This window comes from Toxorhynchites rutilus, chromosome 3, assembly GCF_029784135.1.
Source record: "Toxorhynchites rutilus septentrionalis strain SRP chromosome 3, ASM2978413v1, whole genome shotgun sequence".
NCBI lineage: Eukaryota > Metazoa > Arthropoda > Insecta > Diptera > Culicidae > Toxorhynchites > Toxorhynchites rutilus.
Window position 1 is genome coordinate 263,221,626 of NC_073746.1, and position 72,089 is coordinate 263,293,714.

The following is a 72,089-nucleotide window of genomic DNA, read 5'->3' on the forward strand; positions in this document are numbered from 1 at the left end:
CAAACAAATGTTTGCATCACTCAAAAACTAATTAAGCAAATGGAACCAAATTTGTAATGTGGAGGTTTCAGGGAGCAAGAAATGTTTTTATGGTGGTTCGAGTCCCCTCCCCCTCCCCAAGCTGCCATACAAATGAAACACGATTTTCTGCATAACTCGAGAATGGAACCAAATGTGGCATGTCGAGGTTTGAGGGGGCAATTCATGTTTTATGGTGATTCAACACTCCTCACCCTCTCGTAGGGGAAGACGTAGAAAGACGTAGAAAAGACAATAAAATCAAAGATTTCACGAAAAAAAATGCGGACAGTGAAAAAATGTGTGCCGCGCAATAGTTTTGAAGTTTTGGAAAAAATCACACATATCTAGAAAAGACATAGAAACACATTTTAAAACAAATCAGAGCAGTACTGAATCTTTTAAATTCAAATTAAAAAAAAAAATCGGTGCTTGAATTTATGATGAAATTTTGTTTCGGAAACATATCTCGATACAACGTAGTGAGATCGTCGCCAGATGATCACATCACTTACCGCAATGAATACTGATCTTTACCTATCATCTCTAATTTAAAATATCTAAATAATCTAAATAATATTTTTCATTCTAAAAGCAAAGTAATCATGCCATAGAGACGGCCTCCCTGGTCGCTCTACTAGCATTTTCCCTCCTCTCCTTACTGACTATTCCAATTTCGAATCAACGATTCTTGTACAATGACAACGGCGCCATCCAATGAATTCGTTGAGAAATGTCTGTGGTTCTGATCAATCATGAAAAGCAACTACGAACTGTTCATTCTACTCAAGCACAAACTCGAGAAGATCCTATATCCACTTTTTAGAGTCTTCAGAAGATGAAAATCTTCAGAATTTCAAAAAGAACCGTGAAAGAACTGTGTACACACATTTCAATAGAAAGTACTTGAATGTTACTCAAACTGTACTTGACTTAAGGGACTGAAAACTAAAAATTCATCATTGACTACTGAAGTTGCACAAAGCTTCATTGCGGAGAGTGTGATGAAAAAATTAAAATCATGAATTATGAATACGGAGTGCATATTAATCAATCCCGAATGAATTCACACAACAAAATCAAGCTCGAGAAACATCAGGTAGAAATTGGGACTTCAAAATATTCAGTAAAATGCATTATTTAGAGCGTTCCGCATTTCACAATAACAATATTTTTTTCTCCGGATAACGTCAATGAACTGCACGAGCAAATTGCTTTCCGAAACGTGGTGTCACTAATTGGCTCCATTGATTCGATGTGCGCTTGACAGTCACGTCCCAACACACACTCCACCACGTAATCCACACTGCGTGGGCGCTCCATGACGTACCTCGTAATCCCCGTGAACGTCTTTATTGCGCTGGAACAAATAAATTCTGCTGCAAAATGATACACCGGAATGAAAGCAACTATCATCAAACGAACAGCTTTAGCACATGGCAACATGGAACAACTTCTATATCGTTTGTTTGTCTGGTTCGTGCTATTGCGCCCACCCACGCTTACACCACGCTTCTTCATTGGCCCCGGCGAAATCAGCGTGTCACTCTCGCCAATATTTGTTCGGTCAATAGCTACAAAAGTGGACATCGAGTGGACATATATTCGGCAAAGAAAGTATTCATCGTCCATCAAGTTAATCCCGTGCGATATTCGCCCTCCCCCTCTGGTGTAGTAGTTCCTAGCTAAACCCTCGAACTAGCTAGAAGTGAACATGCTTCCGTAGCACGAATCAGATTCGGACGATAGACCAACACACTTCGAGGAGTTTTATTGTGGGTCTTTTGTCCTCCGACATATTATGGCCAGATAGAAGCAGCTTGTTTAACATATATTTAATTTAGTTATATTGGCTCTATGTGTGGAGGATCCGAACAGAGTCTGAGTCGTAAAAAGTTCAAGCAATCACGGACCCTTTTCCGAGACTATTCCGATCCAGACCGCAGATACAATCTGGGCCGAAGGTTTATAAAACTGGGCAACGAGTTCATGTTCAGTGTGAGCGGCTAATCGATAAACAGAGAAGAACTGAAAGAATCATACGAAATTTCCCAATCAACACAGTTTCCACAACACGCTCATCCCTGTTCTCTAGGTGTACAAAAGAGTTGAAAACATTTTGGAGCTGGTCAGTTATTTTTCGATTTTGCGGCGAGTATCCATAAAAGTTTTAAGAAATTACATGCTTACATCGTCGCCTGGGATGCCGTTTGAAGGCTCAGCATTTCTGCGAGGTATATTCAAATTGGTACACAAGCGGTGGTCATTAGCTTAAAAATGGCGAAAGTGGCAACAATAAGTGCGAGAACACCATGCTCCGGGACGCCCGAAGATGGTCGGTTAAAAACAACACAGCAAAACGGTCGAGCTAAGTGACCATAAAGATTGCACCATAAAAACTATCCATTCAAAATCGGACTGCGGGGAATCTGGACCGAGGTGACAAAAGGCTTGCTAGGCCGAAATAGGTTGTGTCCTTGGTCCGGATCTGGATCACCGGTTCCAAATGGTGCATGTTTTGTTCTTCTCTTTGCTTGTGAGCTAGTAAAAATTGATTTTATTACTCTTTTGGTTTTTTATTGTTCACCCAGGTTATTTTCCCCCTGCAGCCGATGGCTGTTGCTTTTTGTGGTTCTCTCGCAAACATAACCCCATAACATGAAATAGTTGGCTGAGGTTTGTGGAAAAAAGGCCACAGAATGGCAAAAGTTTTGCTAGCACACATTCTACCAATAAGTGTTAAATTAAACTGCCTAGAAAGTGCAGTAAAAATGTGTGATTTAGAGCTCCCAGTAAAATTCAACAAGGCTCACGTCGTAAATCAAAAAGCTGGCTGGCCTGGTTGGAATGTTACGGCCTCTGCGGCTCTATTGCAGCCGAGAAATTCACTATTAATAAAAGAAGAAATAGTACAACGGTCCGCTGCGCTGTTTGTGCGTGAACTATTTACATAATTTACTATTGCGCAGAGGACCGAAAACCCAGAATAAGCAAAGAAATTTTTGGTTGAATTTTCATCACCAACGGAATGGCATTAAATAAAACATTTGTTTAATTTGCTATACGTGAATGATGCTTTGAACAAACTGAATTGATGTATAGTAATGATATGGCTCTCCAGTTGAAAGGTTCGCAGAATTTATAAGAATTACAACTAGTTTTTAAAGAAGAAGAAAACCAGAGCTATTGTTTTTTGTTTGTTAGTAAATTATCAATTTATGGTTAGGAAATTTTATGGAATCTCTACGGCATTTTCATAAAATAATACTGTTTATGCTGTTTATCAAACCAATAAGAAGTTCCGAGAGTCTTAAGTAAGTGATTTACAGCTTCATGAGCATTGTTCATAATGAACATATGAAGAAGCAGTACGTTTATCATATTTCGGCAATTTGGATTTCATGTTGAAATTAATTGTTTTCAACAAAGAGACAAATGCGGTCAACATGCATGTTTAGGTGCTTTTTATACGCTTAAATGACCTACTCCAGCCTTACGTGACAACGTTTAGATTCGTTGCAAACCAAACTAATTTCTAAGAATAAACGATGTCATAGAAAAATTGAAAATTTTTCCCACAATGATCATCATTTGAAGAGCATTCTTTAGTTGGATTCGTTTCATACAAATTTAATGCCATTGCAACGAAACGACAGTTGACTTTTAACAGTTCACTTTCACTCAAAAATATAAAAAAATTGAAAGCTCATATGGAAATGCTTATGATTATTACATGTGTTAGTTAGTTGTTAACATAAGTTCCTCTGAATTAAATTTTCCAAAGAGTTGGAAAAATTCTTTTTACGCCAAAAAATCAATAGCCCATATAAAATATGAATTTTACTGCATAGCATTAAACTACACTCGGCAAAAAATTAAACGAACAGACTGCGAAGTCGAAATTTCTAGGGGATTTATGAAATGCTGCAACTCCGTGAAAAATCAACGCATGGAGATGGGATGAAAATCAATTTCTCTTTGATTTTTTAAAGTTTTTGTGGACTAACACCATTTTTTTGCTAACTAAGTTCATAGAAAATACAGTGTACCTTATCAACCAGCTTTCATTTGATTCCTAGATCGCTCTTGTAGAACCTTTCAATCTATACATATAAAAATGTCTGTCTGTCTGTCTGTCTGTCTGTCTGTCTGTTTGTCTGATTCTTATGGACTCGGAAACTTCTGAACCGATAGACATGAAAATTGGTATGTAGCGGTTTTTGGGGCCGGGGAAGGTTTTTGTGATAGTTTGAGACCCCTCCCTCCTCTCTAAGGGGGTGCAGCCATACAAATGAAACATATATTTCTGCGTTACTCGAGAATTAATCAAGCAAACGAAACCAAATTTGGCATGTTAAGGTTTTAGGGTGCAGTAAATGATTATATGGTGGTTAGATACTACACCCCCACTCTCTAAGGTGGGAGACTGCCATACAAATGAAACACAAATTTCTGCATAACTCGAGAACTAATCAAGTAAATGAAACGAAATTTGGCATGTGGAGGTTTTAGGGTACAATAAATGATTCTATGGTGGTTAGATAGTCCTCCCCCCTCTCTTAGGGGGGCTGCCATACAAATGAAACACAAATTTCTTTATTACTCGAGAATTAATCAAGCAAACGAACCAAATTAGATATATAGAAGTTTTATGGCGCAATAAATGTTTGCACGGTGGTTAGACACTTTACCCCCCTCTTTAAGAGGGTGCTGCCATACAAATGAAACACAATTTTTTGTATTACTCGAGAACTAATCAAGTAAATGAAACGAAATTTGGCATGTGGAGGTTTTAGGGTAAAATAAATGATTCTATGGTGGTTAGATATTCTTCCCCACTCTCTTAGGGGGGTTACCATACAAATGAAACACACATTTCTGCATTACTCGAGAATTAATCAAGCAAATGGAGCCAAATTTGGCATGTGAAGATTTTAGGGGGCACGAATCGTTTCTATGGTGAATGGACACTCCTCCCCCCTATCTAAGGGGAAAAAAGGGGAGGGGTCTATCTTTATTCTATCATGTTTCCTGTATCAAATATTAATTCCATGTAACGGAGAAACATGTTATTTGCAAGCGGTTGAAAAATCTTGAACAAGAATTGTGTCTGAAAATAAATCGTCAAATGATTTTACAATAAAAAAAAACGCGGGCGACCAAACTCATGGTAGAATGGCTATTTCAAAATTTTCGTAGCATTATAAAATAATATCCGCAGTTATAAACAAGCGACTTGAATAAAACTACAGCGTAGTTCTACGCCAACAATGCGGTCGTGTCTTGAACACAACCTCCTATAATTTTTTTTCGCAGTCCTATTAATATCGGTAGCAAATGAAATGATTTGGCTAATAGAATACAGTACATCATGAAAATATTTCGAAGAAAAATAGGTAAGGAATAAACGTTGGATTTCCACTATCCACAGCTAGTTGTTTCATCATGTACCCCACGATTTTATTTTAGTCTCATCATTGTCTTGATTAATGAAGGAACGGATGTGATAACTACTAACTGCTGCTGGTCTAATTATTTTCTAGCTTTCAGTACATTAAACCGTTTAACTTAAAAAGTTCTTTTACTTATTTGATTTTCTAGTTTTTAGTAAATTATCTGTATCATTAGTATACTTCTCTACATTAAAATCATTCAAAAATAATTTCATTTTGAATTTTTATTCCTTACCTAATGTTGGATACAAGTTATGGAAACTGTTATTACACTTCGATCAACCCCCCGATGTAACACAATTTTGCGGCATGGGCCCAAATTCATACATTTGATCAAACCCACCAATACAAGAAATTTGAAAATACTATACAAAGAAAGGAAAGGATAAGGGAAACAATATAGGGCTATTGAAAAAGTATTGAAACCTTTGAAAAATAGTTATTAGGAAAAAAGATCAGGGACAGTTGGATAGCAGTTCTGAAAAGAAACCCATCACCAAGAAAGAAGATTGAGAATTAAAAATATTACTATGTTATACCAAATTGTTGTAAATAAATTGTGAAATTGTAGACATTGTGAGATAGTAGTGAGAATAAATTAAATTGTGTAATTGGATTTTCAATTAACCGAGTGTTGCACAAAATTGATTTCCAAACCCGAGAGAAGCAACCAAGGAAAGAACCACCCGGAGGGCAAGGGTCCATATTCCAAGGAAACACCTAACTTTACTAGGAATATTTTGATGATATGCTGTATTCTATTAGTCAAATTATTTCATTTGATACCAATATTGAGGAGATTGCGAAAAATACATAGTCGATCATTTTATGGCGGCGACATTTCGAATTTATATTGTCCATAGTGTAGTGTATTCTCCAAGTCAAGCCTTTTAGCATTTTTTGGCGGATGCCAAATTGAATTTTTCAAGATCATGGAATACGTAGTTTTACAATGACAGTAGAATTAAATGTATGCTCCAAATTTCAGATCAATCAGTCAACAGGAACGGGGTCAATTTTCGATTAATGTGAGACAACACTCAAACATACATAAAAACAGGGCAATCTGAATGGAATCATTAAAAAAGAATTGTTTATTTGGGAACTGCGGTCATCTTGGATTTGGATTTTTCATGATCTACTGTGTTCTATCAGTCAAGCCCTTTCATTTAATACCCATATTGATGGGGTTGTGAAAAAAATATACAAGGTGCCATTTTGTGGTGGCGGCCACATTTTTCATAAATAACTGTGTTCTATTAGTCAAGCCCTTTCATTTGATACCCATATTGATTTGTTTCTGAGAAAATATGTAATCCGCCATTTTGGATTTGCATTTTTCATAAATAACTGTGTTCTACTAGTCAAGCCCTTTCAGTTGATACCCACATTGATGGGGTTCTGAGAAAATATAAAATTCGCCATTTTGTAGTGGCCGCCATCTTGGATTTGCATTTTCCATAAATAACTGTATTCTACTAGTCAAGCCCTTTCATTTGATAACCATATTGGCTATTCAATATGGAATTATTATACAAACTATTCAAAATTTACGAAAATCAAAAATCTGGATAATCGAGTCTAAAATTCCGGATAATCGAATTCCGGATAATCGAGTCTCCGGATAATTGAGTCCGACCTGTATTACAATTGCTCAAAAGTTATTGATATTCCTCCACAATATTCCGACATCTGTCCAGTTAAAATAGGGAAGTTATTTGTGTAGGAAATTTAGAATCCATTCAATTTCTAAAAATAACGATTTTATAAACCACTTGATGAAAAAAAAAATATAAATATTCCTTCCGAATACACCAAAAAATCGTAGATCAGGCTAAAGACAGCTAAAGATAGTTGAAATGAACATGGAATATCATGCTAATGATGGAATTCGGAAATTGGTCAACGCCTTCGAAATCGAGTTGGGACTTACACCAGTGTACGAATATGCGTTTGAGTCAATTTTCATTCATTAGCACATACATTCACCATTTCTAGAGAAATAAAAACGATTATTTTGAAAACAGATAGCAAACCTTTTAACTCTCATATGACACTATGACTTTATCTAGATATAATATTCCGATAGATTGTTTTCGACTTTCAAAAGAAGGGAAAAAAGATCTGCATGGTGGAGTACGATTACGAGTTTTAGTCACTGTATATTTATATTCAGTTGTCAGTTCGATCTAATTCGGTTTGAAAATCCTCTTCAAATTGAACAAGGAAAGGGTCACCCATATCTGGGTGAGGGGGGGACGATCGTATTAAAGGAGATTGGCTTTGATTTATCTAAAATGTTCTTGAGAAATAGAATCTCCTTCGAAGCTTCGTGTGGTTAATCCATAAAATGGAGAAATGAACCATTTTTAAATCATATCATTCGAGCATATCAAAACGACGTTTTTAACCACTCCAAATTTTCTATGAAACAATATTTGAGAATCTTTTGTTCTAGAAAATACGTTTTTATTTGGGTAAACCTTGAAAAATCTCGTATTTTTGGCTTCATGTTCATGAAATCACTGATCAATTGAGTGGCATGGTTTCCGGTTATAAATCACTGCATCCAACCTAACCTCAATGTTCTGTCCTTTTGCGCCTAACACAAATTTGAACATTTCTGTAGTGTTTTATTTTGACCATCTTCGTTGCTATACCGAATTATTACAAGCGTTTCATCCGTGTGAAAATTCAAATATCTGAGCGAATTAATTAAATAATTTCGTAGTCCAAAGCGGTCGTGTCCCGGATACAACTCGCTGCATTTTATTTTGAGTAACATTCGGTGGAATTAGAAAGGAAAGGATTGTATCGTTCCTTGCGTGTTGGTTTCGTCAAACGTAAGATTTCTGCGTACAGTATTACATATCCGCATATTCTGATTATTTTCAGTAGCGTAGATTGTATTAATGTTTGCAGCAGCAACTCGACTTTTATGATCAATCGTGCGAGTCATAATTATAAACTAACGGAATCATATGAGTCTGTAAGACGAGCAGAAGTCAAATATAGAAAGTAATTTGTGTGCTCACGGGATCGATTTGAGCTAAACCTCGATACCGGATTACAAAATCGCGTAGCGCGCAAAACAGCACTCGAGTTCCAATCGCTCGACTGACAGTGAGTGATGGACACATTCATGCTCCAAAGAAAAAAAAAAAATCTTGAATGCAAAATCACTGTAAGTTAAGTCTACATCTCACGATGTAAAGGCCCATGATTGCGGTGGCAATCGCGAAGCATAGTAGATTCAATTATAACATATGACGCAAGTAACATTCCGGCCAAGGACAACTGCTCGTGAAGTCAACCTTCGTCAGACGCAGACGACTTATATGTGATCGAAGCGATGATGTGAAGAGAATGTTACATAAATTCAGTATGTGATTGATTGTATTGTCTTAACATTTCCACAAAATTCTCACTTGTATAGATGTGCTGGAAAATCATCCAGCTATCGTCATGTAGGATCGCTTATTTGATAAGCCAAACAATGTATTTCTCTAACAAAGCAAAACGCTGCTGCATTGCGCATTGTCGAACGCCACGTGCTTATTAATTTATAATCCAACTCACCTCCAGCTGGATGTCCGCACTGTAATACTCTGTTTTATGAACCAAATAAACACACAATACAGAGTTTAGTGCAGCGTCAACACATCCAAGGCAGACTGTGTCAAGAGATAGATATCGCGCTTAGATTTATTTTAACGTTAATATTATTGTATTACAAAGCTATTAAGCGACATTTTGACTATCAAAGCGTGAAACGGCGGGGCAGCAACGCTCCTTCTGCTGTCCAGAATTGGCCTCGCTCGGATGGATACCCGTCAACCGCCCGCCGGCGGCAAGAACACGAAACGCTGGCTGCTGCAAAATTTATGGTACATCAAGCAAGCATTTGTCTTGTTTATATTTCTACTGATTAGTATTACCGTCCTCTTCGGCAGTTTATTTGCGCAATAAACGGCGGTCCATGAAAATGTTTGTCATTTGCATCTCTCCCTTCTTCCTCCGGAATCGGGCGATCCAATAGCGTATGCCATCGACGAAGTAAACGGTCTGCAATCGAGTAGCGGAACGTACGTTTCGAAGGCGTTGTTATTTCAATCAGAGGGGTTTGTTTTAGTGATCAGTCATATTGGAAGAATGTTTCTGTTAAAGCTACAAGTAAATTCCCAAAACGTAGCGACTGCTTACAATTTGCTAATGACATTCCTTTCGCTGCTGGCGGTGATCTCATAGGTAATAGCCAGCTAGAGTTCCCACATAATGCAGACACTAGAGCAAGAGCTGAATTAAAATTGCAACGCAAATGAAAACCCGAGCATGAATTATAAATGTGGAGAACGGAATTCGACCTGTTGCCCAAACACCACTACTCGGAGATGGAACGACTCAACCGGCCAAGGCAAACCGGCTTGCAAAACTTCCGCTGCAGTGCAGCCGAGTGACCCGAGTCGGTTTGATTAATCAATTATTTATGATGTAATATGAGAACCGCCGCGTGTGATGCATAATGAGGAAATTAAAAGCAGTTGAACCTCGGGCCCTGACAGATGATGAAGTGCTGGGGCCGAGTAATCGAATGGCCACCATGGCTTAGTATTCGGTTCTCCATCCCGGTGGTCTTCTTCCAGTGAACTGAGAGCATATTTTCAATGCGCCATGGATAATTAATTGCAACGATTCAGCCATCTCTAGAATGCTTAATATGATCGAAATGCTGATTATAAAGAGAGGATTGTTGTACAAAATCTGCCAGAAAATATTCTGGAATAAGTTTTGGAGTAAGCCCCTATAATGCTTCAATTTCTGGACTGGACAGCATGTTTAACAGATCAAAACCCCAATTAAAAACATATGTGTTCTCACGAAAAGTAGATGTTTCTATTGTTTGGAAGTGTTGTAGACCTTAACACTAGAACTACCGACATTTGCGATATACCTATTTCTACCAAACCGGTCATTTTGACCGGTGTGGTGTTTAGTTGTCAAAATATAAAAATTTGATTTTTTTACAGAGAATAAAATGTATTTCATTCTAATATTGCAAGTACGTGATAAATAGATCTATTTGCCTAATATATAGTATTTTAGTTTGTATTTTTATTTAAATACTAGCTGACCCGGCAAACTTCGTCCCGCCCAAAATTTATTTTTTGTTATCACATTCACGTTTTCTATATTACCATTTACTATAAAATTCCTAGTACTTCTACCAAAACTTGTCATTATAATATCAGATTATTTTCAGACACAATTCTCGTTCAAGATTTTTCAACAATGTTTGATACTGTAAATATGATAGAATAAAGACCGCCCTAAATCGGACAATTGCTTTTGTTTATATAGACAGAAGAAGATATAGGTGTGCGTTTTATCACATTAAAATCCATTTCCACTTTCGAACGAAAATCAATTTCGTTAGCGCAAACACCAAATGAACTAACAACGCTTGTCACTATGTAATTGCAGAACATATGCGAATTAAATTTTCCGAATTTTCCCATTTTCTTTCAGAGTTTTCCGAAAATTTTCAATTGTCATGTTTGGTTGTTTGGTTGAAATATGTGTATTACTTTTACTCCCCTCCCCCCATTTTTACTCCCCTCCCCCCATTTTTACTCCCCTCCCCTCACCCTCTTCAGAGAGAAGAGAAAGGAGTGTTGAACCACCTTAGAAATGTTTCTTGCCCCCTAAAACCTCCACATGCCAAATTTGGTTCCGTTTGCTTGATTACTTCTTGAGTTATGCAGAAAATGTATGCTTTATTTGTATGGCAACCCCCCTCCCCCTCAGAGAGAGGTGAGGAGTGTCTATTTACCATAGAAACGTTTCGTGTCCCCTAGAACCTTCACATGCCAAATTCGGCTTCATTTCCTTGATTAGTTTTAGAGTTATGCAGAAATCTGTGTTTCATTTGTATGGCAGCCCTCCTTAGAAATGGAGGAGAAGTGTCGATTCACCATAGAAACGTTTCGTGCCCCCTAAAACCTTCGCATGCCAAATATGGCTCAATTTGCTTGATTAGTTTTCGAGTTATGCAGAAATTTTTCTTTGTCATCTCCCTTAGAGATGGGGGGTGGACTGTCTAACCACCGTGCAAACATTTACTGCACCCTAAAACCTTCATATGCCAGATTTGATTTCATTTGCTTGATTAATATATTTGATTATTGATTAATATATATATATATATATATATATATATATATATATATATATATATATATATAGATACACTCGACAAAACCTTCCTGGCCGTCAATCCGGGCTTGGCGATGGTTTGGGCCGGCTCACCGCGCTTCGACCACGACTTTTTGACGTAGGACTACGTCTTTCATTTCTATACCGGGGTGTAAAATCAAAGTTTCGAAAACGAAAGCGTTACGCCGGAGACCGAGATTTTGAGCGTTAATAGCTCCTGAACAACTGAACGAAATGGTATGATAAACACTTCATTCAAAAGATAAAATGTCGTTCTATACTTGCTACTTTCTGATCCAAAAACTTGTTTCAATAGTCTTAAAATTGCTTTCAAAACAGGCTAATGAAATCACCAATTGGTATATAAGCGAGCGCCGCTCGGAAATCCACTCAGTTCAAATTGAACAGCGATTGGAGCATGTTGTCGCTGTTGTGGTGAAGCTCTTCGTTTATCATGAAAGAGCCTGTTTGTGTACCTTAGGCCAGAAGAGAATCCATCAGGAGGAGAGTGATGCCACAAACGGTTCCCAGGGAAGATCTCGAAGCAGCCGCTACACACACACACACATACACGCGCGGAATTATGTCCGTTTGGATGCCATTCAGCATCGAGAAAGATCCGGAAAATAATCTGCCAGTTCCTCTGGGGATTTAAAAATACATTCATGTGAAAGAGTTTATTTGAATGTTTTCTATCCATGTAACACTGTGACCAAATATGATTCAATCAAGTGCTATTAACAGATGGTTACCGAGTTAGCATTAACCACTGGTGGGCTTCCAGTATCGAGGAAAATGTGGAAATATCTAATCGTTACTGAAAATAATCTGCCAGTTTCTCTGGGAATTTAAAATTACATTCATGTGAAAAAGTTTATTTTAATGTTTTCTATCCATGTAACACTGTGACCAAATACATTTGGTTTTGTGATTTTTCAATCAATCGCAATTAACAGGATAGCTTCTGAAGATTATTCTTCCCTATCAGTAGGGTATTTCCGTATCCAATATTGGATGCATAAAACCTTGTGCCTCCAACGTAACGCTCTCGTTTTCGAAGTCCCCCAAATATTCATTCATTCAGAATGAATTCAGATTCAACTTCAAACAAATGATCTTTAAATAAACGATAGTCCTACGTCACCCTTGCGGTTATACCATAGATATAACCCACTACCTGTTTTTCGCGTTTCAGCAGTGCATCGCAGGCGTTGATTCGGTCTAAAAGATTTTTTTGCGTCAACTCGTGTGGCACCCTTACATCCAGCTTTTTTTGGAATCCAATCTTCTGCAAATGGTTCCAAACGGTTTTATGGTCTATACACAGTTCCTGGCCAATCGAGCGAGTCCTCACATGCCGGTCTACTTGGATGATTTCAACGATTTTATCGGTTTCCACGACGATTGGCCTACCAGTACGGGGTGTATCTTCGACGGCCACTACACCAGAACGAAATCGATCAAACCAACGCTGTGCTGTGCGAATCGTTACAGTATCGGGTCCATAAACTAAACGAATTTTTTCGGCCACTTTCGTTGCGGTTTTACCTCGCAGGTAATAAAAACGTAAAATATGGCGAATTTCTTGCTTGTTAGACTCCATCTTTGACGCGTTATAACTTGAGACTGAAAAGGACTATCACAACACTGTCAAAACGACACTTGTAGCACAGATTGTCGTCTTCAAATAGTCGTTTAGTATGGCCCGATGCGACAAGTACAACACAAGATATGTTTAAGTGTTGCCATATATTGACAATATACGACATTTCTTTTTCCACAACCCAATATATACGTGTAGTTTACTCCGCAAATATTCTCTTTTCGCTATACCCCATCGTTGTTTCTATTTTAGCAGCTGTATAAGTTGCCCGTTCTTGACAGCTCTGTTCGGAAAAGCACACAAATGGACAGAACAAATATATGGGGAAATGGGAATGCTTGCAACTTTTATCAATTTAAACTATTTACAGACTATGGGATTGTAATGTATAGAATATAAAAAAAATGTTAGAAAATTTCCGATTCGTTTGGTATACAAATCGTAAAAATCCGTTTGCAGCAAAAATAGTAATTAACGTTAACTTTATTCCATAAAAACGTGACCTGTTTTCTGATTTGGCACCCTTAATGTAAGACGTAGTCCTACGTCAAAAAGCTCCATCCATCCAGCTCCATCAGCCACTGTACTGGACATTTTCTTCAACGATATATCACATTTCTGCTGAACTTTACGCAGTACATTGAAGATATCGATGCCATTTATGGTTCCTTTCATAGGAAAAGGCAAGCCAATTTCACCGTTACTCCAAAATCCTTGGATATGCCGCTAAAATATAGCTAATTGTAGCTGCGAATATTTTACTCTCATGTATCGCCGCTGAATAATATACAAAACCAGCAGCCCATTTTTTAGTATTCAAACTTGACAATAGATTTTCTGCTATGTTCTCAACTCATCTCATGGTGGTTTTCCGGGATAAGCTCACTTGTGTAAAAATATAATATTTTCAGAGCATATTATTTGAGACACAGCTTCCTCCACAACTCCATATGTCCCTGACAAGCTCATCATCCAAAAAAGTCTTTGATCGAGCAGCAGAAATTTTACTGACTTTTTTTCTCCTTAAAACAGTAAATTGATCAGCACGGACGACTACGCCAACAAACATGTCTATTTACAGCATTTAATATATTGAAATAATGTAAAAAACAATGTAATAAGTTTTGACTCATAATGTCGTTGCAGATTGAGCTCTTTCATTACAGCAACAGCTTCGTTTGCAAATCAACCACATCGGTTTATAATTTATATACGTAGAAAAGTACATTTCGGACCATTTCTCCTGGAAAACACGTCACGTCAACACGTCAACCACTTTTTGTGAACAAATAGAAACGATTTTCAATAGACAAACAAAGTTCAAAAAACTAGTCCCTTAACCCTTATATAAAGCCGTGGAAACTAGGCAATGAATCGACTCAAACTTCAGAGAACATAACCCTTACACGAGGAAGAACACATATTTACCTTTAATAAAAAAATATTGAAACAGTTGAAAAAAAGTCACAAGAGGGTTGTACACGAGACACGACCGCATAATTGACGTAGGATTCGGTAAGGCTATCTGTTGCATGCTGATTTTAGATGTTTCAAGAATTACATCATCCTTACTTGCAGTATAAAAAAAAATATTTGCAATGCCGATTTCCCCCAGGCACCCTGATTTATAAATCTCTGTTAGGAAACACATTTCGGTGAGAACAAAAGCTCCCCTACTTACATGCATTTGCAATGTCGAGTTCCCCCTACTTTCATTAATTTACAATGCCGATTTGCCCCGGGCAGCTTGGTTTTGATGTCTCTGTTAGGGAACACATTTGGTGGGAACAAATGCTTCCCCTACTTTCATGTATTTGTAATGTCGATTTCCCCCGGGCAGCTAGATTTTAATGTTTCTGTTAGGGAACATATTTCGGGGGGAACAACTTTAATGTATTTTCAATTGTTTGATAGGCAGTTTCATATAATATATTATTTTATTCATTGTGATGAATTGTTAGGGATTGTTCAGATCGATTGATGCAAATATCTTGTAAATCCATCAGGAAATAACTTGCCAATAATTGTAAGTACATGACCGGCGCATGTGTCGTCAATTTCGTTCAATCAGAAGAGGGTATTTCCGTTAGGATAAGGATTGAGATTTTTCAATTGTTCAATAGTTTGTTTTATGACATATATTATTTTATTCAATGTGGAAAATTGTTATGTAGTGCCGAAATAGGTTGACGCAAAAATCTCATCAATCCATCGTGACATGACTGAGCAATGAGCGTTTGAAAATGGACAATTTTCACGATGTGCTCGATTTTCGATTTTCAATTTGTACCCCAATATGCTCCCGAAAGACGTAACCCTACGTCAAAATTGGTGGTTATATAGTTGCCACTGGCCGTTATCCCCAAAATAGAATTTTTCATCAAATACACCATTTATTTGATTGAGAAAACTGACAGATCTTACACAGTAAATCTTAATTAGAACGTTTACAGCGTAAAACATATGAACTTGTTGCATTTTTATCAATTTTAAAAGAACATTTTCTGCGCTCTACTGCCTGCGTTTCTTTACATTAAAATGACTCCCATATTAATATCGTACATTTCTAGCAGCCCTAAAAAAGTTGTAGTATGCCAGACGCCTATAAAAGTATCTGATTAAGCAAAATATTGAAATAATATCCCAAGTACAGCGAAAAAATTTTTTTTGTTGGTGGCCTTATAAAGGGTTAAACGAAGACAGTTGTTATACCCTATACTGTAGCTATACATACTTTTGACTGAACTCTGGAAACTCGAATAAAATTTAGTTCTATAGTGATGAAACTCTGTGTATTTCTTGGATAATTATGACAGCTTGAACATTGGTCACATTTCGCTAGTCTAGTAACAAAAGTTACTTGATTTTTTTCTTCTGAGAAGTGTACGCGAAAACAATTACTCCCTGATGTGCTGTTGAATGTTTACCTACGCTATATGTTCACCTACATTAAAAAAATACATCTACCGAATTCTGAACATCTTGCTTGGGGAAGAATTTTCCCATCGTTCACACTTCAGCTTTGAATATTAGCCTAACATACATGGTTTTGCTACAAGCTTCAGTATTCTCGTACATCTCAGCAACAAACCCATCTCACACAGTTCACAACTAATTTATTTCGTACATATGTACATTCTGTTGGGTTCACTGGAAAACCTCAGCAAGAGATCCCATCGATTTTCCCTCATAACTTAACATTCCCACAAGAATTTCATCACTCACTTCTTCCGAGGCATGCAAATGAAGTTTTGGCCACCATTGAAACCCTAGTCAAGAGTCGCGACGGCAAAATCTCACTCCATAATTGGAAATGCTGGCAAATTTTTTTACCGTGTATGTGTACTGACTAGTGCGCCGGGTGCGGAATAAACACCCATCAAAAGCTGTGTAAGGAAATATCGCACCCACACAACATGCGAAGAAATAATGAAACATGTTACCCGTAAAAGCTGCTGCCGGGTTTTAGCCTCGTGTTATCCCGAAATTGCTCACATCACTTCACACCAGTGGGACCAGAGAAATAGTGCTTGGTTTTGTCTAGCCCTCTCCTTCACCCCCATCCGAAGGCGGCAGCCTGACGACAGGAAGTTGTTTCCCATCAAAAAGCGTCTTCGCTTTTGTTGAACACGGCGTAGATTTGCATGTTACGCAACGTCTTCATCCGAAGGATGACGGATGGGCAACGGGTCGGGAGGTGGAAGTGGCGATTACTTTCCCAGCGGCAGCAGTTGAGGTTGATAATGGAAGCCTCAGGCCGTACCACTCATATTGCTTTTGTGGTTGACGACAACACACTGAAGCTGGGCGGGAATTCCCATCCTTTCCATCGATACGTACGTAGACCAACTTTCTTGTACAAAAACTAATAACTCCGGTGCAGTACTTAGCTTTCTTCGGAATGGGTAAGTAATCCACAGGACGGGAGTGAACGTTAGGCCGAAGATGGCAGCTGTAATGTATAACATGACATAGATTCAGAGGTTTTTACAGCGATTAGGAAAGTTCCTTTATTGTGAAAATACATTTCTCATATTCGAACAGCATCAAGATATTTTCTATTCATTTCATGTTGACTAACGTTCCTATAGAGCAATTTCACGTCAAACCGCGACACAACAATTTTACAAAAAATGGTAGCCACCCAAAATCACAATTTTCGTTATCAAATATCCAATTTTAATCACAACTGATTTTTTTCAAGGGCGTATCTAAAATAATTGACCTTTTCTGAAAAAAATAACATTTTATATACCGTTTTTCTCAAATTCCGAAAATTTAATCTTTGATGGCCATTAAAAAGTGTCTCATTATTCAGAATGGTCCCTATTCGCGAAATTAATATGATTTTTTTGATACAATAGAGCCTTCTTTTTCATTTGACTAATATAAATTTGATTTACAAATGCATATTCATGGTGAAAAACTAAAAATTTATTTCATCACATTTGTCTCAAATTCCGAACACAATTTTTGTCACTGACTCATATTCCGAACACTTTTGTTCCAAATTACGAACAGCGAAGATGTAATTGAAAATCACTTCATAACTTTTGAACTCCTGAACCGATTTAGATGATCGATATATCAAACGAAATCCAATTAGCAAGACTTTCATGAAAAAATATTATACCCACAAAAAATGGATTTTGTTTTCGTAATTATTGATTGTATTTGTTTTTTTTTTATAGTTTACATGGTAATATTTTTCATATTATCTCTTGAAAGCTGAGTTTTTTTCACATAAGATATTAAAAAATCAGAGATTTGTTTTTTTTTCGTTTATGAGATATGATTTTTTTTAAGATTTGAAGTTTTAAGATGTTTTGGTTGCAGTCGCTCATTGGACAGAAAATAGGAACATGGAAAATCCTACATTTTTTTGTTTAAAAGAAGACCAGAAGACCTAATTGGCTTTAAAATTGGCTGTCGATCATCTAAATCGGTCTAGTATTTAAAAAGTTACGAATTTTTGAAAAACTGTTCTTTCTGAAATAAAAGAGGTAAAATTTGATTTTCCAGACCACTCTAAAATGAAAATGGGCACATCTTTCATTCACAAACACGCTCTCGACCCTTCGAAGCAATGTGGCTCTCGGACTTGGTATCGATCAAAAACACTGCGTGTGACATCAGTAATAAGAAACATTATCGCTGGCTGGAGTTAAACTAGAAAAAAATTTATTGACTGATTTTTCTTTCATAAAGCGAATGAAAATTCGCAGTTAATTGCCCTCTGTCCTTGAAAAGGCCATTGTCAAGATTGTCAATGGAGTATTACACCTATTATCACTCCTCAGTAAGCGAACGCACATTTGAATACGGCGATCTCCTCTCTTAGCCTTAGACAGTTGACTGCTCGCTGGCAAATGACATATTGTACACATTTCGCAATATTTTCTTCATCATCAGGGTCCATTAGGGTGACAATGGATGTATGGGAAAAAATTTATCATCGAATTTCAAAAACCTATCATGTGCATTTTGTTTATTTGTCCAAAAAAATGACCTGTGCAAAATTTCAGCTCAATCGGACATGGTTTAGGGGTGCCTCAAAGCAGCCATTTTGTTTCGGCCAAAACACCAGGTCTCGACGTTTTATGCATTTTGAAGTCATTTGGCATCAAAAAAAAATTCAATTTTCTAAATTTCCTCTCCCCCCTTGGAAGATTTTCAAGGATAAAAAAATCTAAACTTTGAGAGCTTTGAGGCATCCCTAAATCATGTACGATTGAGCTGAAACTTAACACAGGTAATTTTTTGAGCCAATAAATAAAATGTACATGGCCATTTTCGCTGCCACCCTAGTGCCCATAGACAAGCTTTGCATTTTTATTTCAAGCGAGCGATTTACGCACAAATGATTCAAAACACACGATAAGTTCGAAATAAGTATACATTTTTGCGATTGGTCCACCTGTGTTTGTGTTGATAATGTCATGGAAAATTGAGAATTGAATGCGAAGTATTACTACAAACTACGCTTATGATAAACAAGAACGCCCAGATAGAATGAATAAAATTATAATAATCTTATAATGCGAATCGGCGAAGCTTCCGTGGTTGGCAGAAAACTTAGTTGTTGTTCACATATCCAGGTGACAGCACATACAAGATGACGAAATGAACTGCAGAAAGGAGTATCAATAAATTCACTGGTCTTCACCGATGATACTACACCATCATCACTGTAGGTGAAATTGAAGGAAGAAAAAAGGTGAAATGAAAGGTGAAATTGAAGAATTGAAACTATCCTCGCGGTCTTGACTCGTTTGGAATTATCTCCGGATTGATCGATCAGGTTTCAGAATGCAGAACGCTTTTCTCTCTTGTTTCAATTCTTCAATTCGTCGTAAATCGTTCAAAGTAAAAAGTTACATAATTTTCATTAGCTTGGTTAAATAGAGAACAAAGATAAATTATAACGTAGATAATTTCATTGTCTATTAACATGGCCCGCATGATAGGTAGCAGAACTTGTTTAAAGCATTTCAGGTCCTCATGGGATGCCACTGCTATTTCGTTTCGAATCATAAGAAGCACCATGTAGTGGCCCCACAACTGTTTTTGCTTGGGTGATGGTTTCTCACCTCAGCATAACACTGCTCACCGGGAAAGTCGTCGACGAAATTAGCGGGATACGGAACTGTAGACTGCCAGCCGCTCACTATGGGTTGAGCAAAACAGCGATATAATATCATGCGATGTTTATTCATACACCAAGCCATGAATAGAAAAAGTTATTATAAATTGTGAATAAACGATGAAAAATTAGAATACTAATTTATGGAAATAACAAACTGAAATATTTGTTTAAGCTTTCGAAGAAATGGACATGTCATAAATACATAGATGTTGTTGATAGGCATTAATAATTGATAGATTATGATAAATTAAACAATATTTTTTTATGAACGAATACCATTTTTTTATAAATACTTGTCGTTCCTAACTTTAAACCTCCAAATAAACGCAATATGAATATCAAAAAAGTATTCAGTCCGAGAAATCTTAAATCAATAGAAATTTTAGAAAAGTGATATAATAGTGATTGAGCAACATTATCATTATGAAATCGTGAATAATGAATTTGTATATAAAATGTCGTTATTACAATAGTAATAGAAAATTTTGGTGGTCATATTTCACAATTTCTTTCATTAGTGCCATCACACATTCCTTTTTTTCCTTTAAATAGACTAGGGTGGTTCATCTTTATACGCATCTGATGTAACCGATTAGGGTGTTAATCCAAACGGAATCAGAGTAAAAATTGATATAAATTATCCCTTCTTCTTTTATGTATTACAAAGGCTTTGAGCTTTATAGTTCTCTCGTCTTTAGTATTGAAAAATGCCAATAAAAAGAGTAAAACCAATTTTCTAGTCCTTAAAAAGGCCGTTCCAAATTTTTTAAGTTAACTGTCAAAATGGACTGCTCACTGACTGGAGCGATGTTACAAATTTTGTTACAAATGTTTTCGTCCTCCAAATGTTTTCTTTAGTGTCAATGCATACACTACACTGAATATGTATGCGAACGCTTTGGACTCGACCGATCAGCGCGATAGCAGAGCAACAACTGCATGCAATGCATGCGTTTTGGTCATTGTTGTAAACGGTCGACATTTCTCTCAACCATACCATACTGCTCTTGCGCGAGAGTCGAGGCTCAATATGTATTGCGAATTTGACCAAGAATGCATTGCTCGGTTCCAACAGTCACCTCAGAAATAAACGCACAGCCGCAAACACGACCATCAATTGAACGTTTATATATTCTCTCTTTCTGTCGAACGTACCCAGAAGAGCGGTGAAAATATGCTATTTCCATTCTACCATTCGTGCTCATACCATCCTTTTATTCTGGCTAATATGACTGTATTTTTAATGTCATTTGACATTAAAACTGCAGTGGTACGCATTCTTTTTCTCTCTTTATTCTGCATTCAAGCGTAGCTGCACACATACATATACATCCACCTTCTTACTCACACATCCATACATCCATGCTTAGATCAAAGCAACCGACAAACTCTCCCCTATCAAGTGCGAATGTGTTGAATGAACGTTTTAAGCGGTGAGCGTTCCCCGTGAACACTGTTATTTAATTACGGGACGATGAATAGCTAATGAATAAGACGGAAAAAAACCAAATGTCATATGACATTTTTAGTTCGACGGTACATTGACTGTTCATGTTATGATGATCATTAATGACACAGCACATACGTCTCCATAAATAATCATACGATGGTAACCATTAGCAAGACTGGTTTTGGGCTGGCAATAGCAAAGGCTGTGTCGGTGTTGCTGAAGTGAATGTATTCTTCCTCACACCGCTTCAGATGATTGTGTCGTAGGAATCGCAGTCGTTCGCACTCTACCTTTGCGTATATGTCGACTATGGATTGTTGGCACAGCTCACGATATCGTGGAATGACGTTGTCCTGACAGATGAAAATCCATCGAGCGCATAACACAGGGTTATTATGGCAACCCTGATTGGTATATGAAACAAGCCTCGTCGCTAACACCTCTGGAGATAGACGTAGTCTTACGCCGAGAATGAATTTGATAAATATGATTTTGCAGAGGAATAAAATGTTCCAAGCACAAAAAAATTTGTTGATTGCAAAACGGCGGTAAAACGAAAAAAAATCAATCATAAGTGAAATCCCAATATCGAAGTTAAATTGTTACAATCCAGGAAAAAATTAGATCGAAGGGTATTGGTCCATATGCTTTCAAAATTTTACAAATTTCCCAATACACGACCATCGCGCTCGTAGTTGATGTAGAATTACAAAATTACTCCATCCAACTCGCTTATCACTACGAATATTAATTTTAAACGATTCGAACGAATTAAACGAATAAAAAGACAGGTGAAAAGACATAGGACTACACCGAGAGCTGTCAAATAAATTGTTTTATTTTCATTTGTTTGAACTATTCAAATGATAATGTATCTTGTGTATGAAGAAATCTACCCGATAAATAAATTAGTTGGCTTGAAAATTTCCCCTGTAGAAAATTTTGGTGGTTCTGAAAAGAACTTCTGGGGTTGTCATTGGCGTTGGTGTTGTTGGACTTGGCTTTCGTTGGATTCTGATGATATTTTATTTAATTTCTATGAATTTATTAATATATTTTCACTTATTTTTGGTTTCTTCTTCTCCTTTTCTTTGTACTTAAACGTTCATTCGCCGGGATGTTGTCGTGATGATGATTATGATGTTGTCTTGAATTATAGATGTTTCAATTTTTTGCTGTTCATTCCAATCTAGCCTTGAAGAAGACCAACTTAGAAAACTTATCCTAAACTCTCGGTCTTGATAAATGCTATTTTGAGCACCCTCTCCGTCGCCGCCTACTGGCTGGCTTCCGACTCGTAATTGCTGCTAAAAATTGGAACCACAGATCGGAAAATGTGTACCTTCCGCTCGATGCAACATGTGCGGAATCCAATCTAAAATCAGATATGAAACAAGCAAAGAAGGCAGCAAACATATTCCATAGCATAATCTGTTATTCTATTCAACAAACACATAATACATTGCTCATAATGTTTCCATTAGCGGCGCAGGCAATCGGCACAGCAATAAAAGTTTTTAATTAACTCGCAGCTTTAACACATGATGAACGCTGATCACTGTCTAGAGTGAAACTAGAAATCGAAACCACAGAGTGAACAATTTATAACTCTTGCTTGATATAATGGGGATATTTCCCATTAATTTGGGGGCTGTCCACATACCACGTGGACAACATTAGGGGACAAATCGGCACGAGTTTTCAAGGCTACCTAACATTTCCCACGATTAAAGGAGAGTACAGAAAATATTTGTTAATAAAATCGTCAATCACGATGATACTACAAGGGTTCATTGTTTTGACTAGGTCCATCGTTGAGATTAGATTCATGAGTAAAATTTTTATATAAAGTCTTGTCCAGTTAGAATCCGTACGCGTTGCACATTTTACAGCGGCACAGTCAGTGGCCGCTGCAAGAAAGTTTTTACAGCGGTTTGTTTACAAATGTTTCCTCTTCTGGTGGTAAAAGTTTCAAATTTTTTCGTGCCGTAAGTCCGGAGTTATTCCACATGGAAGACAGAAGAAGAAAATTAATCTTGCACACCCACGTTGACAATCCAACGTGGTCGGGTGCGAAGATCGCGAAACAGTTGGATATCGCTAAAACTACCGTATGTGATGTGCTCAGACGATTCCGCGAGCGGAACAGCGTGGACCGGGCGGTTCAAAAGAAGCGTCGAAGTGGAACCTACGATCGTCAGCTGAATTGGAAGGTGTTGAGAACCGTCAGAGCAAACCCTGGACTGTCCGAACATGATATCGCTCAGAAATACGGTGCCGCTCGTAGTACCGTTCGACGAATCATTCACCGAGCTGGACTTCATTCCTACAAAGCAATCAAGCAACCAAATAGGACGATGAAGCAGAGTCTAGTGACGAAAACTCGCGCTCGTAAGTTGTATTATCAGGTACTAACGAAGTACCATGGATGCCTGCTCCAGGATGACGAAACTTATGTAAAAATGGACTTCGGCCAACTTCCGGGACAAAAATTTTATCTTTCCACGGCACGAGGCGATGTCCCCGCCAAATTCAAGTTCATGTTCATGGACAAATTTGCCAAGAAGATGATGATCTGGCAGGGTATATGCACCTGTGGTGCGAAGACGCCGGTTTTCATCACTACAAAGACCATGGATTCGAAATTGTACAAGGAAGAGTGCCTGAAGGAGCGTGTGTTGCCTTTCATAAAGGCACACAATGGTCCCGTTAAGTTTTGGCCTGACTTAGCGAGTTGCCACTATAGCCGGGAGGTTCTCCAGTGGTACCGCGACAACGGGGTGGATTTTATCGAGAAGGAGTTCAACCCACCAAACTGCCCCCAATTCCGCCCAATTGAAAAATATTGGGCGATTATGAAGCGGAAGCTAAAGAAGACCGGAAAAATGGCTCGGGACGCTGCAGGGATGACCAGATTCTGGAAAAAACTGGCCACAGAGGTCGACACTGCCGCTGTGCAACGTTTGATGGGAGGAATCACCAGAAAAGTGAGAAGTTTCATCAGAAATGAAGAAAAATAATTTTAAGGACATTTTTTTGTAAAAGTGCAAGAATATATCTTTCTTTTGGTTGATCACTCTTTTTTGTATGTCATTCTATCTCCGAGATATAAATGATTTCTTCCGTACGGATTCTAACTGGACAAGACTTTAGACTACAGCAGACAAAAAAAACTAAAAAGCTTCCCGAGCTCGGTAAAAAAGAATGAGAACAAACCATTTAATAGTAATAGCTAACATTTTTACCAATAGAAAATATGGAATAGTAAATTCAATTTTTCTCTCTAAAGAATGGAGGGATGTCCACGTGGACAAGATGGGGAGGGGTATCACGAATGTCCACGCTTGTCCACGGAGGGGGAGCGGGTGTTTAAAATCGTGCTCTTTCTGTCCACGTGGTATGTGAACAGCCCCTAGTGTATTTGCAACCAAAATCCCACCATTATTAGAAGATATATTAATGATCAAAATCTATACACTTTTTCCACCCGAAATATGGAATTGGGTCCCCATATTGAGAGGGTTGAAATAAGAAGTCAATATACTTATTTAGATTATTTATTTATTTATTTACGTCAATATACTTATTCAGATTCAATTGGTTGCATTTGACGGGATAATTCAGTTAATTTTATTAATTTTTTTTCTGACTTCAGGGCGGACAACGAGCACTGGAGGTGATCCGTATATTTAGAGCTGCATTTTTCTATCACTTGTAGTCGTGTACTCGTTCGATGCGAATTCCAAGAGAAAAATTGCTCCGGAGGGTCGACAATGGGCCTGATTCTCGAATACACTTTGAATACACTTCACGGTGGAAACGGAATGAAACGTATCCGCGATGACAACGGTATGGTGTCGACATCTGGATACGAGATTAGTTTCCCACTAAACTAATCATTATAATATCAAATTATCTTTTTTGTATGAGATTATTCTATCACATGAAAGAAACAAAGTTTTCCACTCACAATGAATACCAGTTTGATACGAAGTTTTTTAGTGTTTTCGGCATTTGATAACAAAAATGACTCGAAAATTCGAGATCATATGATGATTCTAACTGGTATAAGCAGTGAATCAAGGGTTATCTGAAATAAACGCTTCGGTATCGTTTGACATTTTGACTCTTTGTTGTGGTGCGCTTTGGATACGCATATGGGCATCTTACCTCGCTTTTTAAAGAATGGTGTAATATGAATGCGTTTAAAAGTTGGTTTGCCTATTCGTGATCATTATTGCTCATTTCATTATAAAGTAAACAAACGTGGCTACGTATGGATGTGAAGAAACGGTGAAATATGTAGTAAAAATACATGTTTCATCCTGTATTGCTTAACAGGGGCGTCTTGCCCGGGCTTCCCCTATGTATTATTGCATCACACACATACATTGTTGGTGTTTTTTTGTCGAAGGTAGATTTAAGAAGTTACTATGGTATTGTGTTTTGTTTGTTAGAAATGGTAGTGGTTGAATAAATATATAATCGCAAGTGTTTGCAATGTGTGTCAGCTGTTTTTGTTTTTTCTGACAAATCTTTTTATGTTGTGTTCCAGTTGAAACCAAAACCGGACAAAATAGGACTTGTTAAATAGTCTGAAGCTTTCTTCAACAGAATTTATACCATTATCTAGCTGACATACATACTATTGGCAGAAACACACGTTGAATGGCGTGTGTTTCTGCCAATAGTATGTATGTCAGCCCGATAATGGTATAAATTCTGTTGAAGAAAGCTTCAGACTATACTAATAAAACTCGACGAGGTTGGATTGGATTAGCAGTCCAACGCCTTAACCACTCGGCCACCTCGTCTACACGTACGCCTGTCTTGAAGCGACATTCAAATTACATAAGAGAAAACAGAGTATCGATAAGGGAGCCAACAGGAATGACATTTTAGCCAGACTGAATTCGATGTGATATTGATATCATATTTAGAATTATTCTTCCAGTCGGTGTTCATCGGTTAATTTTATTCAAACGTAAATGTTCTACGAAACAACAACACCCGCAAACATGCTAATGCTAACAGAAGCTGTGATATATGATCCGAAACGACAGTTTATCACTTTGTCCGAAAAAATACCATTAAAATCTTATCTAATAATCTCCACACTATCAGCACAGCTCACGCAGCCCATTGCCAAAGGTTCTGCATCGTCACAGTAAACACAGAAAAGTCAATCAACCAGAAACACCACACAGCAAAAGCCCTGCAGCGACCAGGAAAGGTAACCGACGCGGCAGACAGCCACGTTGTCCCGGCATAGCGGGACACCGAGCCGGCTGAGAAGGACGCATGTGTAGCGTCCCTCGCTAGCCACAGGTATGCTCAAGCTTTTATACGCAGACAAATCCCATAATTCATTTTCTATATTATGTCATTAGATGAAATAAATAGTAATAAATTATATGGGCATAATGCCCGCTTGTCTATCCGACCATAGGTTGCCTCCCCAACGCCATCCGGGAGGACGGTGGCAATTCGGTGGGAAAAAAGGGGAGCCTTCATATCGTTACCTCAAAATGAATCACTTCTCGAATCAGCTGCGCTCTCCTCCATATCTGTTTCTAATGATCTGTACATGTATGTTACCCTGAGCTTCCACCCGCTTCGCATGGTCTGAGTCGCACAGTCTATGGTTGTGTGTGGGTGTATATGTGTATGTATACGCAATGTAAATTGACTGTAAAATTGTTTACTAAATTCCTTTGTCTCTATGCGAATCTTGTTCGTCGGTACGGAACACGGTGACGTGACGGTAGAGAACTGGCCATCGATAGACATTCCAATCCGTCCGTTCATACGTGTGTATGTGCGTATGTGTGCCGCAACGCGCTATCGGGCTCTCTAATGGAACAGTTGAATGGAACGGTACATGTTCTGTCACCAGTCCCTGCAGTCCTGTGCTGCTGCGTGTGATGGCCGAGATTGCATTGCTCCCTGGCAGCATACGATTCGGAGAAAAATGGACATTCATTCGGACCGCTGTGTGATTTAAGGGGTTGCGTCGGTGAAATGATGTGGTTCGGGCATAGCCAAGGTGAACGTTAATCATACGTTTGATAGATTACATATCTATGGCCCCATCAGCGGAATGGAAGTGCCCCGCATCGAAAGATGCTCCAAACTGCCCCAGATCGTTCCAATTGAATTGCTATTTTGTTTTGCGTACTCGGCCTGTAGAAATCTTCACGGAACCCACTTGACTTTGATTAGACGAACAATAGACGATAACATTTGTTTGTTTCTCATAAATATTCGAAACAAGACACCGAACCCGAGCTTGGTGAATTTATAACAAATGAAATTTTATAGTTTTTAACCTCTCACTAGTGCTTCCATAATCATATGTTGCAACCATTCATTTACCCGTCCATCGTTTCAGCTGTCCCACTTTTATTTCGATTTATTTTATATCTCTCCTCCAACATCGTGAATTATGGCGCTCATCATCATCGGTTCCACATCGACATTCATTAGCTAGCTCCACTAAATGCGAAGAGATAGGCGTTTAATTGAAATTTCTATATTCGTTCGTTTGATTGCTTTACGTAAGTTATCGAATGACTCTTTCTCAATGGTGGCTTAATTTGCATAAATTCAACTAATGGACGCATATTGATATGATAGATCCATATTCTTAACAGAGCTGATATTCTGCCTTTTTCTTGGAACCCATCATTGGCACAACAACGGTGAGAGTAATGCTCTATAATCTGTAGAAAATGTAGAAAAGTCGTGTTTCCGAATCCGATAAATGTTCACCGTAAATTTGTGATAGTTAACACCTTGAGTGAGTGTCATAAATTTATACATTTTAATGGAGTGGCTTTCCGCGGATTTCCTCTTGGTGTTGGATGCCTACACGTCTGCACTACTGACCGCTGGGCCTGGGTTCATATTTCACATTATTAGTGTTAAACATGCAATTCGACTGAGCCTAACACGAAAGTCCACGAATCACGAATATTTCTTGTTATGACCTTGCACCTGCGAAGAACATGGCTGTATTTTATCTTTAATGAGTCGGTTAACTTGGCCATAAAAAGGCTAATAGGCTTAATTGTAAGACTATGGTGAAGGCTATGCTTGAGACTCTCTATTAAAGAGATGTTGCAGGCCACGGATTCAAAGGATATCTGAAGGGAGTCAAACGAGTTTAAATTGAAAGCGAAGGTAGTTACTATATCCCACTCTGTTTAATATTTGTTGTTTTAATAAAGAGAGTGTTTCAAAACGCAACTTGTTCTCGACATGTCCTTCTAAAAATATAGTCCAAACTAAAAATGGCCATGTGATTATGTGATAGATAATTTAGCCACCTGTGGCGTGTACTCACTTCTCGAATCGTTAAGGATCGAAGTTTTTCATCACACTACTAGGGTGAGTGTACCAATTATGGAGGACATATGTCACCAACTTGCAGTAATTCACGAATAAATACACTATTTTAGCTCAAAAGTACTTCTCACAGATATTTCGATGAGTAATTGACTAAATTGTATAAAAAAAAATGTTTGAAAATGCCACTTCCATGTATCCATTATGGTAATAGTGTTCCTGGAGTTTCGTAATAAGTGTACCCATTATGGTAATAGTCGGTGTCACGTGGAAAAAGTATTAAAAGGATTCATATAATACTTCAATAATAATTTTTAAATAAAACTATGCCTAACTAAATCTTATTCCTAGTATGCAATACTATGTCGTTGATTCTACACTCCACAAAAAAAATGGGAACGGAGCGTGAAGTCGAAGATTTGAATGATTTAATTATTATTATTATTTATTTATTTGTGACACTTTACCACTAAAATGCGTGGCATTCGTGTCATTTTATGATTTACATTTTTCATTTTCTCGCTGCATTAATTATAACTAATTAGATCTCATTGAACAAATTGCTATCTCTTAAAAAAATTAAAAGGGCTTTTTCTTTTTCAGTGTCATTAGCTAGTATTTCACTTAGGGATCCATTGATTCCGCATGCTTTTCTTATGGGTTCATATCCTCTGCAATCCATTATTATATGTTGCACAGTTGTTTGCACTCCACAGTATATGCAAACAGGTGGGGGGTTATGGTTCATTAGGTGTACATGGGTGAGCCGTGTATGCCCTATTCTTATTCGGGTTAGAACTCGTTGTTCGGACGCGCATTTGCGATTTTGTATTTATTAGGTGTGTGCTTAGCTCGTCGCAACTTGGTTCCACTTTGATGCCATTCTGTTTCCCATACTGACCAGATTCTGTTTCTAATCGCACGTACAACATCCTGGGATGGTACCGGGATGTCAAGTTGTGGTTCATTTCGGCCTTGTTTGGCCAGTTCATCAGCTTTGTCATTGCCAACAATGCCAGAATGGCCAGGTATCCAGCTGAAGGTAATATTCCGTTCCTCTATGTTCTTTTCAATGAACTGTATCCATGGGTGTTTTGATTGACCCCCACTTAACGCATCAAGACAGTTAGCGGAATCGGTAAAAATAATGACATTTTTATGTCCTCGTACATGTGATACGGCTGTTTTTAGAGCAAACGCTTCTGCTGAAAACACGCCACATATTTCAGGTAAACCGAAACTGTAACTATAGTTGCACATCACTACTCCAGCACCAGTTTGGTTATTCTCTTTGGAGCCATCGGTGTAGATTTGTTCATGGTCGGGATAAAAGCTAGAAACAAATTCCTTGAATTGAGGTAAAACAGTGATCCTGTTTGCGCCTGCTCTGATCTTTCTCCTAAGGTTGTTGTCAATTTTCGGGAGTGCTGCATACCATTCTCTATCTGAAACCCTTAGAGTCCTGCATACCTTCGGAAAACTCCATCCAGTTGCTTCTTGCAGAAGGTGATTTGCTCTTCTTGTTATTTGATAATCAGATGCTTCTTCGAATTTTTCCATTATACGAATAGTGAGTTGACACAGACGTTGGATAAGGGCCAAGCGAAATGGGAGGCAACCAGCTTCAGCCATTATGGAGATTATGGGGCTAGTTGGGAATGCACCAGACGCCTGCCGAACTACATCATTATACATGGGTCCTAAAATTCGCTCAATTGCTTCGATGTTGATGCTTGTGATTCCCAAGCCGTAGAAAAGCTTCGAAGTGATTAAGGCTGATCCTACTCTAAAAAGTGATGAACGATTACTCCTTTTTAGACGGTGTCCGAGTATCCGAAGAATGTTGATTCTTTTGCAACAGCTTTTTTTGGTATCGTTAAAATGTTTCAAAAAGTTGAGGTTTGAGTCAATTATTATCCCGAGAATTTTCATGCTTCTCACACGTGGTATTGGGGTCTTGTTGATTTTAATAGATCGACCTCGCATTCGGTGTCTAAGATGGCAGATGTGTAGCAGTTTAGATTTATTTGGAGCAGTGGTGAAACCTACGCTAGATGTCCATTCAACTGCAGCTACAAGAGCTTTTCTAAGTGTCCTGCGAACAGTTTGATGATCCGTTCCTTTTGCTGTAAGTATGACGTCGTCTGCGTACAGTAGGATTTCTACTTCATTTGGTATAGCGTTAAATATTGGTTGCATAGCCACAAGAAATAACGTTACGGACAGGATTGAGCCTTGTGAAACTCCATTATCTGCTTTCCTGAGGCTTGAGAGTGAACCATTGGCAGCCACTTGGAAGTATATGTCTCTAAGGAAACTGTACAAAATATTCATCATGCGTCCAGAAATTCTCCAGCGAGCTAGCGTGTTAAGTATTTCAGGTCTGTATGTTGTGTCGTAAGCTCTTGAAATGTCGAGAGATATTATTTCGACGTGCTCATTCTGCTCGAGGGTAATAAGGGACTCTAGCTTAGCAAGATGGGAGTCGACTCCTTTGCCAGCGCGAAAGGCGTGTTGGCGTGGATCCAGTTTACCTCTGGATTCCAGTTCCGTAATGAGTCGTCTATTTACCATTCTTTCAAACAATTTACCAAGACAGCTAAGTAGCGTTATCGGTCTGTAACCTTCAGGCTTACTGAAGTCTGCATCAGGTTTTGGGATCGGAATTAAGATGCCTACTTTCCATTGCGCTGGAAAAACACCACTGTCCCACACATGATTATATAGCTCTAGCAGGGAGATTTTCGCAGAGAATGGTAGACGTTGCAACAGAGTGTAACTTATATTATCAGGACCTGTAGATGAACCTCCATGTCGATTTAGTGCCCACATTAGTTCTTCAATGGTAAAATCCGCATTATAACATTTGTTCGTGTTTGTTCGTTGATTGTTGAAATTGCTATCTTTACCGGATTTATGTTTCTTGCGAAATTTTTCAGAGTAGTTTGCGTCAGATGACCTTATTTGGTATTCATCAGCTAGGGCATTTGTGACCATTTCTGCATTATTGGTGAGGCTCGTTTGAAGATTTAGAGATATGGTATTGCAACGTCGCTTCCCTTGTAGTTTATTAATGTTATTCCAAACTTGACTGGCGGGGGTATTGGGGTTAATATTTTCCACAAAAGTTTCCCAACTTGTTTGTTTGGCAATACGTATAGATTTTCGACACAAAGATCGAGCTTCTTGAAACATTTTCAAGGCAATACTTTTTTGTGGGTCGTCGTCCCTCAAGCGGCGGAGAGCTCTTAATCGTTTACGCCTGGCTTTAATTGCTGCTTCCACCTCTTGGTTCCACCAAACGACAGATTTTGGTCCTATTTTCCCTGTAGTCCTTGGAATGCTGGATTCTGCTGCTGCAATAATATTGTACGTGAAATCATCCACTGTTTGATTAGAACCAGGAAAAAGCGATCTCATAGTAAGCTGTTCATAGAGCGCCCAGTTAGCATTTTCAAAGATCCATTTCTCTCGGCGTTTCGGCTCATCAATTTCTGTAACAGTGTCTATTAAAATTGGTAGATGATCACTTCCTGAGAAATCTAATAGTATCTTCTAGTTGAATTTGCTTGCATGTGATGTTGAGCAGATGGAAACGTCAAGTGCCTGAGAAGCTCCCGTTATAGGATAAATGCGCGTGTGACAGCCATTGTTAAGGATAACCATATCGTTTTGAACTACTATATCTAAAATTTCTTCCCCACGTCTTCTTGTTTCATAAGGAGAGTTGTGCATTCTGCTGCCCCATGCAGTATGATGAGCGTTGAGATCAGCTAACAGAAGTAAAGGTTTTTGAATCTCCTTGATCAGGTCGTTTAACATTTTGGTGGCAGTTTTATCCCTTGGTGGAAGGTATACTGATGCAACCGTTATTGCCATTGGAGCATACAATTGTACTACAACAGCCTGGATGTTAGTTCGAATGGGAATTTGTTGGAATGGAGTTCCTTTTTTTATAGCCATACCAGCGCCTTGTCTGCCGTGAATGGAACACTGGCTCAATAGTAGGTCGTAATTGTCTCCCAGAAAGTTTGGTCTTATTCTGTAGTAATCTGCATTAGTTTCTTGCAAGCCTATGATGACAGGTTGATAGCATCTGGTCAACATCTGCAATTCCGGCTGGTGTGAACGTAGTCCGCATATGTTCCACTGAATAGCAAATGCTGGTGATTTTCTTTGAAGTCTGATGGAATCGGATCGGTGTCATTAGATGATTGGGATGTGGTGTCGTAACAAGCTGCATCTATATGCCCTCGAGCTTTCATCCACATATCCGGAGATGTGTTTGCAGATTCTACATTGACGGGAAAGATAGTGGTACTTAACTGGTCTGTAAACGAAATATTTGTTTCGATACTTGCCCGGGATTGCGAGCAGACCACGCCGACAGCCGCCAGGGGCTCATCGGATCGCTCCGGGACATCCCTGTTCGGGGTCGACGTGGGTGACGGTAAACCACAGTGCAGAGTGTTGATAATCGATGTTACGGATAGTTGCGGCTCGGTACTAGGCTGGTTGATATCCGGATAAGATGAAGTCTTGTTTTCAATTTGTTGGCACGTCCTGACAGATGTGATTCTGTTGGTGTTTCTTACAGTTACGATAGAGCTTTTTGGTGAGTTGGGGTGAAAAAAAGTGAGATTTGACTGTTTTGTGAATCTGGAAAGCGTTGAGATACTTGCCCGGGGTGGCAAGCAAACCACGCCGACTGCCGCCAGGGGCTCATCGGATCGCTCCGGGACATCCCTGTTCGGGGTCGGCGTGGGAGGCTTGATGCTTATCGTATCAGAATATTTGAAATTTATTTTGCTGCTTGACGGTTTGATTATGAGATTGTGGATTCTATCGTATTCCTCGGCTGTTTGAGCAGGACGTTTTGCTAGGTTGGCGGTCGAGCTGAAGGCTTGGTGATCAGCTGGTTGAAGAAAGGCGTCCCGGGTCTCCTCACCTAGCAGACTCGCTTCCTCTTCTGGAAGTGAAAGGAGTACTTCACATTCCTCACTTTCAAACCGCATGTTGGTCTGCTTGGATGTGTCCGGCATAATTTTAGGTCGTTGTTGAGAGTTGTGATTAGTTTGGAGCATGTTTTTGACTGAGTTCATACAAGGTGGTGATCGTTGTTCGTCCATATTCTTGTCCTTGTTCATAGCAGGGTCGATTTTATCGTTGGTAATGTGTATTTTCTTATGCAATTCCTGGTCCATTATTCTTCTCGGTATCGGTATATGTGCTGCTTGTGTCATATTGGTTCGAGGAACGTTTAACCCGAGCTTCGGAAGGGGATATATATATATGTGTCGTTTACCACTTCTGCTGCGCACATTCATAGCATGTCCAGGTCTATTATTGTTATGCTTTTCAAGTTGATTGGTTGGTGGAGAGATAAAAAATTTGTCCTTTCTGGATTGCCTGTCCGTTGGTATTTTTGACAATTCAATCGTGGGAGCAGGTAATGAAGTTTTCAAGGATGGTTTCTGATGGTTTACTGGTGTTTCTTCAGGAGATTTTAATTGACTGTGAGGGGTTGGTCTCATGGTATTTTTCAAAGAAGCTAGTTCCTTTTCCAAAACAGCTACTTGATTTTGAAGGGCTAATATCGTTTGATCTTTGACGGTCAGTTCTTTTTTAATTTGCTCCTGAACAATAATATTAAATGTTTCTTTTTTACGTCTATCTGTGCAAATTCGCCTTGCCTCAGAAAATGACAGACCCTGATCAATTTTCATGTGAACAATTTTTTCTTCCTCTTTGTATTTTGGACAATCGCGCGAGGTCATTCTATGTCCACCATTGCAGTGGAGGCAGTTCGGAGGGTTTTCACATTGATCACCTTCAGGAATGTTATGTAGCTTTGAACAGCACAGGCAGATTTTGGGTTTCTCACAGAACTTTTTCGAGTGACCGTAGAAGCCGCATTTGTAGCACATCATAGGCGAAGGATAATATACACGAACTTGGATTCGTAGTACACCAAAATATACGTAATCCGGAAGGGTAGTGCCACTGAATGACAGTACTAATAGAGGGGTATTTTTCAAGTTACCGTTAATGCGTTTCTTGATCCTTCGTACAGTGTGTATTCCTTGCGACGCTAAGTACTGTTTCATAGCCTCTTCATCTTGTTCAATGGAATCTGGGTCATATACTACACCTTGAACAGTGTTGAGAGTCGGATGTGGGAAAATCTCAATCGGGGTGCCGTCTTTCAATTGAGTCATTTCAACGAGTTTTTCAACGGTAGTTTTTGAGCAGCAGCGAAGTAGATATCGCGAACCACGACCTTCACGAGATGCATGTATTTTTCTTGCTTCTTTAACTCCAATCACAGATTCAATTGAAGATCCAACTGTAAAGGGGTCCGGTAGCGCAATATATTGATTCTGTTGGCTTGAATTTTTTTGTTTCTCTGCTTCACTTAATTTTCGACGCAGCACTAACACAATTTCTTGATCCAAATCGTTTGGACCAAGCATATAACGCGGTTTCCTTATTAGCCATTGTAGTTCTGTTGTGCCCCAAGCGGGGCCAGAGGAGTGCCGGCCATAAGCCGGGAGCTGGTGTTATGTTTTTTGAGCTCTTCTCTATTCCAAATCAGCTACAGGTATAGTATATAATATTTTTCAACACTACCGAATATTGTTGATCGAAACCACTTGAAACACACTCAAAAGAGAAATATTTTTTTATATTTCTTCGAATTCTTCAAATATTAGACGAGGTGAAAAAATTCGACAGTTGCCGTTCAAGGCTTGCTATGTTCTGAATGATTTAAGAAACGCTGTAACTTTGTGAAAAATCAACGCATGAAGATGCGATATACATCATTTTAAAGCTTCATTTAAAGCTTCAAGTTTTGAGATGTAATACTTGAATGTTCCTATCTTTTTGTGTATAGGTGTAATGAATAACAATACTGGAAAGAAAAAAAAGATTTTGTCTGTTTTTCTAAAAGGTTTTGTACATTAATACAGTGTTTTATTACCCAGTCAATAGTGAATCCAATTAACCTTACTAATCAGCATTCATTTGATTCCAATAACGCTCCTGTAGGTCATTTTACTACAGGAAAAAGATTTGATAAAGATTTGATAGAATGAAAAATTTCCTTTTCTGTAATGAATGCTTTTTCAATAATGCGATTATTCCCCAATCAAAAGGCAGTTTTGAAAATTCCAATAGATTCTGTACAAGACTCTTTATTTATTATTCATTATTCGGAAATGTTTGCTTTTGCTTTGATCGATTCTCTTAATTGACTTTTTCTTACGATAACAATGGCCTTCCAGACTGATTTTGTGCCACATAATTTCAATATGCAAAGAACATCAATCAATTATTTGTATTCAAAATTTAAAAAAAGAACTTCCGGGATGATGATGTGGGAGAAGGTACACATAATTAATTACAAATAAAAAAAGAATTAACAAGCATTACAAGTTCCGGTTATGTTTTATCTATTGTTAAAGAGAAATTTTTTTTTCTAATATCCGGTATTCGGTCGAATACCAATTATTGGCCGGATAGGCAGGATGCCGAATATCCGTTTTATTTCTAGATTAGACTGTTGTTATGTGCTTCCCGGATGTGAAATAACTGCCTACTTTTAGTTGCCTGGCCTCTCTGCTAGCTGACAGGAGAATTACAAAGGCGTGAGGGTTGTAATGCAGTTTTCGCTTCTCTTCAGGAACTAAACGAAGGATGTTAACACATTTACCTAAGATTTAATTTTCAACGGAGTGGATCAAATAAATATGCTTCGGTCGGACACGCATAGTGCTATTTCACTACACTGCTCATGTTTGCATAGGAGACGTAATCACCAACACCATTAGTGTTGGGAAATGTTTTTTTGCCTACAAACGTAACCGTGTAAATTTCTAATGAAATAATCTGTCCAGTTGAAAGATATTATCGGCAAAAAGAGGGTCTAGGAGATTTTCCAGATTAAAACATATATTTTTCCATTTGAAAAACACTCACGTCTATTTATGCGGACAATCAATCGATTCAATGAACATTTGTTCCCACAGCTAGACGTAATCACCAGGTTGCTCTGTCTGAAGCGTTAGTATTTACAATTTCCGATAATAGTCAAAACGTCTCCGTCGGTAGTTTCAGTTGTTATCGAATAAAATCTAAAAGGTTTGGAAGAAATTTCTGGAAAAGGTACTCTAGATTTGTTGCGAGTCTAGAATAGTACTTTTCTGGAGTTTTTCCATTCAATTATGTATAATTGTTCCTTTAAATAAATACCAATAACGCCTAAAACTACACAATTGCGATATTACAGAGACACGCACATTCTGTGACACCGTGCGCGATTATACGAGTTATGATTTGGCGCGTGAGTATAGGAGGGTTAAAAACGTCACGACCTTTTTTCGAATAAAGGCCTGCCGTGTACTGAAGGCAAAAGGTCTATTTAATTTTATTGATCACACTGGCCATACCCAATCTAAATTACCTACCTTTGAAATTGTTTCGCAATCGGAACATTTAACTCGAGGTCAGTGCAGGAATTCATTTTTCTTGCTTCTTGAAGTAATGAAAATACAAAATGGTGCGATCCAAGGGATCCAAGGGAGGTCTGTTTGAGATCACCGACCGGTACAGAACAATTTCTCCCCTAAATGGAGTGGAATGAAACTCTAAAAATTGGAAATGTTATGAATATATTTCTTCGTGGCTATTAAAGACTGTTCCAGTTAGTATTTGGCCGTATTTTTCTAGTTACTGCAGCGTCTCTAGTTGATCATCCGTAAAATGTCCAAGGCAGGCAGCAGTCAACGCGAAATTCCAGTGTACTTGGTACGATCCAATACCTTCGAAACTACCGCGAGGGATTATTCTCCCATAAATCTAGTTTCCAAGAAAGATCCCTTCAATACCTCGAAAAAGATCCAGAACGAACTGAACTTCTCCGTGAGTTCCCGTACAGTTCAGCGGCGGTTGGTGGAGCAGGGGCTAGACGAGAGAAGCCCCCGGAAGGTCCCGCTGCTGACGCCGAACATTTGAAGGCGCGACTGAACTTCGCGAAAGACCACTTCGATTGGATCGGTCCGGAGAAGAAAAAGCAGTGGCGAAATATACTGTGGTCGGATGGGACGAAGGGAAAACTCCATCGGCTCGGACGGATAAACTTGGTTTCATCGCCCAATAGGCTGCGCTTACATGACACAGTATATCACGCCATCCCGCTCACCACGGGCCAGAATCTGGTGGAATCCATGCCGAACCGGGTGTGTGAAGTGATGCGGAACAAAGGTTACACGACCGAGCACTAACCATAGAAACTTTCGACGGTACGAATTTTCAAACCAGTCTTAAATTTTGTCGCGTCATTTTAGTTGCTAAGTATCCTTAAAACGCTTTTATAATGAATGCCTATTATTTCAACTACAGGTGCTATTAATTTCTTCGAACAATGCAATTAAATTATTATAAATGGATAGAAGCACTGGATTATCTAAAAGAATCAATTATTTCGGAGACGAATAGATTTAAAAAAAAAGTCTTTGCGGTCGTATGTCTGTTCTCAGCCACCAAAGCTTTATTACCGTTCCGGTCGTTGGTCTGCTGTCAGCCAACACCACAAGGAATTATAATAATCTTACACTTTATGCAACGATGTATCAGTTCACACTTTTTTCCAAACGAATCATAATGTCTAGTGAAACTGTTCACGAATCAAAACTATGCTCTTAAAAACAATAGATAACGATACTCAGTATGAACAAAAGTTGTCACCAATGATTGAGGAGAGGCTTAATGGAAAACTTGTATTGCGGCACTGAATTAGATGTAAAGAGCAAGGAAAGTAGTCAAAAAACCAGGACTGCATATTGCGGACTGTCTCGGAGAATATCACACGAAGGAGGATTAATCAATATATTGTTTGTATAAAAACATCACATTAAAACACATAGTCCAGTAAATTCATTTCAAAAGTACACAAAAAAAATCTTGTTCATCTATCATAATTTTACAAGTTATGGGCTGCTCTTTGAAGTCAAAATAATTCCGACCAGTACGCCACCTACGTCCTAATTTAATAGGACCGCAAAGTGTTCAAGTTATCAAATCGTTATCAAAGGAAAGAAGAAGAAAAAATAATCAATTTTATTTACGATTCAACAGTCATCGAGCAAGCAACCAGTCGACGATAGCAGTGAGAAAGTCCAAATGGCCTTTCTCAAGGCCGAAAGAAAAGAGTATAGTTTTAGTTGTCCTAAACGGCCTGTTCCAAGGCTAGAGGCGAATGAAGTGAAGAAGTTTAAAGCCTCCATAACGAGAAAACAAAAACAAAAAACTTTTTTTTCCGTATCCATGTACTCATATGTGACGAACAACATATTACAGTTACTCATTGTGTTACACTATATATATATATATATATATATATATATATATATATATATATATATATATATATATATATATATATATATATATATATATATATATATATATATATATATATATATATATATATATATATATATATATATATATATATATATATATATATATATATATATATATATATATATATATATATATATATATATATATATATATAGCTTTTGCTTGGGTACCAATTGTTGCTTCCGTTCAAATTGATCACATCACGATGTAACATTTTGCTAGCTATGGTTGACTGAGAATTCAAGAAATGGCTCTGTGTTAGACACCTGTTTGTTGTAAGCGATTCTGGCATGTTAGCGTTGAACGAGATTCGATTCAAGCCATAATTCCATTAAAGCAAACTTTTGACAACATTGACACACGCTATGCATTTATGAAAGATATCATATAACAGTATACATTGACTTAGGCCTTCTACGTGTCTCAATCAACAAAATTACGCAAACTACCCACTTTTTTCAGGGCTACCAAAATTTTCTACTACAGTGTTAATTCACAAATTACTTTTCAATCAAGAATAATATGCGAAGTAATTCACAAACGAAAAGTATACTACATGGGCTGAAAAGTCCCGGGATTTTTATGAAAACAATCGTTTTTTGGGTAAAGCTGTATTTATTCCTCAACCACTTGGTATAGGGGAGTTTCCAGCATTTCGATTCCATTTCTGTAGTACGAAACGTCTAAGTCTTCGAAATATGCCTCAGTGCCACTCTGCAGACTGCCTATTGGACTCAGGAGTGTGGTAATGGATCCACGTTTCATCCATTTTCTCGATTATGCTTCAACAACGCCAAACCGGCTGTTGAATCATCAACGCGCCGCTGTTTCTGGTCGACGGTCAGTAAACGCGGATAGCTTTTTCATGTCCAAAATGTCGTGCAAAATGTATACCACTCGTTAGTTAGGCCACAGCTAACTCGCGTAATGTCACTTTACAATCGTTCAAAACGAGTCGATGCACTTGTTTCACGATTTCTGGATTCGTACCTTCTTTTGGCCTTCCAGAGCGAGGTGCATCTGCGATGCTTGTACGGCCCATTTTAAATTCAATAAACCACCGATAAACTGTTGTTCTCGAAAGAGCAGAAGTGGAATAACATTTCGTCATGATTGTTCAGAAAAAAAAATGTTTGATCAAAATACGATATTCTTCTTTTTCCATTTTCTATTCGAGTGCTCAGATAGTGACACTCAAACAACTGTAAATTGTAAACAAATTAAGGAAATGTCATGAAACTTCACATATAAGCTAGTGACAGATGAACCTCTGGAAATAAATCTTGATAATTTTTAGAGGCGCCATCTGTTGAAAAACCCCGAGGCTTTTCAGCCCATGTAATATAATAATTTCATTGTCCTACAACAACAATGCTGTTGTGTCTCTATAATTCTCTAAATTGAATCCTTCTATTTCGTATGAACAGCAATTTTTAAAATTTAGATGATATTTGTTCTGACGTTTTGAATTTTTCCGAATTCGATTCATTCCACATCGACATAACCAATCCTCAATCGGTTCTCATTCAAAAATTAATCATATCAAGTCATGTAAATACTTGCCCAACTATTTTCAGCACAATCAAGATTTCCTTTGCTTTGAAACACGAAACTGTATCAACCGGAGATAATAATTCCTTACGCTCAAGCCAGCCGGTGCGAGACCTGTTGCTGCTGCTGGACTCATCCACCTGTTAATTTAATTAAATTAAAAAGATTAACAGCAAAACACTCGGCACGCATCTCAGCGCTAGAGCTGAACAATGTATTTGTATTCCTGACGGTTCGGTTGCCGCTCACGCTTGTTGATAATATTTTACCATGTCTAGCCTGACCTAACCAAGACCAAAACACATTCCATCGCAATCCGTATCCCACTCAGCCCCACTCGGGGGGACCCGGATTTTCTATAATGAATGTAGAACATCGTTTCAACCCGACTTAATGAGCACAGCATGAAAAATGAGGGTTTTGTTTTTGAGTTAGCCATTTTCGCGAGTTTGGTTACAAATTATGTGTTTTCTCGTAACTTCGTCCAGACGAAATATGGAATGAGAACAGAAATAAAGCTGAATTATTTTCTACAGTGCAACGGTTGGTGGTTCAGAAAATTGCGAAAGCAATTGGATCTTCAAACACGGTCACGATAAATCGCTGTACTCCGCAGAGGCTAATATACCTAGTTGGCTTTATACACAATAGATAATGTTGTACAGCTTAAGATAACACAAATAGAAGAAAGAAATACCGAGTGCATTCGTTCGAGCGCAGCAATAAGATATCGGATTAGTGAGTTCAACTTTGGGTTGATGCTGAATTCGGATATAGTCGATTCGCCGATTCCAGTGGGAATGTAACCAATCTGCCTGGCTGGCGACAGTGTTGTCACGGTTCGGTAGAGGAAAAAACCAGGTGGACAGATAGTAATTTTATGCAACATTGATGCAGCTGAACAATGAGCAGAGGAGAATGTGCGCCTCCCGCAGCAACCTCCGCCTAGCTGATTAGTAGATGTTGTTCATTTGCAGAGGAAATTACAACGTGACCAGCGCCATGGGATGTCTGTGAACGAGGCGATGGTAATTAATTCAAACTGATTGTATTCCACTGAATGTGACGATGGCATCATTCTAATGAGGTAGATCCACACTCCAATTAAGAAATCTGGAAAGAAATGTAGATTAGTGCTCGGTATTTGCATATCGTTAGACCACAAACAGAGAGTTTGCATTGATTATCGTTTCAACAGAGATGACGTAATTCAGAATATTAATTTCAAAGTTATTGTAATCAGATAATTTTGAATGAACTTCATCGATAATGTCGTGGAAGTTACATGTTAAATCAATCAATCCTCTCAGAGGATCGAAACTATTAAAGTTTTTCTTTTAATATTAGTTTCTTAGAACACCTGAATATGTTTTTAGAATATCTCATTTAAAGTACTAATATTTCTCTGAATTTCCGAAAAATTACTGTTATCGTAAAAACAAAAGACAAGTGGTTTTTAAAGTTCGCCAATTTGAACAAAATTAATGCATAACAATCTGCGAACAAAACATCCATGGCTCACTAAACAACAACATTTCAATCAACTCGACGCATATATTTCAATCCATTTTACGCAAACAGCCTAATTCCCGGCAGTTTGATTCGTTCATAAATTCCGAAATCGCTAACGAACTGTGAAATAGAAAATTTACAAATAAATGGATTCTGTGAGTTTGAAAACACATACAGTCATCCACAAACTCCCACGCATACGCATTCACTCGTCGCGCCAAAAATCCTTTCAGTGGCAAAAGGTGTGCATTCCATTATTCCAATCCAATCACTCCCCCCGAAATGGCTTCAACCACTCTCTGGGTGCCACATCGGGGCGGCAAGGCGATCGGTGGTAAAACCGTACGCGTCGAATCAAAACACGTTTAAAAACCAAAATTACCATTTAAATTGCTACACACAACCAGCTTCAGGATCGGGTGAGGGAAGAAAAAAAAGTCCTGGGCGAAAATACTCCTCCCACAGACAGATTGCAGTGTTGGGGCGAATCTAAACGGTAAACTCTGCTGTTGTTCCTAGTGCTGAAAATGCGAAACGAGAGCAGCTGAACAACAACAGCAGCAACACTAGTGTAACGGGGTATTGATGAGTTTGCCAAAATCGCAATCGGCGAAAATTCCATACCTCTCCCCGTTGCCGTTGCCTCCCCATAAAGACCTAGAGGGGTGCACTGAGAAATGCATTGATTTAGATATCCATGGGATTGCGACGTGAAAACTGCCGCAAATTTGCACTGAGAATTTTGATCCGCGATTTCGTTTTAACATGAAGACCAAAAAAAAGTCCTATGGCAATTCATGTATTGAATTCTTCCAAACGCTCCGGAACATCATTTGAAACGAATATTTGAACGATCATGAAAAATGTTCAAAATGAATGAATGAAAAAGGATATCAGAATCAATACAGGGCGGACTCGATTATAAAAAATATCTAATTTGTTTTTACTGTATATCAAATCAAATCAAATCGTAAAAAATATTCTATGTTTTTTATACATATATTTTTCGTTTTTTTTAATAAAAACGAAGAATTTAATTTTTTATTTATCCCGTTAAAGCTTGGAAATATCTTTCTTTGTAAAAAAGAATATTTGTCAGGAATATTTCAAGAGGTGATACAGTTCTGGGCTCTGTTTGCCTTAAACAGGCTCCACTTCAAGAAGTATTCTACATATGACGATTCTGTCATTTCCATTTTAAACATGAAAAAAATTAGTACAGGATAAATTTCTGAAACATCATTCGTATTCAAGTTACATTTTAGAAATAATAAACACAAAAGTTAGTGACTTTCAAGATGTTAGTATCAATTTTCTCACAATAATGCATGAAAAACTTGATTATTTTTTTAACCAGATTGAAACTCTCTAACCGCTCTACAATTTGTTCTTTTACACTCAACTCCTATCTTTTTAAATTTCGCTGCAATATAATTTTAAACGATTTCATTTCTGGTGAGCCTTCAACTAGAATCTTCAAAGATCACGATTTTCACTCCACTCCACTCCAGATTTTTTTTTAAATGAGTCATATTTTAAATCTTCATTTTTTTACTTTTATATAATCGAAATTGTATATCATCGAGTCTGTAAATAATCGAGTCCGACCTGTATCAATTGCTATTGTGATCTAATCACGAATGGCGTGACTATAGTTGTCATTAGAAAAGATTTGAGGTCGGGTTATCCCATGTTACCAACTCTGGTATAAAATAGAAACATAACACTTTGCGGTCGTATTAAATTTGGACATGGGTGTCGTACTAGTCGAAATTATTCTTACTTGAAAGTTATACATAACTTATGAGATTATGAAAGATAAACAAGATTTATTGAATTTTTTGTGAACTTTAAACATGTATTTACTGACCAAGGTGTAATAATGTGCTGTTTTTATATGAACTATATTTTATAATTCTCCTTCATGTGATATCTGTCGAAACAGCCTCCAACATGCAGTAGGTGAGGTGGGGGTAAAACGGACATGTTAAGAAGAACTTCAATTATATCTTTGGAAACTCACGTTACCCAAAACTTTGATGCAGTTTCTTGCAATTCAATATAATGTTTCTATACATTATTGGCCAAATATTTTACAAAAAAATGATTTTTAAAGTTTTTTACTGAAATTAAAACAGACCGAAAAGTACCTTTTTTTTCGAAGCGGGTAATATGGACATATAGTTGAGGTAATATTGACAGTTTTGTAATATATGAAGCGTAGAGGTTTATCGATCGTGAGAGGAATAATTTTATTCAACCAAGGTCTGAACTCTGGGGGTCTTCGTAGCCACTTGGTTACGCGTTCGCTTACTAAGCGATCGATCGTGGGTTCAAACTCAGGGCCCTCAATTTGACCATCTTTGTGTTGTTATAGAATAACTATGTCCACGCAACCATCATCAGCTATGGAGATCGATCCACGGTGGAACAAAGATCGATTCATCCATACAACTGCTCTGCTCTGCAAGAAACATCGGGCTGCTGTTCTATAGATAACCCAACAATGATCAATATCAACTGTCTCCGCTGTCCGGTCTGTTGAACAATGGAAGAACAGATAGAAAACCCTTTTTTTAATAAAAAAAAGGTCTGAACTCATGACGAATGTTCGTTGAATGATGAAAACATCGAAAAAATCGATACCTAATATCGCTTCTCTGTTAACTCACAAACCGAAATATAACTATCAGCGAATTGAATTTCGGTATTAAACCACTCAAAATGCTTAATATCGAAGCAGCTAAAATTACATCCAGACACGGAATCATGATGATTTTGTATGATTTTCGGTTTTTGTTTCCCTTTTCCACTTTTGATCAGTATTCATAGGGTGGCTTAAATATTATAGAATAACATGTAGAAGATGTTCTCATTAACAGAAATCTGAAATTCAAAATGTAGCTATACAAATCAACCACCTGTCCATATTACCCTCACTGTTCGTATTACTCGCGGTTCCCCTACTGGTTTTTGACCACACGTATCATAAACATAATGAGATTGGCGTCTTCCGTCTTTTATCTTTCTTTTTGAACCTAGAGAACAAACCGAAATTCAAAATTCAATTCTGTGGAGACCAACTCAATAGTGAATCCAATTAACCTCATCAACCAGCTTTGATTTGATTTCTGGAATGTTCATGTAGGACCTATTCATACAGAGATATTTCTGTTTGAATGAAAAATTACCCCTTTGTCTTTTTTTTTTATTTAAATCGTTTATTTTTACAGGCTTAGTTACATAGGTTTAAAGGAGCCGAACTCCTTACTGTATTGTTACTAGTATATATACATTTTTCCTTAATTCTAATGTTAATAATATAGGAAACCGATTACTCGCGGTCGACTCGAGTTTAGAAGGGTGACATATTTTCCTCAGGAAAAGGAGGGGATATGAGGATATGTTGACAATGATCACACTCACACTCTCAATCACACTCATCACACTGAATTCTTAAACCTATCTTATATCTAATATGTATTTACATTTCATCTTATTCTTATGAAGGGATCCCATCTCTTACAAAGGAAAAGGAAAAGGAAAAACTAAAACCCTTTGTCTTTGATGATTAATAATTCAATGAACAATAATCACTCAGCAATCCGAAAGGTAGTTTTGACAATTTTGTACAAAATTAAATTTGTTACTTTGACGAAAAAACATTACAATATTTTTGCATAGATTTTGAAAAACTGCCAAAAATGGGGTTTCTGTAGTGTTTTAGAGAATTTTCTGTAATTTTACAAATATTGCAGTAAGTTTTCATGTTGGTAGGAATTTTTTTAGCCCAAAAGCCCTATGAACGTTTCAAATTGGTATGCTAGGTCGTTTTTAGAGTTTTGAGACCAAAATAAAACTGTGGGGGACGTTGGAGTTCCATTATCCACAGTTAGCGGTTTCATCATATGCCCCACGATTTTATTTTAGTCTCATCAATGCCCTTAATTAATGAAGGAAGGGGTGTGATAACTCCTAATTATTTTGTTCAGCACATAATCGAAATTAGTATTATGTTTAATCACAATGAAACCGTTCAACTAAAAAACATTTTTTTCACTTATTTCATTCACGATGCAATTGATTTTAGTTTTTCAATTTGTACCCCCAACATGTTCCCGAAAGACGTACTCATACGCCAAATCGTAAAACTCGCCGCATATCATTTATGTAGAAAATGAACAAAATGAGTCCTAACACACTTCCCTATGATCACACGATTAGCTTTCGAACCATTTGTATGATGTCCTCACAATTCCGATGCGACTAGAAATTGTTTCTGAAGCGCGTTTTAAATTCAAGGACACCACAAACATAGTTTCTTAAGCCTCGATATTTTTATGATGTCCCTACAATTCCAATGCGACTAGAAATTATTTCAAAAGCGCGTATTAAATTCACCGCAAAAATAGTTTCTTAAGTCTCGATATTTTATTGCCACTTTGCTAACCCCAAATTCAGAGCGGTTCCACAAGAATGAACGATTCGTTTCTTTCGTTTTCGTGCGTTTTTAGGTACGAGGATTGTAATCAGTGCCAAATGTACAAAGATACAAATATACAAATATACAAATATACAAATATACAAATATACAAATATACAAATATACAAATATACAAATATACAAATGTACAAATATACAAATATACAAATATACAAATATACAAATATACAAATATACAAATATACAAATATACAAATATACAAATATACAAATATACAAATATACAAATATACAAATATACAAATATACAAATATACAAATGTACTCATGAAAACGAAAGTTACGATTAGTTCATTCTGAGAGTACGCATAGCATTTTGACTTCTGGTACTATTTGCGATAGAATGCTCCTGTGGTTTAAGGAACAGAAACAAAATAATTTCAAGATTCTCCGGTAGCTTATATAAGCACTAGTAATGGTCTTTAAAATAACTATTTTAATTTTATGAGCATTATATTTCGCTTTTGAATCTGAAATACAGCAACATCAATGTTCCATTGGCGGATGTAGTTCTGATTCAGGGTCGTTGATTAGTGCTTACTGGTGACTAGGGCAGTACTTATTTGCCCATTATGTCCAAGCTTATGAAATTTCATAAGGAAATTTCATATAGTTCGATTCTGAAAAGTTAACTTACGAAACTCAAAACTTTAACATAAATCTATCACTACAAGAAAAATATCACCCCCAACCGATGAGTGTGTAAGATCATCTGTCAGTTTCTGTCATTTTATCTCCATTTTTAATGGTGCGAAACTGTGATAAATGGAGATGAAAAAGTAAGCGTAACAACTCCGTAAATTTTATCTTTAAAATTAATGAAAATTTGTGCATCTTGTGCCGAAACGCTACGTGACAAGTGTAAAGAATCAGAATTAACTGAGGTTAGTAATGTGATTATGTAAACGCGAACTATCACTGAACGAAACGTAAATCGAAAAATTTCATGTGTCACAACACGCGGAAGTGATAAGCTTTATGTAACCAGAGAATGAAAACCTGTACAATTGATTGGTCCGGCTGTATATTCTATTATTTATTACAGGTACTTTTTTTAATCGAAATCCAATCGCGACATCTACTCTCCGGTGGGAAACCTGAGAAAATAACGGAGAGTAAAGTCATTCGGATCGGCGATATATCCCGTTATTCAACACGCATATTTTGTATCGAACTTCTATTAACGGCGCCGAGTTATCTTTGAAAAACCCGAGAGCTCCTCTGAAACCACTAAGATAGGCGATATATTCATCGGATATGTATTGTTTCCATAAACATCTACACACACAAAAAAACATTTCATTCACATAAATATGTAAATTTTTATAACTACAGATGTTCGGTCTTGTAATTAGAAATTCAAGCCCAATAGTATTAGCATTTTCATTACTCCCATCTCGTATCCCATATTAATCCTGAGTAAGCGGCGGGTAAACGGCTCCCAACACTAACTAACAAAGTAACTTCTAGAACCTTCTAGTCACCATTTGTTCCAATGTTCCAACTAAAACTAATAAACACGCCTTCTAGAATCTATTTGTCGTCCTAATAATCATACCTTCTAGAATATTCTAGTTCCCACCTTGCCTTGCCCCAATGCACACTTTCCGGTAACAATTACAAAAGCAACAACAGGCTCATTATGCATGCTCTACACATGAAGTGGCGCGCGCTGATTGGCATTTGAATACAACCAGCTGACGCAATCGTTCGGGTATAAAAGGAGGCAGTCTAGAGCGCATCATGAGGACACCGACTGGACAACATCGTTGCTGGACGAGCTGGACGGCGAGGGATCAAGTGCCTTTCTCAAGGCAATGAGGGTGGAGGTGTAGTGCTGGATGAGTAAAGTTTTCCAAGGGCCTTTTTCAAGGCTAGAGACGCATGAACTGAAAAAGTTTAAAGTCTCTATAATTCTTACCTAACCCGAATCAAATCATTGTTTTATTGTACATACGAGTGTTAATATCACGATTATCAAATCAAGTTTAGTAAAAATGAAACCGAGGTTATTGTGAAAGAGGAGCTTCAACCGAAGCTCCGTGCCATTAACCTAGGAGGAAAGTCCGAGGATTTCCTATCGTTCCATCAATGCAAATGACGAACAACAGACGAACACGAACCACTATCAAGAACTATTTACATCAGTTTCAACTCGAACAGTAATTCTCAGATCGGAGTTCACATATAGAAGAACTGAATCAGAAAACTGAAATGTTAAGTAAAATCAATTTAGAAAATTTCTTATGATTAACCGATTACAAGAATATTATGTATTTAAAAAGCATCATGTTCAAAAGAACAAACAAATGCTACGAAATATAAGACGAAATATATCCTCAGGAATGTTCTCAAAACCTCTTCATTTTTCTATGTTAAAGGCACTTGTCTAACTGCTATTTTTTTAATGATTGTTTCAAGGCCCTTGATAACGTATGAATGGACTCTCAATCTTAAAAAATAAAAATAAACAGGTAGAGGCATATTGATGATTGTCACATGATAGTCAAAATAACAAAAAGCCACTGGAAAAGAAAAGCTCTCGTCCGGTGAATTGTACCTAACTTTAGGGCAATAGAGGTGCGTAGAAATAAATTTTTAATCGATTAATGTCAACATCCCTGCGATCTATCAAAATATCGTCAGGTTATAACTGTCCAAAATGTTCAATTCTTTCATTACGTGCTCACTGTTTAGATTTTCATTTTATACTCTATACCTTTTGGTTAAACGTAGTCCCACGTTGAAATGATAGTCTTTTTTCTCCATCAGGGTAAATGTTACATTCGGGTAGATGGAGCCCAATATTTTTTCATACTTTCGGGTGAATGATATTGAGGTAAATGTTATATACCCGATTATCATAATCAGAATGCTTCTGAAACATTTTGATGTGTCGATATACTGTCCAAATGTGCTAATAATGAATGAAGATTTGAATTATGGTTATTAGTATAAATGTAAAAATCAGAAACGGAAAAGGGACAGTCTCAGTGAAATTTTCCATTTTTTTACCAACCAAATCATCATTTATTATTTTCCGTGCAATCATCGAGAGGATCGATCAATCCAGATTGCACGAGAAGATCGATCAATCCAGATACTATCCAGCGCACTCTTCCTGTTTTCGTAAACGAACAATGCATCACAAAATTGGTCTCAATGGATATTCTCTTCCAGACCCCGCACTGCCGTTGTAGCGGTCAACTGGGTGACATTCCTTGTGGCTACTTTTCGACCCCAAATACTACTGGGTTGCAACGAAATGACCATCGGTACCGATCTAACGCATGGCAGGCCGATGGCAAAATCGAAATGCACCAATGAAGTGATGAATGGAAATCGGAATATTTTCTCTTTGAAACCTTTTCGATAGGCAGTAATTGTTCGTATGGAGGGTCGGGACATATACTCCGTTCAAATTCGGCAGCTTTGATACGGGATGCAGATGCGCCCGTGGTCTGGTCGCCATTGGGAGATTATTTGTGATGAGTATAAACTTGGTTTGATTTGCGATGAAATTGAAAATTAGCCATTTGTTCATTTATCGAGGCGATATAATCTTTCCTTTCACCACTCACCAATTTCATTTCCGGAGTAGATCAAACAAAATATGGATTATGTTTTATCGCATCAATTTCGTTGCCACAAACAGTCATTATTCAACTTAACGTCTTCTAATTCCAGCCGGCACCCCATCAAATATGCCATTGTATTCGCAATCGGGCTAATCCCCAAATGGGGCTAGGAACATATCGTAACGGCTGATCCAAACAGGAATAAATTGAGATAACCTTGCCGAAAAAAGGTTATCCAGAAGGTCCCGCCATTACTGCCAGCGGATGGGAGCTAATTCGCATAATTTTTCGCTTTACTGTTGCGGAGAAAATACATAAAACATAATTTAAAAATGAGAAACAACGATAACCAGCTACCACTTCATATCGATACATTTTAACGAGGAACGATAATTCGTACAGGTCATGGTGTACGATGTGAGTGGAGATGAAGGCAGACAACCCAACCGAAACGGCGCTTAGATTCCGGAGAAGATTTATCAACTCGTCGTTGATTGAGTTGTGGAACTACAAGACAGCTGCTACACGCTGAGTTCGCGACGCCGTTTGATAGGCGCCGTGGACAATTATAACCAACCGAAATATGTTTCGCGTCGTGTAATTAGAGTTTAATAACCGGAAAATACGGGTGTTTATATGGATGTTATTCTGGCTATTTTTGACGAATGGTTGTAGAATGAGATTGGTATCGCTTTCCGACTGTTTGAGCCGCTATTAGTGCGCTGTGAGATTTTATTGCTTTGTAACAAAGACATTAAAAGGCTAGCCGCCAAGGGGTAATTTAATAGAAAGGTTTGTGAACGAAACAAAGTTCTAGATAGAGAATATTGAAACTGACAGTAGATTGTGGCAGGAAAAAAACAAACTCCCAACATATTAAGGACCGCACGTTTTGGGGCAAACTTGTACACTTCATTCATTCGGATTCCATGAATGAGGGCATTTCCTTCAGCGTGGATGAGACGAAGGCGAACCATCGGTAGGCCTTTTTAGATTCATGGCAGACCAAGGATTTAACCATCAAGTGTAGAAAACACGGTTCATTTCGTGATCTATCCGTAATAGATGGAAGGCGAAACACGAGAAAACTCGTGAGTGGTCCGCAATATGTTGTTAAGTCGGCTTGGAAACATAATCATCAAATCCGTATGATAGCCAAACTGTATGATAGCTATGATAAGATGTGATAAAGGTAATTCTTTCGAAAATAGGACACATTTATAAAATTGCATTACTCACTTTCTTTCGTTATAGTGTAAGATAATAAATGTGTAATAAATGTAATAAATGTAGCCAACAGTAATATTTGTTGAATATTCTACAAACTTTTAACTTCTTCCATGACAGAGACAGAAAAATAAACAACAATAAACCGCAGAAATAACAAATAATGTTGAATTGAATTGAAATAAAAACTAATTTTATCTATTTCTATAACAGTTCTAGTTCGCATGATTCTAAACACCATTTGCAATATCAGCGGCCTGGCTTGCATTTTCACCTTCATCAAACAAAAACTGTAAAATGTACCGAATTTATAGTGAAATGTTACATTTACAACGAGCATGAATTCGAAATTGTTTGATAAATATTGTACGAGATATCGATCACTACAGCCATCTACCGAGGAAGTAATGGATTTATTTTTTCTCAACCTCATATTAATGTAAAATAAACATTCCAAAATTAATTTTTAAGCAATGTTTTTCCAAGACAATGCACCCATCGTGCCCGTGTGGGTAGCCCCTGAATCAGTTTAGTGAACTCTTTGTGATCATAATCCTCTGGTCAATAAAAAAAATGAATTGGTCCTAAGCTTCGTGGTTTCGTTAAATTCCTAGAATTAATTCAGAGATTTCAACCATATATGAGCTCAGGGATATAAAATTGGATAATTTTCAGAGTTTCTCCTCCACTGTGTTAAGTACGTTATGAATTGAAGAAGAGAGAGAGAGAGGAAATAGAATAACCGAAAATAGATTTAAAATGTTGTACATTATGTTTCACAACTATGAAACTACTATTTTTTTCTGAGTTTGCAGAGATATGTAAGAAGTCGGTTGAATTGAAGTATACAGTGTCGGATATAATATTAATTTGAAAGAATGGCCTTTTGAATTTCATTGTTGTGTTATTTTAAAAAATCATCAACATCAAAATCATCAAATCAACATCTATAGTACCAGATGGAAAATTTCTCACTCCTTTACAAAATTAACGTCAATTTCACACGAATTACAATAAGTTTCTAATTCGTAGGCCATCTTAAGTTCTCCATCAGATCAAATAACCCATTCGAAGTGGTTTGGACCAAGCTGTGCCATGTTGTAGTACGTATTTCGTTCTACGCAGAGGATACTGCTCGTTTAAGGTCTTCAAATCACTCATACTGCTTGTAAGCTTCATCTACATCTACTGCCCTGACCATGCTCTGCATTTTATGAATTTATGCCAAATAACCCAATTATCACGGTGTTTTTGATGCAAAAACAGTTGTAAATGATTCTGAAGTACTTCATTGCACTTCTGATTGTACATTGGTGTTGAAGAAGAGCTATCTGAACTAGGCCGTTTTGAAAACATTTTCCTCAAACTATCGAACTGTCGCCTGAAAAGTTACGAGTTGAAAAATTTTATGACACATTCCGTAAGTCCTTCCAGTATGAAGAAATTGTATTCAAGTTGGATTTCTTTTTATTAGTAAAGTTTTCCTGAAGTAGTGAAACCCATGGCATTAGCTTCCACATTAATGGTTGGACTCGCAGCTTTGAAGATGGCATTGTTGCTGCCATACAAATGAAACACAAATTTCTGCATAACTCGAAAACTAATCAAGCAAATGGAGCCAAATTTGACATGTGAAGGTTTTACGGGGCACGAAATGTTTCTATGGTGAATACACCCTTCTATAAGGGGGGCTGCCAGACGAACGAAACACAAATTTCTGCATAACTCGAGGTTTTTTGGTATGAGAAATGTTTCTATAATGGTATGACACTCCTCCCTCCTCTGGAATCAAGAGAGGGTCCCATAAAAATATTACACATATTTCAACCAAAAATATTCCAACCAAACATGACAATTGAAAATTTTCGGAAAACTTTGAAGGAAAAAGGGAAAATTCGGAAAATTTAATTCCCATTTGTTCTACAATTTCATAGTGACAAGTGCTGTTAGTCCATTTGATGTTTGCGCTAGCGAAATTGATCTTTGTTCGAAACTGAAAATGGAATTTAATGTGATGAAACGCACTACTATATCTTCTTCTATCTATACCAAAAAAAAAGGATCGCCGGATTTTTTGATAAGAGCAGAACTCGAGGAAGGAATTGTCCGATTCAGGGCTTCCTTTATTCTATCATATTTTCTGTATAGAACATTTATTCCATGTAACGGAAAAACATGTTATTTGCAAGTGGTTGAAAAATCTTCAACGAGAATTATGTCTGAAAATAATCTAATATTATAATGATGAGTTTTGTTAGAAATGCTAGGAATTTTATAGTAAAAGGAAAATTCAACGGGGTCGAATAGAAGATCAATCAATAAACAGTTCTGCGATTGGACCCATGAACTTGTTCATAGTAAGAAAACGTGAATGTTTGAAGGTATTGATAACAAAAAACAAATTTTGGGCGAGTCGAAGTTTGCCGAGTCAACTAGTCGAGTCATATAAATAAAACGAATTTTCTCTCGGTAAACGTAATATAATTATGATTTACACTTATTTATTAAACGATTTAATCTAGGTTGACCCGTTTGTATTTTTGTGACTTTGTAACTTTGTAACTTTGTATGAAGCGCTGTACCACATTAATAGAAATTTAACCCCCATCCGGTTGACCGTTTGACCTGAAATATGGAACACATCTTTATCTCTGTTGTCATTATAAAACTGCGTATTCCATGATCTTGAAAATACAAGATGGCGGCCGGTACAAAATGGCGGATTATGTACATATTTTCTCAAAATCCCATCAATATGGGTTTTCCCAAAACCCCATCAATATGGGTATCAAATGAAAGGGCTTGACTGGTAGAATACAGTTATTTATGAAAAATGCAAATCCAGAATGGCCGCCACCACAAGATGGCCCCATATATATTTTTTTCACAACCCCATCAATATGGGTATCGCCATTTTTTGGTGGTGGCCATTTTGAATTAACATTTTTCATAAATAACTGTGTTCTTCTAATCAAGCCCTTTCATGATTAAAAGAACACAGTTATTTATGAAAAATGTGAATTCAAAATGGCCACCACCAAAAAATGGCGCAATTATTTCTTTTTTCAAAGCCCCATCAAATGAAAGTGCTCGACTGGTAGAACACAGTAGATCATGAAAAATCAAATTCCAAGATGACCGCAGTTCCCAAACAAACAATGACTATTTAATGGTTTCATTCAGCTTGCCCTGTTTGTATGTATGTTTGAGTGTTTATAGGATTGTTCCACATTAATTGAAATTTGACCCCGTTCCTGATCACTGATTGAACTGAAATTTGGAAATTTGCTACTTGTCTCATTATTTTCGAGCTTTTAGTACATTAAACCGTATAGCTTAGAAAAATGTTTTACTTATTTCATTTTCTAGTTCTTAGTAAATTGCCTGTATCATTAGTATACTTCTCTACAATAAAACTGTTCAACTTTTATTCAAAATTTTTATTTCTTATCTAACTTTCTTCTGAATAATTTGATGATGTACTGTATTCTATTCAGTTTTTGAGATAATCGAGTCTAAAATTCCGGATAATCGAGTCCGACCTGTATTAGTAAGATTGTTATATCTCTTCATTTTTTTTTCGAAAATTAATGCTTTATTCTGCAAAAATGGTTACAATTTAAATATTCAAAGTATTACCCATTGCTAATCACAACTTTTTTCAATCTTTCAGGCAATTCATGGATCCCTTTGCGGAAATAATCGGCCGGTTTGTCGGCTAACCAGGAACGATCCAATTTTTGACCAGGCCATGTTGCATCGATAGTAATCGGACGGAGCAATGTCTGAAGAATACGGCGGGTGGGCTAGAACCTCCCTTTTCAGTGTTTCCTAGTATGTTTTGACCGGTTTCGCAACATGCGACCGAGCATTGTCGTGCTGCAAAATAATGTTATCGCCTCTTTGCTCGTATTGTGGCCGTTTTTTCTTCAGTACACGATTCAAACGCATCAATTGTCGTCGGTAGAGGTCCCTCGTGATGGTTTTATTTGGTTTTAGCAGCTCATAGTACACCACACCCAGCTGGTCCCACTAAATAGACAACATAACCTTCTGTCCGTGATGTTGATGCATGACCTTGGTATCTATACGTTGCCCGACGTTTAGGATTGTCGTAATGGACCCACTTTACATCGCCAGTAACGATTCGATGCAAAAAACCCTTTCTTTTATGCCTTTGGAGCAGTTGTTCGCACGTTGAAAAACGGCGTTCGACGTCTCGTGGCTTCAACTCATACGGCACCCAATGTCCTATCTTTCCGATCATTCCCATGTTTTTCAACGATCGGATATGGTTTGCTGAGCTACTCCAAAGGGTATCTGTAAGTTCGTCTTGCGTTTGTGGCGAATCTTGATCGAGTAAAGCCTCCAATTCTTCAACTTCAAACTTTTTTGGCGGTCCGGAACGTTCTTCGTCTTGCAAGTCAAAATTACCACTTTTGAACCACACAAACCACATCTGACACATTCGCTCAGTTTTAGGGAAGTTTAAGGTGACCATGCTCCACCTTAAACTTCCACCGAAATGCGATGACCGCAGCTTTTTTCTTCATATTGAAGTAAAGAAGTAACACTCCCCGCAAAAACACTCTCGTTGGTACTAAATTCGACAGATTCGAAGTGGCAAAAAACTATGCTGTTTACGCTTCAATTTATTGACATATACTGAAAAAGACACACAATGAAAGTGGTTTTCCAACGAATGTCTGGAAATTCGATTCGCTGGAATAATAATCAAATTACGCCATATGTTGTAAAACCGAAGAAACTTACTGATACACTTAATATTCACACAACAAACTTTGATTAATTTTTCAACAATAACTATTTGTACTACAGTTAAGTATTATGCATTGAAAGTAGTTAAAATATGTCTCCGATAAAACGGTACACAGCTTTCAGAAATATTCGCAATATTTGTCAAGATATTACTAATAGTAACTTCCTCCGTTTTGACCCTATCTCACCCTCATGACCCATTCTCACCCCCATCGTCGGTATTCTATTGCCTTTAAAATTCAGATCAGGGTTTCTCAAAGTGCTCGATATCGACCCCCTGGGTTACTGTATAACAAGCTTACCCTTAGGTTGCAAGTTCATTTGCGTTCTGAAATTCGTAGGAGCTTGAATGATAATACACTCATCTACTGATTCAATTCAAGAGATTAAAATGTGTTTACATAGCTAAATAAAGTGAATTCCAATAAAGTTATTGAAAAATAATTTACAAAATGCTTGGTTATCTATGTGCATGGCGTGACAATTTTTTTAAAAATTATTTCAGAAAACTTGAGATGGGTCGTGACCAGGGAACATTTTTATTCAATTTATTATAGACCAACAGATTTTCTCTCCAGCTGGATGAGTCTACACTACCCAGCAATGAAGCTCTGTTGTTAGGGTATGTTCGATATATTAAAGATAAAATATGTGGCAAGAAATTATTTTTGATACATATATTGAGATTGATAGCAGAGGAGAATCGATCTTCCGTGTTCAGGTACTGGCCATTCACTTCGTGATACACAGACATTTAGTAGCAAAAAAATTGAGCCCTGGATCGCATCTGTCTTTATGTTATATGTTATGTTATAAGCAGTGTTTCCACATTTTAATCTGTACCAGAAGGGAAAAAATCTTTCTCATCTGTACTTTTTCTTCAAAAAATCTGTACCAAAAATCTGTATCATTGGAATTATTCACTGCAGAGAATAATCATGAAGTATGAACAAATACTCATTTAAAAAAAATGAAAAAATTATATTTACTTGCATACTTTATATCTAGATTTACTTACGACAATGTACATTAACATTTGCTCGCCTCGAATCACTCGTGTGTTCGATGATGATTATACATTTTTTAGATTGCGTACTGCGTTTCTAGATCATTCAATAACATTTTCGTGAGAAATTTCATACGCGGAAAAATCTGTACCAATCTGTACTTTTTGACGAAAATCTGTAATCTATACCGTACAGAATCTGTACCAAAAATAACGACAAAATCTGTACCGTTCCAGATAAATCTGTACGTGTGGCAACACTGGTTATAAGTGCTATCAAGAAACTTCGGAGCAATCCTTTCAGTATTTGCTCAGCTATATGAGTAAAACGACGAAATCTTTACTCGGTTACTTCTACACGCTTAAGTTCACTTATCACCACAAAGCTCTTGCTCAGCAAGATTTTCAGCTTTTTTTTCAGCTGCAGGGTGACGACTTAAACTTGAATGAAACAATATCAAGAATATCGGCCTTTCTGACAACACTTCAAAAACAAAATTTAAGCTGAAAAGAATATTCACAGTTTCCGCATTTGTCAAAATTATCACAAAAACTTCAAGATCATGTTATATCATATCATACACTGCGTTTCACAACTACAGAACCACTCAATTTTTTTGAGTTTCCAGAGATATGTAAGAAGTCGGTTGAATTGAAGTATATGGTGTAGGATATAATAACTATGTTCGTTCATAAGCTTGGCCATTTGAGCTTTATTGTTGTGTTCAGGAGCGAAACATTGAAAAACTGAAATTCCAGTGCTTCATAACAATAGAACCAGATGGAGAAACTCTCACTCCCATACAAAATTAACGTCAATTTCACATGAATTCTAATAAATTTCTAATTCGTAGGTCATCTTTAGCTCTCAATCAGATCAATTATTCCATTCGGGATGGTTTCGACCCAGCTGCGCCATGTTGTAGTGTGTATTTCGTTCTACGCACAGGACACTGCCCGTTTAAGCTCTTCAAATCACTCATACTGACAGTAAGCTGCATCTACTATTTGTACGATCACTCCTCATAAGTTCTTGAACTGGTAAACAAGTTAACCTGTCCAGAATTTGAAGCCCCTATTCATGAAAAAATGTTCTGACCTTCTGGATTTTATGAATTGATCCCAAATTACCCAATTATCAAATTGTTTTTGATGCAAAAACAGTAGTAAATGATTCTGAAGTATTTCGCTGTACTTCTGACTGTTCATTTGTGTTGATGGTAAGCTATCTGAACCAGGCATTATTGAGAAAATTCTCCCCAAACCTTGAAAATCTCATTTCCAAAACTGTGGGTCCAAAAACTAATGTGGAAGCTAACCCCATGAGTTTCACTATTCCAGGAGAGCTTCTCTGATACTGATACTTCTCAACTTGAATAGAATTTATTCATACAAGAAGGACTTAAGGAGCGTGTCATGTAATTTCTCAACTCGTAACTTTGCAGGCGGCAGTTTGATGGTTTGAGGGAAATATTTTTTCAAATAGGCCTGGTCCAGATAGCTTTTCATCAACACGAATGCACAGTCAGAAGTGCAACGAAGTATTTCAGAATCATTTACAACTGTTTTTGCATCAAAAACACCGTGATAATTGGGTTATTTGGCATCAATTCATAAAATCCAGAAGGTCAAGACATGGTTTCATGAATAGGGGCTTCAGATTCTGGACGGGTCAGCTTGTTTACCAGATCAAAACCCTATCAAGAACTTATAAGGAGTAATCGTACGAATGGTAGATGCAGCTTACCAGAAGTATGAGTGATTTGAAGACCTTAAACGAGCTGTGTCCTCTGCGTAGAACGAAATACACACTACAACATGGCGCAGCTGGGTCGAAACCATCCCGAATGGGATATTTGATCTGATTGTGTACTTAAGATGACCTACGAATTATAAATTTATTATAATTCATATGAAAATGACGTTAATTTTGTGTAGCAGTGAGAGTTTTTCCATCTGGTTCTATAGTAATGAAACACTGGAATTTCAGTTTTTCAATGTTTCGTGTTTTTGTATAAGTTCTGGTCACAACACAAAATTGAAACACAATATCCTGCGTTATGGGACATTGCTGAAATAGGTCTTCTCGTTTTTTCATCATCATACTTTGTTGAAAAAGTCTTCAGTGTGGTTACAAACAACCCGAAACCGAAGGAACCTTTTGAAAATCAACTAACGCGGAGGTTCCAGGCTTTAACTAACTATTGAACCGTATTTTGATAGCTACGGATTGAATGCGATTTGCGATTTGAATGTTTTTATAGTTTGTGAGTAATTTGTATTAATAATTATTAATTACACTTGATATTTACTAAATGTTATGTCTATTTTGTTGAATATGATGCGAAAATGTTTTTTTTCTGTATTATAGTGACTTTCAATACTTTTGGCTGGTTTGTCACATTACTTCCATTTGTTGCAATAATATCGGGAGTGAGAATGAAACTAGTGACCTTTTGCGTGAGAGGTACGGTTGTAACCACTGCGTTAGAGCACCTCCATGAGAAAATAATGTCAAATTTACTCATTTAACTAACTGCAATGTTTTTAAATTGATAATTATTCAGTAAGAACAGTAAAAAACAAAACTAAGGATTCTCAAAGAAATTTGGCTATAGGGGTCTGAGGTATGACTTCAGTCGGGAAAAGGGGTCGTTTGCCCAAAATAGTTTGAGAACCCCTGATTTAGATGATCGATTCGGATACCCCTTCCCCTCATTGCATATTCCTGCTTGCTCTCTTGGTAGAATTCCAATACTAAAATTGTAGAAAAAGTGCGTGTTTATTCAATAACGTACACTCCGGACAAAAAAGCGAGTCGTACCCCCGCCGAAAACCGCGGGATGGGATTGTTGAGGTAAACAGGCTCGACCGGAAAGAATGAACGAAACGAGGTATCAATTTCGAACGCTGCTGGAAACCTCCCGCGCGATCACGCAATTCAGCATAAATTTGTTATTATTTGGAGTTATTCCTACACACCTTTCAACGGTTCAGGGTTGTAGTTCCAAGTGGCAACCACAATGGAAAAGCGCACAAAAAGATCCAAATTCTTGACTTCATCCCGCTTCATTCCACCGCATTGCGGTCCAATTCCTGCATCGTTTTGGTAAGCGCATCCAAAGCTACCGACGGGTGTAATTTTCCCATCGTATCGGTTTAATCCGGCCGTCCACTCCGCAAGCACCTGAGTCTAGCGTGTACGAGGCGTGAATAATTCCCTCCCGAAAAGCAAAGCAGGAAAGAAACTCAACTCGAGGCAAACAAAAACTTGTTATTATTCATCGAGAAAGGGGGAGGAGGGGGCAAAATGCTGAGCTCTCCCGCTGGAGAGGCGCAGAAAAAAGTGTGTTTCATAATGACTTTATTTATCCCGCAGCAGTTTTTCTTCTCATCCCATTTCGGCGCTCGTGGGCTCATTGAGGAATGTCTTTCATCCATCACGGACCGCAACTACTCCCGGTGCTGACTGGTGAAAATGACGGCTCGAGATAACCGGACCACTCACATCATAACAAAAAAACTGCCCGCTCGGTTAGACGTTATAAATCGCTGATTATCTCGTTGTTTCTCGCGCCCCAGCGCCTAAGCGAGATTAAAAGACGATTACGTTCCGGTTGAGAGAATAGTTTCGGCTTTTTTTTACAAATTTTGGTTGCTTAATTACAGTGATAAGTCTTTCATTACAGTAGATTTCAATGCATGAACAGGATGAAGCCGACAGGCGCGGACCAGTCTTTTGTTTGTATATTATATTCGTTTGTTTTTTTTTAGAATTGTAAGAATTGAACGTGTTGAACAAAGCTGAACGGCGTTACACAGATCGCAAGTCGAGATCAGTGGTTTGTGGTTTTTTGATATGTTATTTACATTGTATGGAATGAGTACCTGTACCAATTCTTTCCTAGTTTCTTTCTGTAGTGCGTAGTTCAGATCCTATCAATAGGGTAGTTGTGAATTCAATAACTGAGCAGTTATGTCTCAAGGGGAGTTATGTCTTCTAAACATCGATCCCTGGTCTGAGCCTCTTTTTTGAGTCGCAAGGTTAATCTAGGATTACCGTTGGCTTAGTAATTATTTGATTGTATTGATTGAATGAAACAATTTTAAAATTCAATTAAACTCAATATTTTTACTTTGAAATACAGCGTATAAAAATCCCAACGGAGAATTGTCAAACGATCATCGTATTTTACATCTTTCTCTAAAGTTATAAAATCTCTCAAGGGTTCGTACTTCTCGAACGGCGAATTTGCGTGATTTGATGAACGTCAGATACTCAGTTTCAATTTAGCAATCGAAACGTGGCATTTGGGACTTGGGCGTGGACGTGGGATTTAGCGAGATGTTGAGATAAATGTTCTGCATAAAGTTTCTGAACATTATTTTTCCACACCCCCAACTAATGTTTTTTGTATAACTTATTCGATCAATAGATACTATTGGGTTATTGTAATAAAATACGCTTGAGGAAAGCGTAATGGAAATTTCACAGTTGCTAGGGCAAACTGGTTTTCGCTGCGCTACTCGAATGGTCTTATTCTTTTATATTTCTGTTTCAAGAACTGAGAAAATTATATTGGTACTAGCTGACCCGGCAAACTTCGTCCCGCCCAAAATTTGTTTTTTGTTATCAATACCTTCAAACATTCACGTTTTCTTACTATGAGCAAGTTCATGGGTCCAATCGCAGAAATATTCATTGATTGATCTTCTATTCGACCCCGTTGAATTCACCTTTTACTATAAAATTCCTAGTATTCCTAACAAAACTCATCATTATAATATCAGATTATTTTCAGACATAATTCTCGTTCAAGATTTCTCAACCACTTGCAAATAACATGTTTCTCCATTACATGGAATAAATGTTTTATACAGAAAATATGATAGAATAAAGACAGCCCTAAATCGGACAATTATTTCCTTGAGTTCTGCTCTTATCAACACATTCGGCGATACTTTTTTATTGGTATAGATAGATGAAGATATAGAAATACGTTTCATCACATTAAAATCCCTTTTCCGTTTCAGCGCAAACATCAAATGGGCTAACAGCACTTGTCACTATGTAATTGTAGAACATATGGGAATTTAATTTTCCGAAATTTCCCTTTTTCCTTTAGAGTTTTTCGAAAATTTTCAATTGTCATGTTTGGTTGGAACATTTTTAGTTGAAATATGTGTAATATTTTTATGGGACCCTCCTCCATTCCAGAGGAGGGAGGGGTGTCATACCATCATAGAACTATTTCTCATACCCAGAAACACTCACATCGCAAATTGTGCTTGATTAGTTCTCGAGTTATGCAGAAGTTTGTGTTCCATTTGTATGGCAGCCCACCTTAGAGAGGGGGAGGAGGAAACCTCTACATGCCAAATTTGGTTTTATTTGCTTGATTAATTCTCGAGTAATGTAGAAATTTGTGTTTAATTTGTATGGTAGTCCCCCCTTAGAGAGGGGGGAGCAAAACAAACAAAAATATGTTCAATTTGCATTTTTTTATTTTAATTTATTTCAATTATTTTTACAATTATTATTTATTATTTCGTATATTTTGTATTATATTATAAATTTTCAAGATGTTTCATTTGATTGTTAGTTTAATTCAATGTTTTATTAATTATGTATTTTAAACACACATGAGCTGAAGACATCCTGATTCCAATGTGATTTTTTGTAACATTTTTTATTCGTTTTGTGAACGTTATATACAATTATTATAATATTTATCACAGATTTACTTATAATTATAGTGGAATGGAAAATATACGATGGCACCCTTGATGGCATGTTCCGATTTGAGTGTTACTAATTCCATTCACCAACACAAGCATGGATCTAAGTTCGGGATTCAAATTTTTGTATTTAGATGACTTGTGTTTTCACATTTCGTATTAAGATTCCAGTTTCAAGATGTAGGTTGATTTTTTATATAGCTTTCAACGCGAGCACAATCGGAAGGCTATAATCCGGCCTTCCGATTGTGCTCGCGTTGAAATACGATGACATACGATGAAGTTTTGCATGGTTTAACTAATCATTTACATTTTATTTTTACCAACAACTAGTTATTTTTTTACAGCTTTTAATATGACAACTATCGGAATTCCGGAGCGTATTTATAACATTCCACGATTTAGAATCATATAATTTTACTAACCGATTCCCACAGTAGATACCATTAGATACCAGTTGATACTAAGTAGTAGTTTTGTACCCATGCCAGTAACACCAGCTGAGTGTGGCTTACATTCCCTACTAACACATCTCCTCAATTCCCGAGACATTTATGAGAGGTCGTAGAGTTCTCTGCATCTCTCCTAAGGAGGTATTATAGTGTAGAGACACGAATTTTGGACCTTTTTTCGAGCTCCGTAAAAATAACACGAAAACTATGTTTGCTATCCATTATATAATTGTTTGATCATCTATCTTTTAACACTAAAAAAATATATTCATAACTAGAATAGTTACAAGCTGATGAAGTGATGAGGCTCAAAAAAAGTTGTGCCATGGCGTACACGATTCCAGCCCTTCTGGTTATCTGAAACAGAAAAATCGAACAGGTTCCGAATCAGTAGAGATGCCGCTATCGCATGAAACTCGGACAAGTCAAAAACATCTTTTTTGACAAAATGGCGGCCGTTTGAAAAACAAAATGCGAGTTAAAACGTTTTTTCTTACGTTTCCCGATTTTTTAAAAATTGTCAAATTTAAAAATTATTATTTTTCAGTAGTCCATGCGATAGAGAGGTACATGCAGATTATATTGATAGAAATTCGACACGAATCGGTACAGTAGAACTTGAGATATCGTGTACGCCAGTTTAAAAAAAAATATTTGAAGTTTTTTGTTTGAAGTTCATTGTTATAGCCCTACCAGGTTAAATACCGCATCACTAAAATGGCTCTAACTCGGTAAATAATAGAATTTTAGATAAGTCGTTTCTAGGGTATATTCTTGAATGCCTACAGAAATATGAAGGTTTTTTTTTGCCAAAATTTCTAGACTAGAATACTGCTTTAAGTAAATGTCGAACTAACATTCCTTCCCTTTTCTTAGCACTTGCAGTTACGTGGCCAGGACAATTCTTAACTGTTGGAGAAATCACACCTTCATCTAAGAGATATTACTAATCACAAGCAACGGATGGAGGGTAGCTTTGAACTGAAAAGTTCAATTGTGCAGTATTTTGAAAAAAAAATCAGCAAATTATATATGAACTCAAATGAATCTGTAAGTATAGATTATTGATTCTAAAAAGTCTGAAAAATCTATAGAAATACAGATTAATCTGTAGTTATGCTTTCAATCTGCGATGACAAATGTACAGTGATCCTAAAATTTTATCAAAATGTCTAAATACACCCATTCCATGCTAAACCGATATAATAATTCTCAGATTCCCGTGAAAAGTTGTGGTTTTGTTCCTTATTGCAAAACATTAGACCCGTTTTTTTATTTTTTTTAAAGTCTTGTCCAGTTAGAATCCGTACGGAAGAAATCATTTATATCTCGGAGATAGAATGACATACAAAAAAGAGTGATCAACCAAAAGAAAGATATATTCTTGCACTTTTACAAAAAAATGTCCTTAAAATTATTTTTCTTCATTTCTGATGAAACTTCTCACTTTTCTGGTGATTCCTCCCATCAAACGTTGCACAGCGGCAGTGTCGACCTCTGTGGCCAGTTTTTTCCAGAATCTGGTCATCCCTGCAGCGTCCCGAGCCATTTTTCCGGTCTTCTTTAGCTTCCGCTTCATAATCGCCCAATATTTTTCAATTGGGCGGAATTGGGGGCAGTTTGGTGGGTTGAACTCCTTCTCGATAAAATCCACCCCGTTGTCGCGGTACCACTGGAGAACCTCCCGGCTATAGTGGCAACTCGCTAAGTCAGGCCAAAACTTAACGGGACCATTGTGTGCCTTTATGAAAGGCAACACACGCTCCTTCAGGCACTCTTCCTTGTACAATTTCGAATCCATGGTCTTTGTAGTGATGAAAACCGGCGTCTTCGCACCACAGGTGCATATACCCTGCCAGATCATCATCTTCTTGGCAAATTTGTCCATGAACATGAACTTGAATTTGGCGGGGACATCGCCTCGTGCCGTGGAAAGATAAAATTTTTGTCCCGGAAGTTGGCCGAAGTCCATTTTTACATAAGTTTCGTCATCCTGGAGCAGGCATCCATGGTACTTCGTTAGTACCTGATAATACAACTTACGAGCGCGAGTTTTCGTCACTAGACTCTGCTTCATCGTCCTATTTGGTTGCTTGATTGCTTTGTAGGAATGAAGTCCAGCTCGGTGAATGATTCGTCGAACGGTACTACGAGCGGCACCGTATTTCTGAGCGATATCATGTTCGGACAGTCCAGGGTTTGCTCTGACGGTTCTCAACACCTTCCAATTCAGCTGACGATCGTAGGTTCCGCTTCGACGCTTCTTTTGAACCGCCCGGTCCACGCTGTTCCGCTCGCGGAATCGTCTGAGCACATCACATACGGTAGTTTTAGCGATATCCAACTGTTTCGCGATCTTCGCACCCGACCACGTTGGATTGTCAACGTGGGTGTGCAAGATTAATTTTCTTCTTCTGTCTTCCATGTGGAATAACTCCGGACTTACGGCACGAAAAAATTTGAAACTTTTACCACCAGAAGAGGAAACATTTGTAAACAAACCGCTGTAAAAACTTTCTTGCAGCGGCCACTGACTGTGCCGCTGTAAAATGTGCAACGCGTACGGATTCTAACTGGACAAGACTTTAAAGAGGATGCATATTCCCATTTTCGGGTGGTCCAAAAATTTCCTTTTTTCCCCCTTTTTACCAAAAATGATTTTTTTTCAAAAATTCATAACTTTTGAACTACTGGGCAGATTTGGATGATCGATATATCAATTTAAAGTCAATGAAGCCTTCTTTGGAAAAATACCACACTTGCATTAAAATTGGGTTCAAGTAGCATAGATGTAGTCTAGTCGCATAGGAACATTGAACGAGAACTAAAAACATGTTAAATTTGAAAAATCATAACTCAAAAACGAAAAAAAACCTGTCTGCAGCTTTCAAGGAAAAATATGAAAAAAACTGGTGCCCTCAGTCCCGAAACCATGGAAACTATGAAAAACAATTACAATCAACAATAACGAAAACAAAATTCGATTTTCTCCAAGTGTATTATTTTTCCAAACGAAACTAACTTATTGGTAATTTGTAAATTTGTCGCTTTGGCTAAAAAGAATATTACAAATTATAAATTATAAATTTATAAATGAAACAAAAATATATTTATGAGAGTGCAAATTCGAAAGGTTTAGGTGCTTTTTCAAATGCTGTAACTTCGTGAAAAGTCTACGCATGAAGATTGGATGTACATGGTTTTAAATCTTTCAAGTTTTGGAATATTTTGGGACAAATTCTTATCTTAGTATGTGTAGATGAAGTAGACAAAAATATCGTGAATAAATAAAAAATCAATACCATTGTGTATTTTAGAAGATGTGGAATAACACAGTTACGAATCGTTCATACTGAGAATACGCATAGCATTTTGTACTTTTGATGCAATTGCGATGAAGTGCATCTCTAATTTATGCCAAACTTTGATCGATCGGCTAGGAAAAACGGCTAAATGTATCCATATGCATCGTTCACAGGGTTTTTGGCGATATCCTAGGCCCAAAATTACAACTTATTAAAATATTTGCAAGATTTGAGAAGATTTTGAAGTTTCTAAAACTGCCTTCCGATTTGCGGTGCGTTCCTTATTTATTGAACTGTTCATCATCAATTACGGAGGGGAAATTTTGCATTCAAACAAAAATGTCTCTGTATTAAAAGCTCCTACTGGAACATTATAAGAATCAAATGAAGGCTGGTTGATAAGGTTAATTGGATTTGATATTAGCCTAGTTGGCAAAAAAATGTGTTAGTCTACAAAATCTTCGAAATAACAGATAGATACCGATTTTTCCCGATAATTTTGTCCACTGCATTTACACACACCAAGATAAATTTGTTCGTAAAATATTCCAAAACTTGAAAGTTAAGCTCCAAATACATTCAAGTACATCCCATCGTTATACGTTGATTTTTCACGAAGTTTGAACATTGGAAAAATCACTCAAAACTTCGACTTCGCACTCTGTTCCTCTATTTTTTTCTGTCGAGTGTATAATACCATTATTAAGTGATGCTCAACAAAAAATATATTGATTTATCCCAATATTGGTTTATTTATAATCACGAGTTCATGAAATGGAAGTTGTACTCTAATGTCGCGTCTGACACCCATGTTAAATCCGAAAACATAAACATTGGAAATTTTAAAAAATATTGTTTTATAATCTTGCACTTGTATTTCCAATACGTTTAGAAACAAAACTATCTACGAAGCAGACTGACACTGGAAGAAAACTTGCTCTTTGATAGACCTTATGCACCTTTTTTCTACCATAGGCTTAAAGATTATTGAGACCCTATTGTAGATCTAGACCCTAGTGTAGATCGCTCCCATTTATAAGACTCCGAAATGAGAATGGGGTTGTGAGAATTTGGTTCACCAGTTAACGACTATTTTCATTCTGTAAATCCGGGAATAAAACAAGATAGAAAACTAAACGGAAATACGAGAATGAACTCTGAGAACTATCGTTCAATGCGTACAACAATATGATAATTTCATTCCAAGAATAATATTGAGCTCAAACCATGCCCTTCTATATTCAGCACAACAACAAAAACTCCTGAAAAAGCATACCTTCCAATAAAATCCCATATAGTTATGCGTGTAGCCAACATATGCCTGTAGGTATTTACCAGCAAATGAAAACAAAACAAACCGTCCCACTATTGGCCTAAATTCAATCATCGGCAGCTCGCTGGTATGTTACGGAAAACGTTGGTCAAAATTGAGCCATTCCATTCACCTAGTCAATCAATACACACCTCCAATGCTATCATGTACAATTGGAATGCCAAGAATATCGTTCCCAATGAAGCCCCCGGGTGCGATGGCGTAAGCCCTGTTTCCACAAAATTCCAAATAGCTTCCGGCCGGCTCGACTGTTTACCGGTTTCCGACCGCTCGGTGTTCATTGCGGGAGCAGGCATCGATATCATTCTAATCAAAAAGGCTCTACGGAATGGAATTCACAATTTCGGCATCGGTCGATTCGGTGAAGCGACTTCAATCGGATCGCCATTTAATGATTGCACTGCACAGCTGAACAATGCAAAACCCAGGAACACAAACAATTTCCAATTAGACGGCAGGGATCAGAACGCAAAGGAGTGCACGGTATTTTCATTCGTCAGAATTTCGAACTGCGGGACTACAGATGTTGGAATGCATTCTCTATATAGGCGAATAGTTGGGCTGTGCGTGGATGGAATTAGAACCAATGTCGGTGATTGGTTGACCACTTTGCATGTTTTAGTCTCGTTATTTTAATCCTTGCATATTTGAATTAATAAGCAAATATTGATTATTGATCGATATTTTTGACGTAGGACTACGTCTTTCATTTCTATACCGGGGTGTAAAATCAAAGTTTCGAAAACGAAAGCGTTACGCCGGAGACCGAGATTTTGAGCGTTAATAGCTCCTAAACAACTGAACGAAATGGTATGATAAACACTTCATTCGAAAGATAAAATGTCTACGCGTTATATACTTGTTACTTTTTGATCCAAAAACTTGTTTCAATAGTCTTAAAATTGCTTTCAAAACAGGCTATTGAAATCACCAATCGGTATATAAGCGAGCGGCGCTCGGAAATCCACTCAGTTCTAATTGAACAGCGATTGGAGCATGTTGTCGCTGTTGCGGTGAAGCTCTTTATTTATCATGAAAGCGCGGATGAACGGTGTCACCAAGAGCCTGTTTATGCACCCTAGGCCAGAAGGGAATCTATCAGGAGGAGAGTGATGCCACAAACGGTTCCCTGGGAAGACATCGCTACACACACATACACGCGCGGCTATTAACAGGTGGTTATCGAGTTGGCATTAACCACTGGTGGGCTTCCAGTATCGAGGAAAATGTGGAAATAACTAATCGTTACTGAAAATAATCTGCCAGTTCCTCTGGGAATTTTCAAAATATATTCATGTGAAAGAGTTTGATTGAATGTTTTCTATCCATGTAACACTGTGACCAAATATGTTTCAATCAAGTGCTATTAACAGGTGGTTATCGAGTTGGCATTAACCACTGGTGGGCTTCCAGTATCGAGGAAAATGTGGAAATAACTAATCGTTACTGAAAATAATCTGCCAGTTCCTCTGGGAATTTTCAAAATATATTCATGTGAAAGAGTTTAATTGAATGTTTTCTATCCATGTAACACTGTGACCAAATATGTTTCAATCAAGTGCTATTAACAGGTGGTTATCGAGTTGGCATTAACCACTGGTGGGCTTCCAGTATCGAGGAAAATGTGGAAATATCTAATCGTTACTGAAAATAATCTGCCAGTTCCTTTGGGAATTTTCAAAATATATTCATGAGAAAGAGTTTAATTGAATGTTTTCGATCCATGTAACACTGTGACCAAATACATTTGGTTTTGTGGTTTTTCAATCAATCGCAATCAACAGGATAGCTTCTGAAGATTATTCTTCCCCATCAGTAGGATATTTCCGTATCCAATATTGGATGCATAAAACCTTGTGCCTCCAACGTAACGCTCTCGTTTTCGAAGTTCTCCAAATATTCATTCATTCAGAATGAATTCAGATTCAACTTCATACAAATGATCTCTATATCAACGAGAGTCCTACGTCACCCTTGCGGTTATACCATAGATATAACCCACTTCCTGTTTTTTTAACTAGCAATAATCGCACCTCGGTAAAACCTCATTGGTTACGATATCGCCACTGCACAAAGCTCGATAATTAATCGTTTGTTTGAGAATTTATGAGCTGGTCCTGGTCCTGTCCCAAACCATATTGTGTGGAACCACTTCTTTATTAATACACCATTTCAAGCTCAAACTATAACGCTTTAAAGTTGGTGAACCTAGGGGGTTTCTCAACTAAACGAGAAATCATCGGTATATTTAGCGGCGTTGAAATGATTCAATTCAATGTAATGCACTTTTAACATTCAATTTTTTTTTTCTTTATTAAAGAGATTTTCAGCCGAAGACTGGTTCATCTCTGTACGTTCAAAATATTCATATGTAACAAGTATGAATGGGGTTGTTCATAAGTTATGTTTTGCATCAAAGGAGGGTTAGGTAAGGGGGCGAGGTTAAGGGGTTTATTGTTCTTTAAGCCGTTTCACAGTTTTTAATTGTGGGCTTACTATGCCTTTCTATAGCATCTAATCGTGCATTGTGTGACAAGGCACAACGAAACGCGTATGCTCCAGGCCTGTCGAACGAATTTTCAACCCGAGCAAAACGTTGGACAGTGGCGGAACTTGAACTCCCAACCTCCGGTGTAGAGAACCGACGCGTTTACCATCTGCGCAATCAGGTCCTGATTTTGACGTCATGTAATACCTCTTTTTTGCAGCTGTTAAAAAGGGTTATGATCCATCTGAATATTTTCTGTTAATTAAATGCAATAAATTTGATTTGCAGGCACATTTTCAAATGGTTTTATTCGACAATTCATAGCTTGAACATTGTCAATTGAATTGGATTATTGGTCATTTTCATTCCTGGCTTCTGTGTTACATGTAGGCCAAATTGTCAATATTAAGTTAGGTTGGGGAAAAAGTTATCCATTTTTTTCTCGTTAGCTAGCTTTAGTGATCAATATCTCGCGTAATATCGATCATGCAATCTTAAGTTTAGACTCGTTGTAATGGTAACATTTCACACTAAAAAAAATATTTTGCTGTTTTTTTTTTTGTACCGTTCAGTTGTGAGTTACAGGGTATTAACAATGGAGGTTAACAAAGAGAAAATTCGGTACTTTTTAAATTTGCAGATGCAGAAATTCAAGCTGGGCGGCTGAAAATGTGAATGTTGTTTATGGTGCTGATATTGCAACAGTGATATACGTGCAGTTAAATTTATTTAAAAAAAATTATTTGAAAAAAAAATTCAATTTTTAAATTTTTTTTTTTAATTTTTTTTTTTTTTTTAGTGCAATACACTAAATTTAGATCTTTACTGTTAACAAAGGGACCTTTTGAAGCTTTCGATTGACCAGAAACGTTCAGAATTGGCCAGAAGAAAAGGCGTTGCGTTCTATCAGGACAACGCAAGGCCACACAATTCCAAGAGCTTGATCGTGATATTTTAATGTACCCACCATATAGTCCTGACATGGCACCAAGCGATTACCACCTTTTTCTCGCATTGTAAGATTTCCAGAGTGATGAGAAATTAGGATCAAGAGAAGGTTGTAAAAATCTATTGCTAGAGTATTTCGCCAATAAGGACCAAGACTTCTATGATAGAGACATTATGAATCTACTTTTAGAAAGGCAACAACAAAAATTTTACAAAAAAAAAGGTGCAAATTTGACCCAAATCGGATAATCCGAAGAATAGTAAAAATAGTTTTGAATTCCGCCCAAAAATAATGGATTACCTTTTCCTCAACCTTATATGTGATTTTCATGAAGAAAAATCGATTTTCATTTACTAGTTGCGTAAAACACCCTAAATCGGAATATTTGACGTTCGAGGATGCAATCGCCTTTTTGAGAATATCGATTTTAACCCTCCTGTACTCGCGTTCCTTCCTTATGTTACCCGAGGATAATCTACTCTGATAATCTTGTAATACAATCGTTTTCGAT

The 72,089-nt window shown here is 37.4% G+C and overlaps 1 pseudogene; it reads right to left on the reverse strand.

Moving 5' to 3' along the window:
• Positions 1-70,147: 70,147 nt before the first annotated feature.
• Positions 70,148-70,219, reverse strand: LOC129780724 (U4 spliceosomal RNA; annotated as a pseudogene).
• Positions 70,220-72,089: the final 1,870 nt, after the last annotated feature.